A 53,568-nucleotide genomic window follows, 5' to 3' on the forward strand; every position below is an offset into this window, starting at 1 on the left:
CAGAGGCAGTGAGTCCTTGCAGGGCACTAGATGAAGGGCAGGGGCTCAGGTGACCCAGGTGGACACGAAGCCCAGATTTGGGATGAGGACTGGATTACATGATGAGCTGAGGGATGTTGTGGCGAGGGTACTTCGATGGTTCTCTGGGTCTCGTGAGGCGATACCTGGGTTCTGGGGCAGGAAACCCAGCTACTTGGAGAACGGTAAATCCTATTACTGAGTGTAGGGTACTGTCAGGCAGGCACTCAGCCACTGAGACAGTGGGGAGACGGCAGAGCATTTAACTCGAGACAGGTGACCTCTGGTGAGTGACATAGGTTGGGATGTATGCCCAGGTGTTTAGATTTCTTTAAATTTTACTTTCTTACGTTTGTTTCTCATATGGTTATACCTGTAATTTATTTTTTTCCCATAAGGTTTAGGGGGTTTTTCTAAATGGAAAAAGCCTCAGAATAGAGCTTTATTTTATATCTCCATTTTCTATACTTTTCAGAAACCTCATAATTGGGTATATGAAAACAAACCCATCCTACAGGTACAGAAATGGAAGACACAGGAAGGAGGGAGAAAATTCAGCCTCTATCACGTTGCTCATTCTTTCATTTATTCATGCATTAAGAAGGGCAATGTGCTCGTGCTGTATCATCGAGGACCATGCTTCCCAAACTAGCACCTTTAAAACACAGATTGCTGGCCCCACCCAGGTTTCCAATTCAGTAGGTCTGGGTGGAGCGTGATCCTCTGAAGTTCTAACAAGTCCCAAGTGATGTCATGCTGGTGTGAGCCACATCCTTCTCTACCTTTTCCCATCTGAACGAGTGACTTGGGTTTAAAACACAAGGGATGGTTGGGGGAAGAACGAGATAAATAACACAATTCCCTTACCCACGGCTAATCTAATTAAAGGGTTTTTTCTTTTAGGCAGGGCAAGAACTACAAGTGACTATGAAAAATAAAAACATTAAAATAAATATAGTAACTATTCCAGGGAGATATAAAAATTAACTATGAGCCAGCCCTGATGGCCTGTTGGTTAAAGTTTGGCATGTTCCGCTTAGGCAGCCCGGGTTCACTTCCTGGTCATGGAACCACACCATCCATCTATCGGTTGCCATGCTGTGGGGGCCACTCACATAGAAGAAGTAGAAGGACTTACAACTAAGGTATACAACAATGCTTGGGACTTTGGGGAGAAGAAAACAAAAAGACAAAAGATTGGCAACAAATGGTAGCTCATGGCGAATCAGTCCCGGAAAAAAAAAAATTAGTTATGGACTGATGAAAAAATAATTAAGGCTACAGAATAGGTTCAAAGTGAAAGTCTGTAAAAAGGAGGGTAATTAACCATTGGGTTTTGTCTTTTGTATTAGGTGTTTGTTCGAAAGAACCAGCCACACTAAATCTATAGTTTCATGTTTAAATATTTAAGAAGATTTAATCTAAATAGAATCAGTCTTTAAATGTTTAAGAAAAAATAGTTTCAAAGTTGAGTTTAACAAATTGAGCACTAAACAAAGTACTCATTTTTGTGAGCGTAGCCCTCCGTGTTCAAAGCTGATCTGATTTTAAAGAATCAACAAGGATCAGAGTTTATGGCGACCTTCTTCATGTTATCGGCTCACCCATTTATGCCGGAACTAATTTCCAAAACCCCCAGGCACTGCTGTCGTTGTTGTGAGGTCAAAGATGAAGAAAGCCTGGTGTCCACCCCAATTTGCTCTAGGTCCCTGGGAGGGGCACAGGTAGACAAGTCATGGGAATAAATGTGGGGTGTACCCAGAAGGGCGCAAGGAGAATCAGAGGAGGTCTGGGGGCACCTACCCCGGGGCTGGCTGGGGTGGATCAAGGACGGCTTTCCAGAGGAGTGGTGGCCACACTGACCTCGGAAGGACAACAGCAGTGACTTGGATGAAGATGGGGTTGGTCCTCAGGGAGGGGCCTGTCCTGGGTGAGGGGTGCTCAGGCTGTTGGGAGGGGCGAAAGTTGAAGTAGGAGGGGCAGTCTGGCCAAACCTGAGGAAGCTTGGGTTCCACACTCTGGAGGTGTCTGATTCAGGAAAGCGAGGAGCCACCAAGAGACTCCACACTGCAGAGAGAGGGTTGATGAAGCATACATTTCCAAAGCAGTGCTCTGAGTCAAAATGGAGGAGAGGAACCTGTTGCTGATCTTTTCTCACCCATCCTCACAACATCCCTGGGAAACACATGTGACTGAATGTCGTACGCTGAGGCAGAATGAAGTGGCCAATAGTTGAGTGGCTTTGGCAAGACTGCGATAGGCAGCAACCCAAGTGGGACCAGCTTGGAAGCCTCGCTCCCCACTCACGTCCTTCCCTCTAGAACTTCACTGCCCACTCATCCCATTTTCCAGCAGTGAATGCATCTTGCTGTGACTGTTTCTATGAAGTTCTTAATGCTACCTTTTTGACCAGCTAAAAGTGTTTACCTACTGCTTGTAAATATGTGGATATATACCTCCTCTTCAAAATGGTGTTATACACATAAGCAGACTGCACATCCAAATAAAAACCTTGGAAGAGGGTTAAGACCTTGAGTTAACTTCTAGCGTTTTGGAAATCAATATGAAAGTTGCTTTAATAAGCTTGTCCTGATTTCCATCATGCCAGAACTCGCACCACACTTGGGGGCCTCCAGGCGAATGCTCCTGGGGAGTTAACCTTACTTTGATTAGAGATCTTATGTGCACGACCCTTCAGGAGTGGACTGCAGATCTCATACATAATGCAAACTGCCTGTCAGGCAGATTATCTGACACTTGGACACTGGTTGCTGACAAAATTATGCATAAGTTTCTTCCCCTGATCTCCACAAACGCTCGAAGTGTTTTTTTTTTAATCTGTAGAGCAGTGTTTTGTTTCGTTTGCTTTAATAAAAATTCTCAGCATAAGCTGATTCAAAATAATCAAAGCAATAAGCAAGTCCACTTTTTCAGGCAAACCAAAAGCAGATTTCCGATAATGGATTTGTTTTGCCTGTTACGTCTGATAAACAACCTCGCCTCGTTTTCGCAGACCTCTTTAAAGAAAACACCCTCACCCAATGTAATTGCAGTTGAATGCTTTTATTTTTCCTTCAAAGCCAAGACAGCACATTATTCTTGAATTACTTTAAATAACATTACCGAAGTATTGAGGACTACAATAATGTGCACACCATAGCCTTTAGGACTGAAATAATTATTGGCACTAAAATATGATATTTAATTTGCGTCACATAAAAACCTGAGAACATATGGAAAGAATTTACAGAAATGTACATCTTGCCCTAAGACCTCTCAAGAAATTATTCCTTTCCTGTGTTCTGGGGACTCTCCATTTCATGAGAAAATCAACTAAATGCCAATTTGCTTCTTATCTTCTAAGCTGCCTGCAAAATGGCACACGAAGTAAAGAAGTGGTCATTGCTTTCACTTTGAGATTAAAAAAATCAAGAATTTCAGGAGGTGACCTATTGCCCAGGCAGCGATGGGCCATGAGACCCACGTCACCCTGACCCTGGGGCAGGCTCCCCGTGGGTTGGCTTGCAGTGGCTGGAACTGTCTTCCTGTCCAGCCCAGCAAAGTCATGGGCATCGGTGCTGCAAGACGATGGAGGGGACCAGCCAGGCTGAGCTCACGTCATTCAGGAGGGGTGAGGGACGCCTGGAGTGGGCTAAGGACAAGACTGCACGGAGTGAGAGTACCCCAGAGCCTGTTAATCAGCTGACGCGAGGAGCTGGCCCTGCTGAGCACCAGGCTTCATCCTCCGCCCTCCTGGGCCCATCACATGGCAGAGCTGGTTCTTGAGATGAGCAAAGAAGAAGCCATCTTGCTGGGGGTCCCGGACGTCATTCTTTCAGCCTCCTGTTCTCTGACCAGTGTTGATCTAACCACTTTCCCTAACCAGGAAACCCAGGAAGTAGGATGTCTCTTCCCTTACAATTTCTAGATGTCTTGGGCAATCTGAAACTTTTGTGTGGCTCTCCATTATTTGGGGCATTCAATGTATTATTAGTTTTTTGTTTCTATTCTTGCAAAAAATGCAGTTGGAATTCACACGTAATATTGCGTTTTGCGCGCTGGTCTACTTCTTTTCCAGGATGATGTTTCCAGTCTCATCTTTGATCCTAACCCTACCAGAGGCGTACTTGGTCTCCTGGTGGCCGTTGCAATACACAGTCTTGCTGGTGCCGTCGGGGTATTCCCTCCTCTTGAACTGGGCCGTGTGGATTTCCCTCTGCCCATTGCTGAACACAATGGTTTTGTCGCCGTTCCTGGTGGAGGAGAATGATATTGTGAGTCAGCCTGCACAGCAGCCAAAGCTGCCAGCGTGGAAGCAGGTGTGCCTGAGTGACATGAGCACCCAGCTCTGGATCGCCCACTCCAAATCTCGGTGGGCGAGGGTAGAGAATATGCAAAGGCCAGAACAGTGAAGGCACCCAGTGGATTCAGGGTATTGACAGAAACTCAGGGGGGCTGAGAACAGGCGTGTGGGAGAATGCCAGGAGGGAGCACTGGGGAGGACTATTGGGTTTGTTCATATGGAAAGTTTGATCTTGAAGGCGAGAGGACAGGTTGCAGGATTTTATATGGGGGGGTGACATGAACATGCTATACTATCATTCAAGATAAACGACCACAGAGGCCATGTAGACTATACTGACGGCGTGACGACAACTGGGGAGGAGTCAACTGCAAGTCCAATGGAGATATGACGAGGGTTTGTGGTGGCAGAACTGGAGGAGAGGAAGAGTCAGAGGTCACAGCCCACAACAGTTAGGCGCCATTGGCTGTCAGAGTCAAATGAGCAGGAGAGTCTCAAACAACCTCTTGACCCACGTCGGGGATGGGATGGGTGGGGCTGACCTCAGGGCCTTTACTCTCTGCACACACTGGCATCAGCAAATAGCAAACCCAGTGAGCACTTTCTTGGCGAGTCTTAAACAGTTGTTTAGATGTATTCTACTGTGGACTCAGGCTCCCAGACGACATGGTCTCAGGTGGCCATATGCGGAAGACCAAAGTTATTTTTATGGTCACAATTCAAGCATGATGGATGTCAGTGAAGAAAACAATTAAAAATCAGTGTTTGCGAGGTCAGCCCAGTGGTGTAGTAGTTAAGTTCACGTGCTCCACTTCAGTGGCCCAGGTTTCTTGGGTTTGGATCCCAGGCGCAGACCTACACACTGTTTATGAAGCCATGCTGTGGCAGGCATCCTACATATAGAGTGGAGGAAGATTGGCACAGATGTCAGCTCAGGGCCAATCTTCCTCAGCAAAAAGAGGAGGACTGGCAGTAGATGTTGTTAGTTCAGGGTCAAACTTCCTCCAAAAATAAATAAATACACAAATAAATAATTGAGTTAATTTTAAGGAATTATTGACTACGCAAACCAAAAATTTGGGAGAGTTCAGATTCACATCACCTGTCACAATACTGACCTTTCCACACTCACAGTTGTCCCGTCAGGAAATACAATCTCTTCTTGTCCGTCTTTAAGATGTTTCACTGTCCCATCCAGAAACATGATTTCCTTTGAGCCATCAGGATAGAATTTTTCTGCAGAACACAATTTCTAAAAATGTGTTACATGGTATTTAGAAACATATTATGTCTAAACAAACTGTAAAATATTATAGAGATTGATTAAAAGGAGAGGATTTTCTTTTTTTCTCTCCGTCTTCTCCCCAAAGCCCCCCAGTACACAGTTGTATATTCTAGTTGTAGGTCCCTCTGGCTGTGCCATGTGGGACGCCATCTCAGTGTGGCCTCGTGAGTGGTGCCATGTCCGCGCCCAGGATCCGAACCAGCGAACCCCTGGGCCGCCAAAGAAGAACATACGAACTTAACCACTCAGCTATGGGGATAGCCCCAAAGATTTTCTAATCATCTGAGCTTATAACTAGCATTGCCAGGTATAGTACAAAATGTCCAATTAAATTTGAATTTCAGGAAAATGACGAATAATATTTTAGCATAAGTATGTCCCAAATAGCGCATGGACATACTTACGCTCAAAACTTATTTGTTCTTTATCTGACATTCAAATTTAACTGAAAGCCCTATATCTTTATTTGCTAAATATGGCAACCTTACCTTTAACAAAAGTTTAAGAACCTAAGGCTCGCATGGAAATAGTCAAGAAAAAGCACTCTGTTAACAGCCAGGATTAAGTTTGCTGTGTCCACTGTTCCAGCCAGAACAGGAACAACATGCAGACCAATCTTTGCACATTCAGCAAATGTATCTTCCTAAACTAGGACATCTGTGGCAACACTTGGCTGCTCGATACGCCTTGTAGTGATCCACTCCAATAGAGGAGTGGCATTCAAGGCCTGGTTCTGTACCTTACTCATTCGTTTTTTTATTTATAATTGAACATCTTGCTCCAGGCAGATTGATTTCCTCCGTCTCATTAAGACACAAAACCTAGATTCCTCCAACTTTGCTCCGATAATCTCACTGACTAAAATTCTCCTTTCCTTCCATATGCTCTCTGGCTCTCCCGATCCTACCCTTCAAGGTCCAAGGTCATCGTTAGTCCCACAGCAGGTGACCTTGGGCCTCTGAATGCCTTTGACCCTTAGTATTGTAAACATTCTCTTTTACTTTTTCGTACTGACTTGGGATGTCAGTCTAGAGAATGAATTGTGGTAAAGAACTGTGCCTGACCCTCCACAGTGACCTCCACAGATAACACTGCTCTTTAACCTCATACAAGACAGAACCTTTAAAAGTCACAGGGCTCATGGCAGAGCGTACTGGAACACTGCTACACCGAATTTTATTATAGGAACAAAGACATAATTAAATTGCATGCATGTGACATAAATCACTATTTGCATATGTTTGTGAACAAAAGAAAAGCTGCTAAATCAAACCTAATTTGTCAGCTTCTATTTGTTCTCTTAATATCCATTTGCTTCCTTTTTATTCGCTTTGTCAACTGTTAGCAGTTGCTGGCAGACAATCAGCAGCACAGAAGAACTTAAGAAAAATAATATAGGTGAGGAATCTTACAACTGAGGAAAAATTCTGCCCATTAAAATAGTGTTTAGCACAAAACTGTAAAAGATTATTTTTGTGTGGTGTGTGGATGGAACACCCAGAAGAAACTGGGGGGCTCTTCTTTGGGACAATATTTTTGAGAACCACTGAATACACAGACATCCTGGTGTGGAATCATACACAAGTCTGCTGATTTGTATGAACTTCCAAGAACATGTGTGTAACACACAATTGCACCTCTAAAATGACAGGAGTGGGAAACAGTGGGGCCTTTGTTTGACTCTGCTCCTGAAATGTCAATCATAGGCAGAAGCATTGAAGATACGGGAAATGCATCCAAGAACAATAACAAGGCTTAGAATTCCTGCTGGAAAATTAAGTGATGTATTAGAGACATTCTACATGGACCAGCTGAGGTGCAAAGAGTTTAAAAAGCTTAGGGACAGAAATGAAATACAGATCTATAAAAATATTTTTCTTTTTCAAAAGACGTGAATTAACATTAATCAGTCACCCGATATGGCATTCGTGAATGAGCAAGTGTAATTTTTCATTGTCGAAAATTTACTAAGGCCACTGAAGAAAGCGATTGCTCTAGTGTCTGCCTCTCTGCTTATTTGCCTAGTCAGAAACTAAAGGACAGATTGTGAAGGCAAAAATCCCAGCAAGATACACCAGGCATTGGCTGGAAAATGAGGACACCAAGGAAAAGGGTGGACCTGCTTGGGGGTATGTATGTCATAGGTGATGACGTGTTTAAAGATGACCTTGGTTCTCTCTTGGCAGCAAGGCGGATCAGATACTCTGAATACACTCACACTGCAAAATATCTAGTAATGCTAAATAAAATAACATGAAACATCCATCTAAATGAAGACCCACATTCGTGGAAAGGGCCAAAAATCAGAGAGATTGCTGAAAAGCAGACAAGAATCTTGATGCTAGAGTGGTTGTGCTGTTTTTGCTGATCTCAGGATCCAAGAGGCTCAACTCTTAGTAACTCTACTGGGAATGGGAACTTAGCCCCTGCCTAAAGATGACACTCTCACAAAGCCATACCCCCAATAAAATGGTGGTCCTAGCAAATGGAGGGACTAGGAAAATATCTGCCTGTTTCTGAGCTCTCTGAAGAATTTATAACCACAGGCTGACCCTCAATTTCAATTGAGTTTAGCAATTTTGGGGACTCTGAGACACCCCAAACTAAGAAACAACTATAAAAGGGTCCCTGGCTGGCAGTGCCCTGGGGCGTCTGGCAGAAGCAAACACAAAGCTTTCCAGATTGACATCCCCAAACTGAGCCCCACAGGATTTCCACTCAACAGGAGCCAAGAATTCAAACTACAAAAACAGGGAGGGAACATGATGCCACGAGGAAGTGTCAGCAGACAGCCAACCTGTCACCAACGCCATGTGGAGCTCCAAAGCTATATGCATGATGTCACCAGAAACAGGCTATAAAGTAAACAAGTGTAAAAAATGTTAAGAGTTAAGGAAGAAATTGAAAACAAGAGAGAGAAAGATGATATTAGCAAAAAAGACCAGGTAAATTTGAAAAAGACTGAAAGGAGGTGAAATATATAATTTTTAAAATTAAAGCTAAAAGATGTGTTAAATAGCATATACTATTTGGCTGAAGAGAAAATTGATGAAGCAGGAGACAGCATTAAAGTTAACTAGAGTGTAAGAAAGACAAAAAGAAAATATAACGTGAGAGGAGACAGGAAGGTTATCATAATTGTAACTGAAGGTACAGAAAGTGAAACAATGGAGGGAAACTAATATTGGTAAAGACCAAAGCTGAGAACATCCCTGAACTTGTGATCTGATGGTCAGATAAGACAGAGGACACCCAGTTAAATCTGAATTCCAGATAAAGTATGTCCCACGTGTGTGTTGCATAGAACATGGTTTTACTAAGCAATCATTTGTTGTTTACCTGAAATTCTAATTTGACGGGGCATCCTGACAAGTCTGGCAGCCTCACCTTATGGAAGACATGAATCACCAGATCTAAGATGCGCAGCAATGAATCCAGGTAAACCTACAACCAGACACATCGTAACAAACCTGGAGACAGAACATTTCTTAAAAGCAGCAAGAGAGAAAAGAAAAAAACTACTTTCAGAGGAAAAAATTAAATGCACATCAGACCTTCCACTAGATGCCGTAAGGTGGTAGAATAAAATCTTCAACCTGCTGAGAAAAATTACTTGTTGTTCTTTGCCTCAAAATTCTCCATGGGATTTCTCTCAGAATAAAAGTCAAAGTTCTCACAATGGTCCACACGTTCTGGCTCCTCGTTTCTTTGACCTCATTTCCTCTATGCTGTCCTTACTCCATCCCTGCCAGGCTGGCCTCCTTGATTTCCCTCAGACACACCAACCACATTTCACTGCCTTTTCCTTTTTCTAGAATGTTCTTCCCCTGATATCCACATAGTTTTCTCCCTCTCGCTTCATCCATGCCTCTCTTTAAATATCACCTTTTCAGAGAGGACTTCCCGGATCACCCTATAGATAGAGTGTGGACGATAACAGCAAGATATAAAATAATAATGCCCCCTCTCTATGCACATTCCCTTCTCCATTATCTGCCTCTTTATTTTTCTCCATAGCTTTTAATAGAGCCTGATTTTTATTGATTGATTTTTACCTATTTGTTGTCTGTCTCATTCCAGTAAAGCTTCATGAGTTAGGAATGTCTTAAAATTTTGCCCTAAAACAACCCCTGGCCCGGGGTAGGCACATAATAGATATCTATTGAGTAAAAGATGCAGAATTGCATATCAAGACAAATTCTACTTCATGAACTAAGGTGAAATAAAGGACAATTTTCAGACGAAGGAAAACTGAGTTAATTGCCCCATCTGAGAGATGAACTTTAAGAGGAAGGAAATCACACCAAAAGAAAGGCCTGTGACGCATAAAATAACATAGAGCCAGGAAACCTACATAAACGTGAAAAAATCTAAAATAAACATCGACCGTATAAACACAGTAATAACTGCGTCTAATTTTCAGGGTGAAAAATGCACTAGAATTAGAACACTGGCTGAAGCAAGCAGAACAGCATGAAGGATGGAAGGGAGTGATTAGAATTAAAATGCTCCAAGCTCTTTGTGGAGGGCGGTCAGTCTACCAACAATTTTTTTTTTTTTTTTTTTTTTTTTTGGTGAGGATGATTGGCCCTGAGCTAATAACTCTTGCCAATCTTCTTCTTTCTGCTTTAGGAAGATTGTCACTGAGCTGACATCTGTGCCAATCTTCCTCTATTTTGTATGCAGGACACTGCCACAGCATGGCTTGATGAGTGGTGTGTAAGTCTATGCCCGGGATCCAAACCTGTGAACCCAGGGCAGCCGAAGCAGAGCACAAGAACTGAACCACTACTCCAGCGGGCCTGCCCATACTGATAAATTTTTGACTTGTGAAATAAACCTTCCAGTTAAAGTAAAATTGTCTTCGGATTGTGTTTTTTTAAATTTTTCTACGTTGCTTATAAGAACACACTTAAACATAAAGATTTAGAAATAGCAAAAGAAAAAGAAATCCCAGACAATAGTACCAAAGTTAATGGCTATGAATTTTCGAGAATGGATGAAAAAATATGACTTTATCCATCTAAGAAACACAGCATATTCCAAACTGAATAAATGAAAAGAACTCCTAGGGACATGTTATGGGTTGCTTTGTGTCCCCCCCAAAGTTCCTATATTGAGGTCTTAATGCCCAGGAACTCAGAATACAGGCTTATTTGGAAATAGGGTCATTGCAGATGTAACTAGTTAAGATGAGGTCATACTAGAGGAGGGTGGGCTCTAATCCAGTATGGCTGGTAACATGCTCAGAAGTATTAAAAGTTAAAGGGGCACCGATATATGAGCCCACCCTCAAGGGGATCAGAAACGATCACGAACATATCCATGTGTGTATGTCCATGTACACATACGTGCACACGTTACCTATACGCAGAGAGAGAATGGCAAAGCAGATGTGGCAAAAGGTTCAAAATTGGTAAATCTGGATAAAGAGCAGACAGGAGTTCTCTGTGCATCCTTTAAGTTTGAAATTGCATTAAAATAAACAAATACATTTTTTAGAAAAAAACCCAGAGCCAGCAAAAAATAAAGGAACTGGACAACACAGTTAAAGAGTTTGATCTGATGGATAATACAGAGCAATGCCCAAGAAGGAGAGCACACGTTCCTCCCCAGCTCACGCAGAGCCAGGACATCCAAAAGAATGACGTTGAAAAGAAACAGGAACCACATAGACCATGTTTGCTGAGTATAACACGTAAGTCAACTTAGTGATATGAAGGAATTAAATGAACAAAATTGAAATAGAGGGGAAAAGGACCACATTGCGATTCATTTCCAGGATCCACAAATATGACAGAAATATTTGATCATTTCCTGAGTGCCTGGTTGCATAGTGACCCACCACCTTACCCTCTGAATGGTGATGTTCGTTTGGCCCCAGAGGATTCTGTGCCTGACACTCGGTTTTCACAGGCAGCGCCAACTGTCCTGGACACACCCCTTCTTGGGTTGATTAATTGCATTTGCCAGAAAGAAAAAGAACAGCTAGCTAAATGTGAGAAAACTAGGCGAGATCACTTGCAGGCTATTGGTTAACCTGACAGCTGATACTGAAGGTGGTTTGGATTCTGTGGGTTATAGACTCAGAGAAGAACTCCCCCTCTTAGCGTGGGGAAGTCTTGGTTTTGTATAATTTCAGCTTGGTTGTTCTGAAAAGCTGAGGGCAGTACCAACCCATCTCCAATTAATCGTAAAGAACAACAAAATCGTGAAGCACCTGATAAATACGATACTTTTGTGGTTTAAGGACACTAAGGCAGAGCAACGAGCCCTTTGAATTAAACAAATAAGCCAGCGCTCGAGCATTAAGCAAGGAAGCTGGTCCTTCGACACAGACACCGGCTGTGGCTGATCCTCTGAGAGTTACGCCTTCTCTCATGACTTGCAAATCGGCTCTGAAGGCAATGTTAAAATTATTTGCAGCGGTCAGCGAGGATATTTAATGACATTCCATAGGAAGCATCCAGCCCAGTGAGGGCTCTATTCTCAAACTGACTCCTCACCAGGAAGTTACACTTTTCCTGTGCCAAGCAGCCAGATTTAACTATTTCTGTTGCTACAAGCCAGGCAGGAAACAACACAATGCACAAAATCCAGAAGGGCGGAACGTTTTTACAAAGAACGGTGACGGCCCGACTGAGAATGCGGGAGGCTGAGAGAGCTGCAGAGCCACAAAGACAGAAGGCCGTTCCAAAGTCCACAGGAAATTAGCTGCAGGGAGTTTTTGCACAGAGTATTGGAGTTGGCAGATCTGCTTGGCACCATAATTAAGAAAAACTTGTATTTACAATGCAAACCCGCTGCCACTGCAGAGGCTGGAAAAAGAGGTCCCACTTGGACTAAAGGCTTTGAAGCAAGGAAGGGGGCTCTGGGTGGAGCGGGGTGTAGGACAGGAACAGCATGGGCCCCCCACCCCCGACCCCTGCCCGCCCTGGAAGTGGCTCAGGACTAACTTGGACAAGGACAGCAAGAGTGATCAGAAGAGCTTCAGCTCTTAACCACAGCTAGCATGGACCGTTGCCACCCACACCTCACGATAGAACCTAGAAGATAATATCAGACACATTCTATAGCTGGTTCTCATACGTGTGTAGTGAGACGCATATATAAGTCGCATCACATGGTGTAGATTTAGTTGATGTCCACGTAACCCCTTTGTTGAGTTTTTAAAGACTCAGGCTAAAAATCAACAACCAAACCTCCTAGTTATTGAGATCCTATGTATTTTCCCAAAAGATGGGCTAAGGAGCATATTAATGCATAGTCCATGAAAAGAGCCTACTGTGGTGACCTACGTTTATGAAACAATGAACACTATTTCTTCTCTTCCCTTCCCAAGGAGCCTCAATCACAAAAGAATGTTCAAGACGGGGTGAAATGCAGAAAGAAAGATGGTTTAGCTTCACATAATCCAGCACTTTCCAAATCTATCTGCTGGGCCAGGCAACTCTTGCTGCTGCTGTTGCTGTTGGCAAGTGTTCTAAGAATAGTTTGGGGAAATGGTATCCTAGTTTCAAGAGTCGGGGCACCCCACCCAACATTTGGGGGATGGAGGAGCTCCCCAGACACACAGCTGCCCTTTAAGCAGCCTCTCTAACGAGGCTTGTCCCTGGCAACACCACTCCTGGCTCACTGGATGGCTTGAGCCATCTGAGAATTCGTCACCTACCCCCCTGGGTCCCCTAACAGTGGTCCATGGCTTGGTTCTCTGACTCACGTGCTTCAGATGATGAGACTCAAACAGGGAGGTCAACCTGCCTGGGGTCACCCAGCGAGGAGTTGAACGCGGCTGACGGCAGTCTCCGGGTCAGCATTTCTCTGACTTCATCCCCGACTCAACTGTGTCCCCACTGGATTAACCCTAAACCCTGTCAACGTCACTGCGGTGAACACAGCATCAACTCAGGTGTAAACTCCAGCATTAAGTCTTTTTATTTTGTTTTGCGATTATAGACTGCTTAAAATAGGAAAAGGAAAGCAAGGAATGAAATTCAGACCAAAATATCCATTTCCTAGAACTCACTTTCAGATTAGTTTATAAGTAAGACTTGTAGGGACATTATAACTGCTGGAGAGTTCACCTAAAAAACTCCATTGACTGATCACAACATATTAATAAGCAATTTAAGGCCTTCTGCGTGGCGAGCATCCTTAGTGCTGGTCGCACCCACAGAAGAGAGGGCGGGTTTTCAACAGCAGGAACGAAGCATGTGGCTGCACAATGTCAGTGTACATCCAGCATCTATGTCTCAGGGAGATGTCTGTGAAAAGCGCAGATTTTCTGGTCTAAATTCCAGCCTTTGTTGGAGCCGTTTGGGAGCTGCCCACGGCCAAGAAAGGCCAGCTCAGCGAGAAGGTGACCACCATTGGGCACTCCTGCGTACGGCAGTTCTGGAAGACGCTCGGCCCCATGCTGGCAGCAGGAAGCCACCCTGAGGACACAATCTTTCGGAAATGTGCAAAACTCAGCCCAGAATTAGGGCTTTGTAAGTTTCAACAGGGAGGGCAGCAACTCAAGAAGACAGAAATGCCTCCTATTTCACAAAAGCAGCGGTGATAAATACAGGGGACAGGGAAGATGTTGGGAATGCAACCTACTTCTAATAACGAATTATTAGGAAGAATTATTAGAAAGAAATAACAATTTCTTAAAAATGTACTCCAGAGGTGAAATTCACATTCAAAGTTCTAGTGGACGATGACGGTGACGTTGGTGATGACAGTGGTCCTGAAACTGAGCATCTTGTAAACAGGACAGCTGTCCATCAGTTTGCTCCATGCAGAGAGCTGCGTTCTCACAGGGTCCTCAAATCATTAATACGACAAAAAAAATAGGGATCAATGCAATGAGAGAGAAAGTTAAACCATTATAGGATATAGCAAATTCAGAAAGTCGAAACCCTCAGGGTTTAACCAGAGCATTGCATTCCAGCGCCCCAGCAGCAGCTGAGAAAAGAATTTGACAGCCTGTGAGAGAATGAAACAGTAAAGCTAACGGCACGCCGTTCATCTGGAGTGTTGCTCGTGCTGTTCAACCATGCCTGTGTGGAAAAGCCAAAGCACAACCACCTGCCTGAGGGCTGATGGCATTGCTTCGGATTTTGGGGACCTGGGAGCATTTATGGACGCACACTAAAGCAGCAGACTCATAGTAATTTGATAAAAATCAGGAAGAAATGCATACCTGGGTTTTCATTAAGTAACGTAAGCCCCAAATTATCTGGACAGTGGCCGCCACGGAGAACTTGCCTAAAAGGCTCCTGGGTCTGGTAAACCTACGGTTTCCGCCTAGAGCGCCCTGCATATCACACACACATAGTAGGCACTCAACCGCTGAGGTTTATGGTGACGGCACTTACCTGTCTGCCCGTTAGGAAACTGCACCACTTCCAAACCATTGGGATAGATCGTGTGCATCGTCTGAGCACTCGTGTGACGATATATCTGTAAGCACCAGGAACACTTGTGTTGAGACGCAGTTTGCGCTACTGTTTTGAACCCAGATTTAACCCAGGAAAGTACTCCCTGCACAGGGGAGGGGCCTGATCCATCCATGAGAAGGGAGTGGGGACTTTGGAAGAGGAGGGTCGATCAAAATAATCCATAACCAATCTATCAATGAAAATTTGGGTGAGTTTATTCTGAGCCAGATCTGAGGACTAGCTTAGCTCGGGGCCTTCCTTCCCTAAGGAAGGAAGGGCGGCAAAGAAGTGGGGTGCGTGGAGTGGTTACATACTGTCTTGGATCAAAGAGCATACATCGCGTATGATAGGAATGTCCCTTTTACAACAGTCACGAGATTGCCTAGCTGGCACAGCACAGCTGTTCACACAGCAGGGTGGCAGGTCTACTGTCTCCAGCTGGGTGGTCACAGGGTGGGCACAGCAATCAGTTCCTAGTGTAGGGAGAGATGCTCATCCTTAAGGAAATGCCAATGTCGGGGAAGTTGCATCTTTATCTTAAGACCATTTGTTCTCGTCTTTGGGACACAGCAAATGCTTAAAGCAGATATACAAGCCGTGCTCAGCGGCCACATCAGGTCCTTTTGGAAAAAAAAAAAAACAAGATCAGGCCTGAGCGGGCCTGAACCATAAAGGAGGGAGGGGAAAGTCAAAAAAAAATAAGGAGATGGAAACAAAAATCTGCATAACTTATACGTTTGATTTCAGAGTAGAGAACTTAGAAGGAAGAAGTTTCACTCCACTCCCAGCTTAGGGATCCTGGCACGGCCCCTTCACGGGGTCATCTACAGTGGCAACCTCTGCCCATCAGGAAAAGAGGCTGAGAGAACAAGCGGAGAGAATGTATTAAATAAAGTTGAATTCTTGGAAAAAATCGTTACTGAGATTTAAAGGACTGAGCTGCTCCAATGTCTTGAAGGCGTTCTTCTTCTTGCAAGGATAATTGGTTCGAAAGGGAGATGGAAGCAGAGAATGCTGATTTCTCCATCATTTCAGCACGGATCATGTCCTGCCCAGGGCTCCTTTCAAGATCCGGGTTTCCCTCCAGACCAGAGAGATTACAATGGAGAAAAGCAGTGCCCGCTCAGTAGGTGCCCTGGGAAGGGGCACTTTGCCTCCAACGACTCTTCACTGTGACCATGCGAAAGATCAAGACGGGAGCATTTCCTTCCAAGGACGGCACTGGGGTCCTGTTCTCCCTGGCATCTCATCTTCATCGTCATCTCCATCAATTCTTGGATTTGTCCCAGTCTTTGCATCTCTACACTCTCCTGAGTCTGGCTAAGAAACAGCTATTTGCTTCCCCCAAATGACGGAAACTCAGGGTTCAAAGTTTACAAAGAGTATGGGACTGGCCCCCCGGCCGAGCAGTTAAGTTTGCGGCTCACTTGGATGGCCCGGGGTTCACTGGTTTGGATCCCACATGAGAACCTACACACCCCTCATCAGGCCATGCTGGGGCGGTGTCCCACGTGCCACAACTAGAAGGACCCACAACTGAAAATACACAACTATGTACTGGAGTTTGGGGGAGAAAAAGAAACTTTAAAAAAGAGGAAGATCGGCAACAGATGTTAGCTCAGGGCCAACCTTCCTCACCAAAAAAAAAAAAAAATTTACAAAGAGTTGAGGTAGGTTACAAGATCAGTATTCACATATTATTCACGGGCTTGAGACATAGTAAAAATCCACCATTCCAGTGGGGTCTTCCAGACTCTCTTTGTTTGCATTGCCTTGCAAAAAAGGGGATGTGTGGGTTAGCTCAGACCAATGAAAGAAGGCATGGCGGGTGACACGACTGCAGCTCGCTAACATCCGCCCTTGGGAATGGCCAGAAGGCTTTAGCTGGGGGTAAAATAACAGAGCGATGAGCAGATCCCTCTAATTAAAACCAATAAAACAGAAAAAACATGAGCTCCACAGTCATTCAGAATTCCCAGGGCCCTGTGCTTCTGAATGTTTCTCAAAGCTTGGGGAAAAGCACTAAAGTTGATTATTTTGAAAGATTTTTTAAAAGAAATGTATAGAGTACAATTTGGTAACGTTTCAATACTAAAAGAATGTTGTCAATCTACTACAAACCTACCCTGATCTCCAGGCCTTATTTATAATGATTCTTTATAAATTACCCAGTTTTCTTAAGTTAGAATGGAGTTAAACCTTGAATTATTGCCTCTCTGGAGACCTTGTCTGTAAAACCCCCAAATTCTGCTGAATCTATTTTCCCCATATCTAGTACCCTAACATCACACAGACATGCTGGATGTCCTGTTGGGGTCACACGTGCATCACAGCTCCCCGACATCAAGCAGGCCTCTACCTACGATGATCTACAGCTCACCTCCACATGGCTATCATCCACCATTACTAGTTAGAACTATGAGTTACCAGCTATCAGTTAGTGAGCTCTTAACATGCACCAAGCCATACTTGTGGGTCTGAATTTAGACCTTCTAATAACCCATAATGGGTTGTCCCAATCTTGGCACAATTGACAATCTGGGTCAGATAGTTCTGTGTCATGGGGGACCATCCTATGCACCCCTGGCCACCATCCACCAGATGCAATAGCAACTCCCATCACCCACAGCTGTGACAACCAAGCGTCTCTGACATTGCAAAGGTTCCTGGGGCTCAAAATCACCCCCAGTTGAGAACCACTCACCTATAAAACAGGAATTTCCTGATTTTTCAGATGCAAGAACAGAGGCGTGATGAGATTAATTTGCTCACATTCTATACACAGTCACTGAGAGCGGTTCAGCCCCAGATTCCTGTGGCTCCTAGACCCGTGATTCCTGCTGCACCCAGCACCCAGCGGGGGGCTACAGGGAGACTGGCCCCTCCTCCCATGGGACTGGGTAGAAGCTGCTGGACTGAGGAAATGGAAAACCATCCGCTTTGATCTGACCTCCAGCCTGTACCAAGTACGAGTTCATGACCCTGCCTAACTTTACAGCAATAGTAAATCTAATTCTTCAATAAACGCACGTTCACTAAGTGTTTACTATTGTGTTCTTGGAGAAACTGAGGCAGGGGCATCATTTAGCATACTGTGTCATTTAATTTTCATAATCATCTTTTGAGTGAGGTCAGGGCAGCTTACCTATCACAAGATGATTGAGAGAGATTCACAACAAGGACGGGTGCCGGTGGCAAGTTTCAGTTCAACGTGGAAACCTGAGGTTCCAGTCAACCATGACTCTCACTTGCCCAAGAGCACCTGTCCTACAATAGCCCAAGTAATGAAAAGTCCGTCTTCTGCCCAGTTCCCCATCCCTCATCCTTGAACCCCCAGAAGAACAACGGTGTAGATGTGCAAAAATTTTCTGAATAATTGGGTGGATTTTGATTTAAAAAAAAAAAAAGACAACTACGTAGATTGTACACACCACTCTCTGATCTGGAAGGATCTTCTTCACGTCTCCATTAAGAAACCACAGGACCGTGGTCTTCTTCTCAGCACTGATGTTGGTGGTCTTCTTGTCAACACTCGTGTCCTTCTCTGTGCCTTTTGAGAAGGCGATGACTTTACAGCTGTCACTGAGCGCCTGCTCCACCTTCGTGGAAACACAAAAGTTCCCAAATGGAAGATTGCTTAAAGCACGATTATTGTGGTTTCATTATTTTTCCTGCCATTCAAAATCATTTTGTGCCCATTGCCTGCATGGCATCTTCGATGCCAATTGTTGTATTTCCACACAAAACAACTCACTAAATTGATTAGCTCCAAATCCCCATCTCTGAATCTGGATATGAATAATGAATGGTATGATTTGCCGTACAAATGTCTGGCTTTCTTAAAGTCATGCTATGCAAATTTACCTAGATTATCAAATTATTAGTTGTCAGTCTAGATAATTCCTGGTCATTAAATTTGGTGAATTTGGAAATCCTGGGCCATATAAATTGCAGTAATTACTGTGTAAGCGTTATCCTTGTACATTGTCTTTCCATCCCATCCCTTTGATCCACATTCTCCTTTGTCCTGAAGATCTATCGATTTCAATTAACAATCGGCAAATCTTATTTTACTTCATATGCATAATGCTGAACCAGGAACTTAGAAAAGAATATCTTTGTCTTCAGATTGAAAATATTATTCGTGCAAAGATGAACAGAAGGGAAAAAACTGACAATAGTAATATCAAGATTTCGCGAGTTAATATTTGAGCCTGTGAAAATTCCAAGTGGTAAACTATGTTGTCATTGATTACATGACCGTGTTACTCTTAACCACAGCTCAGGAATAAACGAGTTAATTCAACTGAAAAAACATACAGGGAACTGAAAGCTAACGCCTGGCTTCTGCAAATCTCTTGGGCAGCTCATCCAACAGTACACGATGATGTACACCACCTGGGGGCCAGCGCAGCAGCCGTCTGGTTTGAGGTTTGAACCAAGACCACTTGTTCGCTCTGGTCCCAAACCAACTGGATAAATGAAGCAAGGTTGTGTTCAGTCAGATCTTAGAGATTTATTTCTTAACCAACAATAAAAACTCCAACGAGGCTGAAAGGACCAATTACTTCTCAGAAATGAAAAAGCACACATAATGTTTTAAATGCTCCACATAAGAAAATTTTTAAAATCAGATAACATTTTTGCACTTACATGATAAAAAGAAGACAAGAACAAGCAAATAAGTACACGAAGAATTTCAGCATACCTAGTGCCAGGCTTGCAAGAGACAGGCACAAGAGGAGAGCTAAGAGGAGATGATGAGGTAATGGAGGAAAATGGAGCGGGGGTGGGGGGGCCGTGAATACAGGGGCAGACAGGCGGATTATGCTCAGAAGACAGAAGAGTGAGTCACCTATCTTGTGACCCCAGCCTTTGAGGAGTCCTGAAATGAGTGATTGACTCATCCATGTACTTATTCAAGGAATATCACTTAATTCTCTTGGATCTACCTGTTGAGACGGTAGGATAAAGTAGTTAAATTTTATGGAAGTTTTTTTCCCCTGAAAAATCTAGATAGCAACCATTTTATCTGCTTATAAGAACTTTAATCCACCTCTATTTCAGGCAGAGTTAAGTCAACAAAGCAAGAACAAGGAAGACTCCTGGCTTCCGAAGGCTAATGACACAGGCTCACAACGAATGAGCTGTTGAGTTGAATGAGGAGCTGGACCATCCCTGTTCCAAGCGTGACACAACGCTGCATTCTCCTGAGAGCTCACACAGCATCAGCTGCTGCAAGTGAAGCTTGCCCCTTCTCCCCCCATTCCTGAGATGGCAACCGCCCCCGTGGACGCATCCTTCAGGAACTGAAGCTCTCCTCAAGAGTTAAATGTGGAGACTGAGAGAGATTGAGGCAGTAAGAGGCAAATTATGTTAAAAATTTTTTTTTTTTTGCTCTTAGAAAGTTTGCTGCTTTATTTGCTAGAAACAAACTGACAGCCAGCAATGCTAGAAGTGTCCTCTCCCATAGATGCTTGCCTGGCCTCTGGGTCAGAGCCCCTGGGACGGTCCGGGTGGAGCAGAAGTATAACGCACACAGGAATGTAGCTTAGCGAGACAGGACTATCTACAGCAGCCTACCTGGCCATCTGGGGGTTGTATTTCTTCTGCTTTTTCCTCCTTTTCTATCTTAGTGTCCATGTGTTGTAATGCATTTGGGGAAGATACCGCTTCTACAGGAAGATTCTGCAGAAAAAGAAGAATCATTGTCTCGCGAGGTCTCCCTGAGAACTGCGGTGATGAGGCGGGAGAAGGCACGTCCCCAACATCTTGCAGCATCTCACTGAGTAGCAAGCAAGGCTGTGCTCTGGGGAGTTGGTGCCAGGACTCTGGACCGCATTTTATGTTTTTAAAAAGATGTACATCCCCAACTTGCCTGTAGTTCAATCTGGGCCAGGATGATCATGGTGACAACAATTATTTCCACTAATGAAATAACGTCCTAATCAAGAAGCCACTCGCAAGAGCATGTGGAGTTGCTTTCTGAGGCACTGAGATGAGACGAGTGCGTTTGGTAACCAGAACAGCCCAATTCAGAATGAAATAAAACCCAGAGAAAAATGTTGCCACTTCTCACTCCCTTCATGATGTCAGAAAGGGCAAAATAGGATATGGGCCCTTCACATGACACGGGAAGGGAGGGGGGACCCGTTCTTCCTTATTTTCTCACCAGTTGTCCGCTTTCACATCCTAAATAAGTTTACAGCCCAAATTTCCTCCCGCGGAGAAAATTATTTCGTTTTTGTTGACATTTGTTATTATATATAACACGTAATAAGTGGACCGCTAACCGGGGCTTAGAAATATTTTTGTTACATTTGTCTTTGATTATATTAATTTAGGTTAAAAACTATAATTAAAAGTAATATAACACCTTGATTTGGGGAACTCAAGGATGTAGAAATATGGATCTTGTTTTTGACCATGTGCTGAAGGCAATCAACTTAAAACTAGAAAAAAAAAAGCGTTTGTACTTATTGAAAAGGCTGAACTCCCTCAGGAAGGAAGGCAGCATTAGGAATCGTCTTGGTTTTCTGTCCTCCCCAGGAAGACGGGAGGGGGGACAATCCCTTACTGCTGGGGGTCGGGTGCCCACTCACCTGGGGCTCGGCCATGTTCGGGGAGGACCCGGGGAACTCGTCAGTCTGCACCTGGGCGGGAGAGCTGCCCACAGGACTCTGGGAGGGTGATGTGCTCGTGTCTACAAAAGCAGAGAAGGCGAGTTTAAAAGGACAGTGCACACACACTGGAAAATACCCTTATCCCAATGCAATTTCTAAGTCTGATGAAACCCACTTTGAACATATTCTCTTCTTTTTCATGAGATTACTACATAAATAGAGGGTCAGTTATACGAACGTAGGGTCAGTCAAGAACACGTGACATTTGATCATGTAAGAAACATGAACTATTTAATGAATATACTCAATAAATATCTACTGGATGTCACTCTTTTTCAAGTAATAAGATGCTTCAGGAGAGGAAGATGAAAAGGTCTTGTCCCTGCCTTTAAGCTGCATATGGTCCAGTGGGGAGATGGAGACAAGAAGGGAAAAATGTGGTCCACGTGATATTGGGTTGTTGGACCGGGAGGCTGGTGGAGGAAAGCCACTGGCTCACAGGGGAGTCAGGGAAAGCGTCACCAAGAAGGTATTGATTATCCATTGAGACAATTCTTGGAGGTTTGAGCCGAGGCAGGAGGAGGTGTCCCATTGTGCATGTAAGTAACAGAAAGCGTGAAGGCTGCAATGGGTAAACTGAGGTTGTTAGGAGGCCTGAGCGGGTGGAGGGTCCACAGGGTAGCAGGGTGGCAGGCAGGTATGGACTGCAGGTGAAGAGAGTGACATGCCATGCAGAGGAATGTCAAGTTCCCTAGGGTGAGGAGCTGTGGGTGGGTTGGAGCCGTGGAGCAATACATCAGCCTCGTGTTTGTGAAGCTGGCCCCAGTGGAGGTGAAAATGGAGTGGAGGAAGACCGTTAGGCGGACTCAGAGAAGACAGCGCGGTGCCCGGCCAAGCTGGAGGGTTGAGAACGGGGAGAGTCGAGAGTCATATCGATGGAGCAGCGTCTAGCCAACCTGGGGGTGGAGGGGAGGGAGGGGTCTGAAATGGTCCTTACATCTCAGGCCCAGGGGACTGACGGATGCAGGATGGCAACTGATAAGAGGTCCGGCATTTGGGGATGCAGGCCTGTAAGCAGTTCAGGTCTGAGGAAGCTGAGAGTTCACGTTTTGGCCTCGAGTCTGCAGGCCCCACACCAGAGGGGCACCGCCCACATCACAGGTGGTGCCTATGCTGACAGCCTCCAGCAGGTGTCACAGAGGGTGCTAATTTTCTGATGGCGACCTGAGGAAGGGGGCCCCTCCTGACTCGCCCAACTGCTCTCCCCCTGGCGGGGCCCCTGATGCAGAAGGCTCTGCACGGCAGTGCTGACAGCCCTGGAACTCAGGAAAAGGGGGACAGAGGCCAGATCAGGAGCGCTGTATCAAGGTGGCAGGGAAGGCCCAGGGAGGCACGAGACTGCCCGAGGGCCCACGCAGAGAAAAGGGAGAGGCCGAGGCCAAGGCCAGCCCCCCAGAACCAGCTTCAGCTGTGCGCTGGGAGGAGGCTGGGAGCGTTGGTAAGACTGACAGGAGAGGACGCCTCAAGGGCCTCAGAAAAGGAGTCAGAAATGAGGATGCTCTGTGACCTGTGGGCACTTGCCGTGGGAAGATTTTGAGCAAACACTTCCATGTCACACAAGCCCACATCTTACAGCAGGAGGCAAAATAGGAAGCAAAAACGCTCATGATGATCTCACCATTTCCGTCTGCGGCTGGCTCGTCCTCCTTGAGCGCGACATTCGCAGCTGGCACTGGGGACTTCCTGCCGTTCGATTTTTGCAGACTTTGGGAAGATGGGTGTGCAGCCTGGGGGCAATGACAGTCACAAAACCTGACACTGCCCCTTCAGCTGGAGGGCCTCAAGATCAAAAACTGGGAGCTGCAGAAAGTCATTTTCAACTGTAAACATGTTTTAATAACATAACATCCGGGGACTTGACCATAACCACAGCTCTATGAGATAGGCCATTTTTTTAAATGCAGAAATACAGACAGCATAGCAGAGCAAGTAATGGTTGATTCAGTTAGTTTATATTTTTAGCATTAAAGACAAATCTGAAGAAATCCTTTTTTTTTTTTTTTTTTTTTTTGGTGAGGAAGATTGGGCCTGAGCTAACATCTGTGTCCATCTTCCTCTATTTTGTATGTGGGACACCTGCCACAACATGGCTTGATGAGTGGTGTGTAGGTCCACGCCAGGGATCTGAACTGGTGAACCCTGGGCCACTGAAGTGTGGCTTGTGAACTTAACCACTATGCCATCAGGCTGGCCCAAGAAATTCAATTTTTTTTAATCTAGGGAAATTGAATTAGTCTAAATAAATTTAACCTATTTTGAATATTAGAGTATTCTTGTTAGAACTATGTGGAATTTTTATCTAAATCTAAATTTTAAAAATACATTCTCCAATGTTACCTTTTCATCCTCAAACACAGTGGGCTCATCTTCAGAAGGAATGTCCCTCCCAGTGGGCATTGCACTTCTGACTTGAAGACTTCTGGAAAGAGTTTTATCTCCGTCTCCACATGACATTCTTTTCCCTGAGTCAATTCTTTCTATCTTTATACTTATTGGCTGAAAATAAACATGGGGATACTTTTGCGTTAATAACAATCACATTATCCAAAAATATCGATAAATACATGGTGCTGGTTGTCACAGAAGCTAGACCATTATAACCCCATTTCTATGTCCCGCAAAGTAGAACTCTTGTTATATCTCATTTTCCATTTTGCAGCCCGTGTTTTTGTGGAATTCAGGGAAGTTGTGATTGATCCTGTAGAAAAGTTTTGCCATCACAACAGAATAAATTGCTCAAAATCGAATTTAAAAATGTATAGCAGGAATTTTCTTCTACCCTTTGCATTATTCAAAAGTTGACTGTTTTGAGGTATGGATAAGCCAATTATTCGTTCACTCATACATACCTTTATTAAGCAATTATACTTCCTGTGTCTAATTAATTCAGTGCAATACGGGAACATACGGGAAGCCTGCATCTCAGAGGAAACCAGACAGCAGACAGTCTGCGCAGCTCATCCTGGGACTCAGATGGTCTCTACTCAAACGTTCCAAAAAAGATACTTCTCCCACTTTTAATGAATGCCTGGATGAGGCAATTCCAGACCCTCCCACAAGGAATAAAATATTTCCCGCTGAACAGTTGCATTGGGAAACAATGCCAGGACATTCGATGATCTTCAGGAGTTTGGGGGTCTTCTCAGCACAGGTCAACCCCATTATCCACTGCTGGATGGGGACACAGACAGGCTCCCAAGTGTGAGGATGACCCAAATCTGGGATGGTAGCAAATACGCTGGGTGGCAAAATATTCTAAAGAGGAGGGAAGTTTCACCAGGAAAATGCGATAGAGAGCGAACAGCATCCTGCACCGAGGTCCCGAAATGAACAGCATACGCTCCGCATGGAGAGAGCCTGTGCTGAAGCAGCAGGTGTGAGCCACAGCGGCGACCCGGGAAATACATGGCTTTAAAGACGCGCGACGCATGAGCCAAACAACATTAAAACACGTGGCTACTTAAAACCCCGGCCTCAGGCTGCATTAAGAGAAGTAAAGTGGCCAGCCCTCCCGCCTGTGGTCAGCCCCGCGCTAGGCTCGCTGCTGTGAGCGCTCAAGGAGACCGGGATGGGAAACCGGCCGTTACAAGAGCTGCTCCTGCAGGGAGGCTGGATACACAGGTCTGGGTACCAGACCTCTGCTTCCTTTCACAGGTTATAAACACTGAGGGTCACCCGGGAGGGAGTTACGTTTTGAGACGACGGCCTTTGTCCTACGAAAGTAGCACTGTGACTTTGGCGGCCCGCGTGTTTGGGTGCTATTTCCTCATCAGCGGTCGGAGGTGGAGTTTTTCCAAAATTAGATTCTGATACCTGAAAGGCAATTTATCACAAATGAATTTCAGGAGGAATAGCAACTGTAGGATAAATTCAAATTTTAATGCATTCGACAATAATTGCAATGCCCTGGAGAGAAGATAGGGAAGTGATGAGGGGCGTGGGCTAGTTTCTGCCCCTCAGTGTGTTGCAGATTCTCACAGAACACAACACACCACGAGCACGGGGCCACTGTGTGCCTTGTGTCTCTCACTGTCGTCCGCTGTTTCAAGACAGCCCAGATTCCCAAAGGAAACAAAACAAACAACATCCCAATTTACTTCTGTGGATTGCGTGTCTCCAACAGAGAAAGTATTGAAGAAGAAAGACAACTGACCCTGTTTCTAGGGCTGTCCCTCACATTTCCTCAAAGATTTAAATGCAAAATCTCAAGGTTCCCAGCTCAAAAGCAAACTCTGGAAACAGCAGGCCCTTGGGGTGGAATGTGGTGTTTTCAGTTCTTTTCCACACAGACATACCTATACTGTTTATATGTATGTGGAATTCACATATCCGCCCTGTTTTCTTCAAGTCGAGGTGTCCTTCTGAGAGCAGATGCTGTCCTTGTGAATAGCCCTACGACTCTGTGACCAGCACTGTGCACAGAGTCTGCAAGGTTTGGAAATTCACCAAGTGCACGAGCTCAAAATGAGAGGGGGGCTGTGTATGTGTGTGTGTGTCAGTCACTGTGCCATGTCAGAAATGCCCTAACTCTTTGAACTGTAGACATAAAAGTTCGCACAACAAGTGCGGATAAGAAATGTTAGGGCTTTCCTTAGCCCGCTAGAAAATACCCCCACTCAGATTTTGAGTGTGTTTACAGGGTTTCTTGTCGACATCTGTGCACACAACTTTAATGATTCCAGTTGCTTAGACACGTATGCAGGAAACAGAACACAGACATAACACAGACAAAGCGATCAAGCTCTGGCCACAGTCACAACCTCTTCTGCACATTTCCTTAGTCCCACGACCCAGACATGAAGACGGATGTTAGGTAAAAGCGGGCCCGTGTTTAAAGGGACTGACTACGTCCGTCTAAGAATGCTGACTCTTCCTTTGAGATGAAGCAGCGTGGTCTGCATTCCATTTCTATAAAGCTGTCACACTGCATGAACAGAGCAGCTGAGGTCCTGTGAGCAGGTTCTGGGTCCAGATCCAGGCCCTGCAGTTCACTGGCCGCACGACCTTGACAGGAGTTAGTAATAGAATCTATCTCCCGGGGTCATGGTCGGGAGTAAACAGGGGTCCGCAGCACAGGCCCAGTCCGTGTAAACCCTGGTCAGTGTTTGCCGCTGCTGTTATCACGTGCTGGAGCGACAGTGGGAGCCCTGATGCCTTTGTGGGGGCCTGGAATTGGCCACCCCAAGATATGTCTCTTTGGCGTGATGATTATTTGAGGCTGGTTACTTTGCAGACAGGAAAGCAACTGAAAAGTAGAATTTACTTAGCCTTTGTAAGAGACATTCACATTGTAAAGGAAATCTCCACCTGTAAAGATGTCTCCCTCTCTGTACCAGGAAGAAGGGGAGAGGACCTTGTCTCTAGAAACTCTTAATCACTGGGGAAGGCAAGGACTGAAATCTGCATTCGTTTACTGTGCTTGTCTGGTCACCTCCTGTAACTGACTCCCCCCACCCCCAACATCCTCCTTTGTCTTTAGCTGGATATGGTATTTAATGTGGTGGTTTCAGCCATTTTGGTGAGTTGCTCAGCTTGCCTGAGCCTCTCCCATGTATACACTGACAGGTGGAAATGGCAAGCAATAGGATATATTGGAGTACATGAGGAGGCCATTTGGTATAAGTCTGGCTTGGCCTGACATTGCTTTTTTCCAAAAGGGCCTGACTGTGGCCATTGAGCATGCATTGTATATCTGCTTTAAACATTTACTATGGCAAGAACAAATGGCCTTAAGATAAAGGTGCAACTTCCCCCCCCACCATTGGCATTTCCTTAGGGATAAGCATCTTTCCTTATGCTAGGAACTGATTGCTGCGCTCACCTTTGACCACCCAGCTCGAGACAACAGACCTGCCACCCTGCTGTGTTCACTGAGACAACAGACCTACCTGCTGTTTCCATCAACCACTGTGTCGACAGAGCAGTCTCGCCACTATTGTAAAAGGGACATTTCAATCCTATGTGAAACATCCTGTTTGGGGATATATAACCACTCTGTGCACCCCACTTCTTCTGTGCCCTTTCTTCCTTCAGGAAGAAAAGCCCCGGGCCATGGTCCTCAGATTTTAGATAAAGCTTTGTTTAATTTTCTCCTGCTATTCTGTCTCATGTGAATTTAATTCATTCTCCGGCCAGATGAACCAAGAGAGGGTAGAGGAAATGTCTTCCTCCCTGACACCTTTGATTGATCACCCATGATTTGTGAGAAATGGAACTGATTTAAAGAAAGCCCTTTCACCTCCTGGATGGGGAGAGACACCACACGTCCCAGTGATGAAGCATACACCTTTGTTAATGATGCTACTTCTAAGTAAAACAAAAGGAGCCTTTTGGTACCAGCGTGTCGGATTTCCTTCTCGGGGGGAGGAAGGCTGTGTGAGTCTTTTTGGCCTCCAGTCGCTGCAGCTCTGAGGCTCTCGGTCCATCCCGCAGCAGCTCCAGGTTCTGTGTCAGCAGAGCATCTATCTGGTTCTGGAGTCGGCGGTGAGCTGCAGCCCACCAAGCCTCCTGCCTCCTGACCACCTCCCGGAGCTCGGAGATCTGCTGCTGCAGTCGCTGCGGTGAGAAAGAGGACACCAGACAGCCCCTCACATGTCACGGCTGGTGCCCCGACATCTGATGAGCTAAATGCAACTATAAGACCCACATCCGTTTTTGTTGAGTAGTGTCCATCATGAAGGATGCCACATGACATAACCGGATAAAGAGGGTTAGCGAATCATTGTTCTTTGTTAAAATATCACCGTGGCAAAAAGAGGCTGAGACTTCTTTCATGTTTTTCTTCTTCCTCTTATCCTTAGGGGTCAGTATAGACGGGAGTTAAGAGCATGAGTTTTGAAACGATTCAGACCTAAACTGTAATCCTGGCTTCACCACTTCCTTGCTGTGTGACCTCAGGTAAGCCACCTAACCTCTCTGGGCCTCAGTTGCCTCTTGTCCAAACTGGTGACACAAAAATGACCTCAGATTTTTATTTTGAGAATTGAAACCTGTGCTGAATATAGAACTCCCAGGACAGAGAGTGGAAAACGCTGAGGAAGTGTTAGTTGTTATTTTTGTACCTACTTCATGCAGTGATGTCCCTCATAATGTCACACAGCTTTTCATGTTAATATACAAAACAGACTTCAAAATAAAAGAAACATGAGTCATCGGGCATAATAAAGGAAATGTTCAAAGTCGTTGTTTCAGAAAGGAGATTTTTAACCTGCCTACATTAGAAACAATTTGGTAGAGAACTCTACAATAAAGAAAATAAGATATGAAACTCTAGAACTCGAGGAGAGTATTTTCCTTTTATAGAGATTGTCTCTGAAAAGTCATTAGCATCACATTGCAAATGAACTAGTAAAAGAGAAAATACAATTTGGGAAGAAATTAGTGATTACATTATTCTCGTGGTTTATTCTAGAAACAGTGGAAAAAAGCAATCGCATCTTAATTTTAAATTAAATTACTATTCTTCTTCCCCCGAGGGAATTATCCTAAAATGACTAGCTTTGTGAAGACTGGTGCTGTGGGGCTTTGGGGCAGAGGGAAAGGCTGGGGGGGAACAGGGGATCTTGGAAGGATCTCTGTTGGTCGAACCCCTGGTCACGTTCCCCTGTGTGGAATCTGCACCCGACATGTTTCCAGTAAAGGCGAGAGGGAGAAGCAGAGATCCCAGGGAGGGACGAGATGAGTGTCTCCACTTAGAAGCCAGGTGGGAATTAAGCTCCACGACTGGGTCGTGTGTGTGGGACTCCCAGTGTGCTGGCCACTCGCCCACCCTTGTGACCAGATGCTGGACCTGGAAACAGTGATTCTCGAGTTCCATGGCCCATTGTCTCAGATCCGCACAGCCTGCCTGGGAGCGGTGTCATGACCCCACATTGCCGATGAAGAGATGGGGCAGCCTCGCTTTGGGGACTAGAGTTTCATTCTGATTTTCCCCGGGTAGGATGCAGGAACAGCGTGAAAATTCACGACGACGTCCAGATCACCCCCTTTCGTTACAAAAATACCATTTACTGAGTATTTGCTTAGCATTTGCCTAAATGCTGGGCACCTGCTTTTCAAATGTCAGCGCGTGTAATTCTGAAACAAGCCTTTGCATGAGCGCCACTATGATCTCCAGCTGAGAAATCGCCAAGCTGAGGCTCCCGGGGGCAGGTCACCAATGCGAGGTGGCAGGGTCCGTAAGCTGGGGACCCTAACTTTGCACTCAGAAAGTTCAGATCCGGGGCTGGTGTTTCTTCTCAATTTTTTTTTTCAAAGCATCTTTCACCTTCCATTGCTGTCGGTCAGTCACTCGTTTATTATGTCCGTTGGGCACTTTCTTTCCGCCTTCCTTCAGTAACTACAGGGCAAGTCCTCAGGATCGGGGACTGACATGCTGTCCGCTGATGTGTCTCGAGAACCCCACACAGTGTCTGGCACACCGCAGACCCTCCACGAGGACTGTCAACTGTTTGAATTCTCCCCGTTTTAGCAAACTTGGCAAGACAGACAGAAGCTAACATTGGGGAAAGGATGGGAGAAAACAAGAATGTAGCCAAAGATCAAGAGAACAGAGAGAGGAGAAATCTCAGGCTCAGAAGCCCCAGGAGGTGCCGGACATCCACCAGAGTTGGGGGACAGTCTGAGCACCAGGCTTGGGGTGGATCAGCATACCTTGTGCCTCCCTCCTGGCCCAGCACTGAGTCATTTGATGGAAGGGGTTAATTGCTTAACTGTCAGCACGATTCACTAGGACCCCTTTTCCGACTCTGGTTGTGAGGAGATTCTGTCACTGTTGTCACAATGTCCCCCACCACCTGCCCTTTCCTGGGAGTCATGGAGTGGTAGAGTGGAAAAGCTTTAGCCTGGTCCCCACAATGCTGGAACCTGGACCCTCTTTGAAGAGAAGTTGGAAATATCACCCAACCCTCTAAGCCACAGCATTTCCACCCAAATAGATAACTGTATCTTCTGTGCCCTCGAAACATGGTGTTCTAAAGGTCCCGGAGGGAGTGCCACCTCCGCTTTGCTGAGGGCCAGGCCAGGGTTCTGCTGGGTTTCCATCGACTTGTCCACTTGCCTGTCTCCCCTCCCAGACTCTGAGCTCGACCCTGAGGTGGGGGCTCTGCACATAGGTTTGGGGCTGCGTCCCCCCTGTGCTGGCTCTGGGCCCTTAAGCCAGGTGTGAGGCGCCCCATCTCTTCCTCGGTGGCGTGTGATCCTGACACTTGTCACAGGTTTGTTGTGAGCCTCCAAGACGATAGAGCATGGAACTCACTTACAACAGAGCCTGGCACTCAGGAGATAGTTATCATCAATGTTCCGTGGCTCATAGCTCTGAATTCCCAGAGACACAAGCAAAACACCTGTGTTGTATTGAAAAAGATAGTTTATCAACTGTTTAGAAATTAGCAGAGGCCACGGCATTTTAAAGCCGACACACCGGCTTCTCCAGGGGGTCCTTCCTTTGACCCTGTGCTGCAAGGATAAACGGGATTGAGAGAAGGCACAGTTCTGTGCTGTGTGACCACGGTGGCTGGACAGAGGGCACAATGGATGGGGGACGTCCAGGGCCTTCCTGGGGACAGAGGGTGGGGAGACTCACCGAGGAGTCGGGCGAGGAAGCTGCTGGAGCTCGGGGCTGGGCGGACAACTTAAGTGATGTAAGCTTTGTGAGTTTTTGAAGCGAGTTTCTACAGTCTTGTGCCCCCTCTTGGGTTGAGGAGGTTAAGCTGAAATACCCCAGTTTAACTCCGCATCCTTCCTCTGCTCCATCAAGGCACAAAGTGGCAGAACGGAAGGCACCCCAAGCCCCTCCTCAAAGGAGGCAAATGTCGATGTCCGTGAAAGCATTACCGAAACGGCTCACAAGATGAGAAGCACAGGGACCCCGCATGCCGGGTCTCGGGGGTAGGGTCCGGATAAAAGCTGGTGAGACTAAGTCAGCACAAACACAAGCCCCGTGGCGCCCGGCATCCCAGGGCCCAGTGTCACCCGGCTCACCAGCATCTCCTGGGCCTGGCTGTCCTCCCTGGAGAGTCCGGCCACCTTCTGGGGGGTGGTCCCGGCCCTCCCATCCTCTGGGCCGCCGGTCTCTGCTGGCTCCTCAGCCTCCAGAGGAGCGCTCAGCATCCTGGGGGAAGGAGGAGGCGGTCAGGAGCCGGGGTGAGGCGGCGGGTGGGACACAGAGCTCCCCTTCCACTGTCGGATGGAGTGACCACTCTTCATCACAGCCCGTTCTCCCTAATAAACTAACCCAAGGAAAAGGTCATCTCAGTGTCTGGGAACCACACAACGGAGGGGCCCGAACAGGCCACAGGTGATGGATAGTGATGGATAAAAAACACTTTAATTCATAGAAAATCAGCCAAACTCGAAATGGACTGGCCGTCAGCGCTCTCTCCATGTCATCAAGAATGTCTCAACGGGAGGTTGAGGGGACCAAACGCGAGCTGAGCAGTCACCGCACCTCACAAATCGAAACAGACCCATCTACCACGTTGCCTCGATGGCTTTTCTAACGCCCCCAGCGGGCGGCGAGGTTTGGACCGACTTGGGAGGCCGTCGTGAGGGCCTGGCTCCTAGAGACGCGGGGAGGGGCTGTCACCGTGCCCCAGACCCCTCCCAAAACAACCAGAGAGGACGGTCGTCCTGCCTTCAAGCTACGGCCTTGAGCAAAAGGAGGTGTGTGTCAGTGCACAGCGTCGCTCTGTGCTCGAGGACACGGCCAGGAGAGCATCCTTCAGAGGCCGGCGTTGCTGCCCGTGACGCAAAGCCGCACAAAACAAAAGCAAAAGCAAAACCAGAAAACCAAAGGCTCCCTGGGATGGTGAGGTCTCCTCCCGGAAAGCCCGTCTCAGCTGACTTTCCTTCATTTCTAGTCAAGGAAGCCTCTACCAGGAAGAGGACCAGCGGCTGACTCAGAATCAGACCCCTGACTTCCCCTGGGAGGGTTTACAGATGACTCAGATTGTCCCCATCACCGCCCGTGAGTCAACAGAAATGTATTCACAGAAAAACTCCAAACTGCAGATGAACTTGGGAACGAACAATTTAACCACAGCCGTAGAAGAGTAAGCTGGGGGAAAGTGCTCGTTTCCTGAGGAAAGAGAATCCAGTAGACCCACAGCAAAGACAGCGAGGCACCTAGTCATCCTGTCATTCCTTTCCCAGCTGGGTTTTACTAAAGTCCCCTTCAGAAGCTGGCTTGAGTGTATCATTCTTGTAACCCTATTTCTCTTAAAAAATATAAATATCCCGGAGTCTCAGGCCCCAAACTCTTAAACCCCTCAGTCTAGGGGAGACAAGTCCTTTCAGCCACCCCAACCAGACATGGTCACCTCGCCTAGTCCATGGCGGTCCCTGGGGGCAGGATCCAGTTCCTCTTGGCCGTGACCTCCCACGGCTGCTCCTGTCTCCCCCCTCCTTCCCCATCTCAGAAAACAGTGCAGATTCTAAACTGACTCCCTGTCTTAAAGAAGCGTACCCTTCTCATACCTCCCAACCCGCCATCAAGCTTTCTGATTTCCTAAGCTTCAGCTATAATTAAATATTTACAAATACGTGACTGAGTCACAAATATGTGATTTTCTAGTCAATGGGATATATCTACCAACACAGGAAACTGGGGGTGGCAAAATTCCCCCTCCCAAGTGACCCCCCAAAACTGTGTTTAATATCAAATGTTTAACATGCAATATATAGTAAGAATTCGTTTCTCTTAGCACGTATTCTTGAAGAAATATAAACTGTCTTTTGACGTCAAGACAAATGATTTGCTACGAGAGATGTTCGTGAGGAGAAAATAAGATATGCAAGTTTACACGGGAGAAATGGTTCAAAACTTCATCATTGCACAAAATGCCTCCCCGTCTAAATTGTCCACACGATTTTTGTGATAATAAAGATGAGAAACTAGTGGGAGAGACAATGCCTGGTGTTAAACGTTACCCATCATTTCTCATCGACAGTCCTGTATAGGTAATAACCAAATATTTAGAAAGCCAGCAGATGGAAGCCTTTGGACATGCATGCATTCTACTCAGTGTATGAGTGGTCCCAGGGACCCTGGTCACAGCTGTGCTGTGGGACGGGGTCCAGCTGCATCAGGGTCTGACACAGCAGCTCCCCCAATGTCTCATGACCACCCTAGTTCCATGGTTCCAAGGTCACATCCTCCCTGGACCAGTTAGGTGGGTGAATCCATGTGCCTGGTGCTCTGGGTTGTGCTGTTGGATAGTCACACTGTCTGTCCTACAGCCTTGTGATCAGCAGGACGCCCGGCCTGGGTGCAGCGTCCCCTGCAGGAGAGCGCGAGCCACATAAAGCAGCATAGAGGAGGAGCCCTCCCTCAGTGGTCCAGATGCCGCTGCAGCTTGGCGCCTGCTGGCAAGGCCAGGAAGCAGGCTGCGCTGGAGGACAGCCACAGAGCCCGCCGTGCTCTGTCCGCCCAGACGTCCTCCGCATCCATCCCTTGCACAGATGACGTAGGTGTTATTTATGAGGATAGGGCTCCTGACCTTGATGAGGAGATGGCAGTCTGTCACTCCCACCCCACTGCTCCTTGTGCCCGGGGCGACCGCAGGCCAGCGGCTCTGCAGGTCTCCACTGCCCCAGAGGGTGCCCCAGGGATGTCAGAGGTGTTGTGAGAATAGAACAAGGGGGTAACTGACGAGGAGGAGGTGGGAACCGGGGCAGAAGCCTCCAGTGCTGGTTTTCTTCACCCCCGTCTTCAGTGTGAAGATCATTTGGGGGGGAGTATCCTCTGGTGTAAGGTCTTCCCTGACCGGAGCACAGGTTCAAGGACGTTTCATTTAATATAAAGCAGAGAATTTTGCTAACGGCGTGTGGATCTCTGCCAAAATCTGCTAAAGAGACACGCGGTGGACGGCACTTTGCCGGCCACACCCGGCGCCCAGGGCTGCCTAGCCAAGAGCACCATCTCCTATTGACAGATTCCGCTTTCTTGCGCTGGCCACCATAGAAAGGCATCTGTAATTTCACATTACAGAAAACAATACGGAGAGTGAGTTTTTTAGAATAAAAGCACAGAGTATTTGCAAGCAAGTTCATCCTATTTACTCACCGATTTGACTTTATTTCTTCATTGTTTGTTCTCTGCCGTTGATCTTTCTATTTCTGCATCAAGATGAGATTAATTCCCATAACCTAAGAATACATTTTAGTATCTAATTTTAAAAATGCTCTTGGATGCTTTTACTCATTCTTCCAAAAGAAAGTTCCAAAAACTTGTTCAATTCTAGGAGAAATCCTGCATGTCTTTCCTGTCCCCCACACAGCCACTGACTCCTTCCCTCATGTGCCTTCAAGGATTCCCTTAAAATGTCCCTTCTGGGGCCGGCCCTGAGGCCGAGTGGTTAAGTTCCTGTGCTCCGCTTTAGAAGCTCAGGGTTTGCTGGTTTGGATCCGGGGTGTGGACCTATACACTGCTCATCAAGCCATGGTGTGCTGGCGTCCCACATAGAAAAATTAGAATGACTTACCACTATGATATACAAATATGCATTGGGGCTTTGGGGGTGGGGAGAAGAGGAATTTTGGAAACAGATGTTAGCTCAGGGCCAATCTTCTTCACCAAAAAAAAAAAAAGTGTCCCTTCTCAGAAAGGCCTTTGAAGGCCAACCTTTCAAAATAGCACTGCTGTCACCATGTTGTCCACTCTCTCTGATTCGCAACACTCACTCCCGCCTGATGGTCCACTCGCTGACTGTCCATTTTCCCTGCTGGACGCTGATCCAGGGACACAGACTTTGCCTCGATGCCACTGTACCGCCAGGGCCAGAGCGGGACTGGACATGCATCAGGTACCCCAGCAGTTTACGGAATGAGCACCCAAACGAATGACAACGTATTTAACAATCACCGGTTTCACACACAAACAAATGTAAGGAACACCATTTCTGATGTGTTAAATCGATTTCTCCATTAGCAACAAAACTGAAAAGACCACCTTGTGAAACCTGGTCTTATTTACGGATTCTGTGCTTTCAGTTTTACTTCTGCCCCCCTCTTCCTCTTGCGTGTCCACTCGGGAAAATCTATTCAGGGGTTTTCCATCATTCTGAGTTTGAAACTCCGTGCTTCATTTTAACCCGTACTGAAAAAATGAAGGGAAAAAAAAAAGCTTTTTTACCAGGAAGTGCATCTGCACAATCCATGTTTTGACTCAGTGTTGGAGCCTGAGGACAATTATTCCCCTTTCATTAAAGTCTTATTTTTGTAGGATTACAATTTTTCTATAACAATGAATTATGTTCAAAGTGATCTCTTATGCATGAAACACTGATTGCATTAGTAATTCAGTCCTTTGATGATATTCACATTATGGGAATGTTCTGAGGTTGTGAAAATTCCTTTTATTTTTTTTATTTAAAGATTGGCCCTGAGTTGACATCTGTTGCCAATCTTCCTCTTTTTTATTTTCTTCTCCCCAAAGCGCCCCCAGTACATAGTCGTATAGTCTAGTTGCAGATGCTTCTGGTTGTGGCATGTGGGACGCCGCCTCAGCAGGGCCTGATGAGCAGTGCTAGGTCCACGCCCAGGATCCGAACCTGCAAAACCCTGGGCCACTGAAGCAGAGTGTGAACTCAACCACTGGACCATAGGGCCGGCCCCCGAAAAATTCTTTTCCACCAAACCGTACACGCCGATATGGGTTCTGAACTCTGCCGCATCCATGGGAGTTCTAACCTCTGAGATGGTACTTTCAGCTTCTTTTTCTGAAACAATTCCACTGTTTTTGGAAATGACCATAGCTCCTTTCTCCAGCATCACACCCCGCCCCCTCCCCCAGGACTGCAGGTGGAAATAGGACAAAAGCAGTGAAGTGTGACCTCACCATGGACTTGGAAGTAGTGCCAAGCTCAGGTGAATGAGTTATTCCTTAGAGAGAGGGAGGGCAGGGTCACAGAGGGGGGCAATCACCTAAATATGAGAGAAAGAAAAGAACATGAGATGTAGTGAACTTTTGAGAGGCTACAAAAACTCGCTAACCGAGGTTGAGAAAAATCACTAGTCTTCCCAAAATGCTATAAACGTTGCACAGCTGGGCACACCCAAGTCTGTGGTTGTATTCACCCAGCTGTACTTTCCTGCCCCGGGCCTCACCCCGGCACTCAAGCAGACTGTAATTTTCTCCTCCTTCCCTCCTGACCCCGCTCCTACCCACCTCCACTTCAATTGCATCTTTTCTTTACTTGTATCATGTTATTCTTTACAAGTGTGTTTATTCATTGCTCTTGCCCACTGGAATAGAAGTCTCTTAAAGTTAGGAAGTATAATATAGAATTATGAGCATTTGTAATCTCATCACAAAATGAGTAACATTTAATATGTCCTGATTTTTTTTTTCTTTTGGTGAGGAAGATTGTCGCTGAGCTAACATCGGTGCCAACCTTCCTCTATTTTATGTGGGATGCCACCACAGCATGGCGTGACGAGCAGTGCTAGGTCTGCACCTGGCATCCAAACCTGTGAACCCCAGGCAGCCACCAAAGTGGAGCACACGAACTTAACCACTATGCCACCAAGCCAGCTCCCTGAATTTTTTTGATTAAATAAATATGTGATAAAGAATTTAACTTTGACCAAAAAGAGGGCTGACCTTTGCCCTTAGCTGCTGATCTCCAAGCCCAGTGGCCATGGAATGTTACGCTTGATAGGGGTGTCTTTGCCTGGGGGCCTTGGGCAGGCAAGTAGTAATAATGTGATGTGATAAATAAATAATGTGATAAAGACTCTGGTCACCAAGGCTCCAGGGGGCTCCCCTGGTTGACATGCCCGGTGCGTGTTGTCACACATCTGTCCGGGGAGATTAATGCTTCCTGACTCCACAGAGGAGGACAACGGAAGCTCCATGCTGATTACTCTCCAGAACTCTGTCCCATGTCCCTCCCCTCGGCTGATTCTAATCCACGTCCTTCCCTGTAATATGACACAACCATGAATATAACAACGTCCAATGAGCTCTGTGAGTCCTTCAGAGAATCATCCAGACTGAGGGGGTTCTCGGGGACCCCCACACCTACAGTTGGTGTCAGAGAGGGGGCGGCTTTATGGGGACCATCCTGTTCCTCCCAACTTCACAGTTGTCTGACGTCACAGCAAGTGACAGGAACGTCTAAGTCAGAGTATTTATTCAGTCTTTACAAGGTCTTCCTTCTGGCTATTTTCAGACATAAAAGGAAAACTGGAAAGGAAAAATGCATAGAATTACATTTGTATGTGGGTTTAAAGCAACAAGTCCGTTTTCACTTAAATTTAGGAACAGGAGTGTAAAAGAAATACGCACCACACAAATGGAAGTGAGAACAGAGAAGTAGCCCAAATAGGAAGAGCATTGAATAAACAGGACTGGTGATGGAAAATGAGTTTCTGGGGACAATAAGATTTAAGAAGACAAGATCCCTGAGGGAGAAGCTCAAATAGTATGACTTTAAAAGACAGGAAGGAAGGAACAATTCATTCTTTTAGCAGTAAGGAAGATAAGTCAACGTGCTAAGAAAAAGAAGCAGAATTTTAAAAAATCTCATAACTTTGGTTTCCTATATTTAAAAAGGAAAATGTGTAATTATTAATGTCTGTGTCACTTGTTGAACTAGAATACCTATATCTTAGAAAGTTTTTGGTATAAACTGAAATCTGCAATTAAGAGGTAGCTTTCAAGGTCCGTCAGAGTTTCCAATGAGCTGAGAGAAAGAGACTTAATCCATTTCTTTCCTGCGTTTATGCAACTTCCATCCCTGAAGAGTTGGGTGAGTTAGCAGCTTTTCTGGGTGTCATTGTGCGTGTTAGAGATGAGATACACAGTCTCCAGCCAACCCTCCCCTGGAACCCATGTTGTATTCCATCCTCACGTGCTCCCGAGGAACCATTTATAATGAACATGTGGTTGGCGAATCCTCGTTCACAGAAGGTGTCGCTGTGCGGGCAACAGTCGGGACATTTCTACAATTCCAGATGCTCAGAGGACTCACCAAATGCATCTTCTCGGGGAGCAAAGAGGCAGGTGAGCCTGCACGATGCAGAGATGGGGTGATACACGGGCTGGCGGTCCAGCTGGAAAGGATAATCCTGCTATAATTAAAGCAGGAAGGAATACGAGTGCAATTACCTGAAATATCTCACAAGGCGGTAGCCCGGTGGGGCTTCTAGAAATACAGACTTTTTATGAACTCAGGAGTGAAGCTGTTCCGATCAGGAAATGGTACAGCAGCGTGGTCAAGCCGGGCTCTGGTGGGAATCTGGGCTGGACGATCCACTCCCGCCCCTCACTGGCCTGTGACCTTGAGCATATTACCCAACCTCGCTGTGCTCCACTTCTTCATGCATAAAATAGAGTTTAAGCTTGTAGCTACTTCGCCTCATTGTTGCACAGTTCTTTGCAACAATGACACGTGATAAACATGCAGCAAACTTTAGTAACGATTCCTGTCGAGACCTTTTTAAAGCTTTCAAGTTAGATCTCAGAAATGACGGCACCAAAGCGACACAGAACTGATGTTTGGTGCAAAATTGTGTGACTATGTTGGGAGAGCAAAAAGAGTTTTGTTAGAAGTCTGAGCATCAGATCGAGGTTTATAATGACAGTGAAAGTGTTGAGTGCCCACCGGGTCCCGGATCTGGTGCCAAGTGCTTCCCCTGTGTCTCAGATACTCACAAGGACCCGCAGGCGGTGTGATCATCTTCGCCTCACAGGTGGAGAAGCCAGGGGGCGCCGACGAGCATTTGCTTCCCAAAATCACTCTGCTGCTAAGTCAGAAACTGGAACTAGGACTAAAGTCTGTTTAATATCAAAACCCAAGCCAGACTGAACAGAACCATAGAGAATTAGGGTCAACCGTGGGTCAACACCAATGTGAATTAGGGTCAACCGTGGGTCAGTACCAAGGTGAACCGGGGTCAGCAAAGGGTAGAGATGACTGGATTCATTCAATATTTATTTATTGACCCTCATTACTTGCCAGGCATTGTTTTGTCCCTGGACACACAGAGGACCGCAAATCTTCTTCCCAGTGAGTGTAGGAACCAGATCTGACTGCCAGTGTGTGAAATCAAGCCACAAGCAGAGGGTCTCCATAAATGCCCTTTACTTATGAAAAGAAAAGCTTCCCCACGAAACATATTCAAACTGGAAAACAATCTTTTTGTTCCAACCATTATTTTGATCTTATAAGGACGACAGTGTCTTCACATAATTAAACTTTTCCAGCTCCTTCGGCCACAGCTGCGGAAGCACAGTCGCACTCACCCGGGCGTTCTCAGGATGTTACTGCTCCAATTTAGCGCCAGATGATGTGAAGTGAAACACAATTTCCCCTTTTTTAGGGCAAAACAGAGCAGAACAGAACTGCAAGGGGATCTTTCCCCTCCCCCCAACCCGGTCCTCTTTCCTCCAAAAGTTTTGCTTTGCTTTTGACTTTATTCTGATGCTGGTGCTGCATATTTCCTTGTTGAGAAAATGCAGAACTTACATCTTCTGTGACACGGGGAAGATTTTTTTTCTTTCCTTTTGTGTGAAAGAGCAACGAGCATACCCCGAAGTCCCGGGTCTCTGCAGTTGGCTGCCACCCTTGAGTCGTCTCCAGCCGCTGACCCGCAGCGTCATGCCCCTGGCCAACTGCTCCATGCACAGCGCGGCGGTGGAGGGGTCGGTGGCTGTGCTGCTCGTGCTGGAGTGCGGGCTGGGCCTCGTGGGCAATGCCATCGCGCTGTGGACATTCTGCTTCCGTCTGAAGGTGTGGAAGCCCTACGCCGTCTACCTGTTCAACCTGGTCATCGCCGACCTCCTGCTGACCCTCTGCCTGCCCTTCCATGCAGCCTCCTACCTGACACACAAGACCTGGAGCCTTGGACTCTCGGCCTGCCAAACCCTCATCTTCCTGCGGGCCCTCAGCCGCGGGGTGGGCGTTGCCTTCCTCACGGCCGTGGCTTTAGACCGTTATCTCCGAGTGGTCCACCCGAGGCTCAAGGTCAACCTTCTGTCCCTGCGGGCAGCCTGGGGCATCTCCATCCTCGTCTGGCTCCTGATGGCAGCCCTCAGCCACCAGAGCTTGTTCATCTCGGAGGCTGCGTGCCCCACTTTCGAGCCCCAAGGAGATTTCTCCTTCAGCGTTATCTGGCAGAAAGTGTTCTTCCTCCTCCAAATTATTCTTCCCTTTGGCCTCATCTTGGTCTGCAACGCCAGGATCATCAGGATTCTCCAGAAGAGGCTCCGAGACCCCGACAAGCAGCCCAAGCTGCAGAGGGCCCAGGCGCTGGTGGCCGTGGTCGTGGTGCTGTTTGCCCTGTGCTTTCTGCCCAGCTTCGTGGCCCAAATCTTGCTGACCATCTTCTGGAGGTTGGACAGCTGCAGGGTCCGGAGAGCCCTGGAGCACTTGTCCGAGGTGACCAGCAGCCTCACCTACCTGCAGAGCGTGCTGAACCCGGTGGTGTACTGCTTCTCGAACCCCACCTTCAGACTCTCCTATCGCAAGGTCTTCTACACACTCAGAGGCCGAGGGCAGGAAGCAGAGGCCACGGGCTGCGACCTCAAAGACTCCTACTCGTGAGGACAGCGAGCTCCCTCACCCCCGTGTGGATGAGAAACCCCTGGGATCTAAGTAAGAATGGCCATGAGGCAGGATTCTTGAGACTCCACCACAAAGATCGGGGAACAGACTTGGACATAACTGCCCCAAATGGCACTAAATATTTTCTTTTCCAGGATTTTCTTCTGCTGTTTTACGTAACTAGAGCAGCAGATCAAAATTAGGAGGCTGGGCCTCCCTTTATACACGATGAGGAGGAAATGGCTAAATTGAAGACTCCAGCAGCCACTACACACCCATTCTCGAGTTAAAGGGCCTGGATGGACGAGCAACAGAGGAGGAGAGGCTGCGAGCTCGTTTCATTCTCACTCTGGTCTCGGCAAGTCGGTTTCATCTCTGTGCTTCAGATTGTAAATACCCAAAATCTCTGCTTTCTTCTCACCTATTGCACAGACTGGTGACAACCGACACGGGAAAGTCAGGACTTTGGGGTTCTGCGAAGAGATTCAGGGTATGTAAGTTGTCTTCCACGCTAGGCTCTCCTGAGCACATAAGGTTTTTAGTTTTATAAAATCTCACTGCATTTGTATAGATGATACTCCACAGCAAAGACAACGCAGTTAGTTCCCTGGTTTATTATAAGAAACATTTTCTTACTAAATTTCTCAAAATGGCCTCTAGAACTGTTGTTTTTTCTTTTTCACTTTGAATGCCTAAATGCCTTTACAATTTACTTTGCCTCCCCCGCTAATAAAGACAGTCAGTACTTTATGCTTCCCGGTGTGAGATACCGAAGTGCCTGTGAACTGGTGATTTCCAACCCTAAACCATGACTAACGGGTGCAGAAGGGCACCAGGGGCTGGGGTGGGAGGTGGTACCGGCCTTCTCTGCACAGGTGGGAGACACCACAGAGAAGTGGGTACCGCCTGCAACCCCGGCTCCTGGACATGCCGGCAAAGGCTGCATCTTTTCATCTCATGCCTCCCCAGTGATGCCCCAGCCTTGTAGCTCATGTTGGTGACAAAGGATTTTGAAAGTCACCTTCCTAACAGCTTTATGTTTCATTCTCTGTTCAGACCTGGAAGGATGGTCCCAAAAGGGGGTCACCAAAATGCTTGAGGTCTACTTTGTCATGACACGGGTCCCTGTAGCTCCACACCTGTCAGCCTCACCTGGAGCTGCACCTGTGTTGTCCACATGGAGAGACAGCTGCTTTCCCAGGCAGACGCATGATCTCTGTAATATTTAAGGTTAAAAGCAACGGCATTAGACAAGAGAAAATGGCAAAACTCCCTCTCACTCCTGGAACTGTGTGCCTCCCAGGTAGGCTCCTTATCAGAACCAAACTTGCAATGCGAGGGTCTTCCTTCTACTGTGCTTCTGACGAGTGTGAAAACCCACCTGACAGAGGGAGAGGAATGTGCCCAATAGCTCCCAGGGGAACATGAATCTGATCAGAAAGTCTTTGCTACTTTCTCCTAAGTAAACAGACTTCCAAGGACTCAGAAGGGGAGCGTGCCCAGAGGAGGATGTGAAAAGTCTGAATAAAACTCTCTGATGCAAACACATCCTACGCCTCCCCTGTTTTCTTTTTTCCTTTGAAAAGAAATGTCTCATTTTGCTTCCCCTGAACGTACGGCACACACAACTTTAAGTGCTGCTTTTAAACAAAACCTAACATTTAACATAAACATTTTCCATATTATGATAAACTCCCCATAGGTCTTCTTTACTTGATTACCCAAATGTCTATCCAGGGGATGCGTCTTAACCATTTTCCTGCCTTTGGACGTGGAGATCCGTGACTCTCTACACAGGTAAATCCACACTGTGAAGTCACATAGACACGGAACAGATGCCATGGCAACCGCATGTGTCCTTGGATGGGACAAAAACAGCCACCTAAAAGGCTTGCCAGCAAGCACCACCAAACATGCAGGGCCCCCGCTGGCCCTTCGCTTGGGCATGGCATCCACTCCAGGGGCACAGCCACTAGCTGCTCCCTGCACCTCCCCGCTCACTCCTTCAGCCTGGCAAATAGGGGCATCTCCTCACCCTGTTGCTGCCTCCTAAGGTCTACTGCTTCCTGGGCAGAGCCCGCCACCCTCCCCTTTGCTCAGCCGTGGTCCTAACGCAGCGCAGCTGGCTGGGCGATGGGGTGCTTTTAGAAAACCCTCCTGCCAGAGTCCACACTGGCCATCCTGACTCAGTTGGTCTGATGAGGGATGTGGGCACCGGGATTTTTAATTTCCCTCATTCTTTGTGTTCATTTACAGCCAGGGCTGAGAGCCACTGGGTTCGTGGCCAAGGTCAGCCTCCCGCTTTGTCACTTCCAGCTTTGTGACCTGGGACAAATCACCAAACTGCTCTGAACTTTCCTCTTCTGTAAAATGAGGGTACAAACGCTGACTTGTGGGTTATTGTGGGGATTAAAGAAAATCATACGTACGACCCTGCTGAACACCGAGCCCAGCACATGAGAAGAATTCAGGAGGTGCTTCTTTGCTATTTTCAAGTGATCCGTTTATCCTGTCACCTTTGTTGACACCCCAACCAGCCTGGGGCCCTTTGGGGACACAGCTTTGCACCCACACATCCTTCAACACAGAGTCTGCATACAATGGGTGCTCTGTGAACTGAATGCTGAAAATTTCTGCAAAGTCAAGGGTTAATTACCATTCTTTCTTCTAGTAAATCCTTTCTGGATCTTTTCTAAGGAAGCTGACAAGTTTTATTCTGCACATCTGTGAAATGGGACAGGTTTTTTTGTACATAGGAAGATTCAGGATGCTGTGAACACCCATCTCTGAGGACGCTCCTGTGGCATCCTGTCCCATTGCTCCTCTCCAAGACGCCCTGCAAATACTCAAAGGGCGTTCTCCCTTAAAGAGACGGAGTAACGAGGCTCTTAGCCTTCCCCAAATTATTCCCTCGGAGCAAGGAAATGACTCAAGAGGAGAGTGCGGGTAGACAACAGATGACGGGCCTCAGAACCGCAACTATTTTGCTGTCAGTAGCAAGTTTTAGTTTCTTTTCTCCAGTGACTGACTTCTTGTAATGAAGCAGGTGCACCATCATCTGTGCATCTTGCAAATCTCAGCATCATCTGAATCCCGGCATATTGGGTACTGAGAGCCAGGAGCCCGGATTTTGCTCCGAGTGATGGATGTCTTTCCTTATTCAGATCATGTGATCACTGTGTTAAAACGCTCTTAACCTTGTCGTTTCTCTTTCCAAAATCCGAGAGGCCACTGATTCCTCCTTGGCCATAAGTGAGTCCTCCAGATGCAGGACATCCTGCATGGGATGCTCTAGTTTCTGTTTCTTGCAAATTCCTACCCACCTTTTCTGGTCTTGCCCCTGAGACCTGCCTTCTGTGTGGAACCTCACTGACAAGACCCCTCCTGGACCCCAACACAGCGAGTAATTCATTCTCCCACCATGAAGGCCGGCCTGTGGTGCTCACGTCTGCTTTTTCCACGTCGGCTCCTCGAAGCTCACACGGCATCACTTCCTCTTTGCATCCCAAGCACTTTGCCCAGGGCCTGGAACACAGTGGACGCTTACTAAATTTGTGGAATAAATAATTAATGAACGAACAATGAACCTCACTTAAAGTTAACAATTTAACTTTATTAATTATGTAATAGGTTGATTTTCTTTTTTAAATCTACTTTGAAGTTTGGATCCAGAGGCAAACTTAAAATTATATCTCCAAGAATCTTCTGGGAAGACACTAACACAAAAGAAAATACCATCATTTTCATAGCTATTGGAGAAAGCTGTTCCTCTGTATTTTCATAACCATTTCTGCCAATAAGTCAGTCAACAATTTTGATTTATTTAGGCTTAGGATAATGAGCGGACTCCACGTTTGCCTGAGGGCTTGGTTGGGGGCTGTGAAATGCCTCATGTGACAGAGGTTTCCAGAACATACTGCTAGACTTCATGGGGTCCCCAAACAATAGGCATCCTCAAAATGCCTCTTTTTTAAATTGTGGTAAAATACACATAAAATTTACCATCTTAACCATTTTCAAGTGCACGGTTCAGTGGCATTGAGCACATTCTCATTGTTGTGCGACCATCCCTACCATCCATCTCCAGAACTCTTTCATCTTCCAAAACTGAAACTCTGTCCCCATTAAATAGCAACTCCCCTTTCCCGCGTCCCCTTCCCCAGGCTCTGGCACCACCATCCTACTTTCTGATTCTGTGAATTTGACTATCTAGGGGGGACCTCATATGAGTGGAATCACACAGTATTTGTCTTTTTGTGACTGGCTTATTTCACTCAACATAATGTCTTCAAGGTTCATCCATGGTGTGGCATGTGTCAGAATTTCTCCTCCCTAAGGTTGAATAAACTTCCCTGGCATGTATCTACCCCATTTGGTTCATCCATCCATCCATCCATCCATCCATCCGTGGACCCTGGGGTTGCTTCCACCTTTTGGCTGTTGTGAATAATGCTGTTATGACCACAGGTGTACACGCATCTCTTTGAGTCCCTCTTTCACTTCTTTCACGTATGTACCCAGAAGTGGCGTTGCTGGACCATATGATAATTCTAGTTTCCATTTTCCAAGGAATCGCCATACTCTTTTCTACAGTGGCTGCACCATTTTACATTCCCACCAGCAGTGCACAAGGGTGCAAATTTCTCCACATGCTCATCAATAATTCTCTTCCTTCTTTTTTATAGTAGCCACGCTCATGGGTGTGAAGTACAGAAGGGTCTCTTTGAAAATCAGAAAATGCTTAGTACCTTCAGACACTAAGAAGAAATCCCTGTGCCAGGATCCCGGAAACCCGACCGGGCCCACAATGAATTCATAATGAGGCCACACAGTCTCAGTTTCAAGTTTCTTTTTCACCGAAACCATAGGCCAGAGGACAAGTGCTGGTGAACACTGTCAGAGAAGCCGTCACCTGGATGCCAGAGCCTGGGGACCTTCCCTGTCAGTAGGATCTGGCGCTCTGACCCCAGGCTCTGAAGTCAGAATGGGACACCAGGCTGTGGGCACCCCAGGCGGGGAGCTCTGAGGCCTTAATTTGAGTTTTAGTCCCACTGCGAACTGGCTGTGTGACCTAGGGCACGTGGCCATGTGGAGCCTACATTTTCCCCTGAAAAATTAGCACACTTTCCTCAAAGGGTCCTTGGGATGACTGGCTGAGGCACAGAAGCCCTTTGTAAACGGGGACCGCACAGAGAGGGGGAGAATTCCGCTCCTCGGCAGCCAACCCTGCTCCACCGCCACCGGAGGACCACGCTTCCCAGAGGACAATACGAAGGACGACGACCTCTCCACACTTGACACCAGTGGAACAGGGACCCTGAAGAGAAATAATAGTTTGTGAGTTGTGATCAGAAAACAGAAGAACAGCGGCATGCAAATGGCTTCTCTTTTCCTATCACTGGGCAGAGCTTCCTCCTCCATCCCACATCCTAGCACGGACCCTGTCCCAGCCCCCACCTTCCTCCTTCCTCTCTGCTTAGAGCATCCTTGCTCCTGCTCCAGGACATTTCAAGGCCTGGTCTCCTAAGTGATCTCCCTTTCACGAGAATTCCAGGGACACCTCCACGGCCCTGGCTGGTCCTTGATCGTCTCTTCCTCCATAGCCTGACAAACTTCCCATAAGTCAGGCAGGCTGTTGGAGGGTGTCAACAGTCTGCACTGACACACACAGTGCCTTCTGTGCCTCTATAAGCCACCACAGTCCAAAATATTAAATGCACCATCGCAGTTGCCATAATAAGTGATTCTTGTTTACAAAACCAGTGAGGGAAACAAGGAAAGTATTATTGCCCTCCATCTACAGATGAGCCCACCGAGGCTCTGAGAGGTTCAAAACTCTGGCCAGGACCACACAGTTACTAAGTGACAAAATCGGGACGCCTAATGCCCAATTGGAAGAGGTTGGACCCAAGAGTTTACGGAGAGAAAAGAAAATAACAGAGCATGGATTATACATCAAGTCTTTCTAGACACAGGGGTACAGAGTTGAAAAGATGGCCCCTCGCCACAGAACTCACCCCTTGGGGGCCTTTTGTCATTCGAGCAAGAATGTGATGCTTTCCCAGCTGCTGTAAGTGGGTATCACAAAGTGGGATCAGAGCTGCAGCCCAAGCCAAGAAGTCAGGGACAGGGCGACAGGAGAGGAGCTGGAAGTGGTAGTAAGATGTGTGTCCATCTGTGCATTAATTAGACAAGTGTGCGTGAGTGTGGAAGCATGTGCCGGACGTTGGCCATCGCTGGTCCTGCCCTGGTGACAGCTCCTCTCCAGCTGGACACAGACTCTAAAAAGTAAAATATGGAGAACGAATGGAGGAAGGAGCATGTGAGATGCTTGGAGGCCACCAAGAGCCGGCAGTGTCAGAAGATAATAGTGGGGACCCTCCTGGGTGGGGAGGTCAGGGGGCCCCACCGAGAAGGTAGCGCTCCAGTGAAACCTGGCAGGATGGGCAAGCACCATCTATGCCAGAGAGGAGCAACAGGGCAGAGGGTGGGAGAGGCCCAAGCAGGAAGATGGGGCCTCTGGGAGGAAGGAACAGAGCCATGGGTGGGAGGCTGTGAGTGAGAGCTGAGAGCCACGTGATACAAGGAAGGGGCAGTGGGGACATGGTGTCAAGCCTGGCAGGGGGAAGTCAAGATTGTCTTCTAAGAGCAAAGACAGTGACCGACAAGGGTTAAGCAGGAGAGGAAGAGCATGCACTACAGGTTTAAAATTCTGCTCTGGCTGCAGTGTGGACAAGGCAGGCGAGAGAGTGACAAGATGAACCAATGTGCTACTGCAATAGTCTGTGCATGAGAAGATGCAGCAGGGGCGAGGGGCAGTAGGCACAGACACATCCCGAGATGTCTATGGAGACAGAACCGACCGGCCTGGGGGGTGGCCTGACAGTGGGGTCTCTTGGTAAACAAGGTGGGTAAAGGCGACATTTACCAAAAAGGGAAAGACGGGGGCAAAAGGAGGCTTCTGGGAAAGACGCAGAGCTCTCAAGCTCCCTGTGGCATCTGAGACCCCTTGGAGATGTGTGGAGGACACTTCCAAGAGGCAGGTCTGTTTGGGAGCCTGGAACCTCAAAGAAAGGTCCAGACTTGTCATCAGCATGTGGGGGGGGGGGGGGGGAAAAAGAAGGAGGGGGGGGGGGGGCCCGGGGGGGGGGGGGGGGGGGGGCCTGAAATGCAAGGATGAGGACGTGACCCCAGCGAGGAGGGCACAGGGAGGGGAGGCAGAACAACACAACACTGAGTCGGGGCAGCTCCGCATTGAGGGGTCAGACAGAGCAGGGGGGCAACAGCAACACAGGGGAGGGGCCACGGACAGAAACATGACCCCCTCCCCACGGGGTCACCAGTGAGGGCGGTCTGGGAGGCTGACCAGAGGCGCGCATTCCTTGAGTCTGGAACACCAAGGTCACAGCAACCTTGACGGTTCCAGGTCAGTGAGGTGGTGGGGACAGGACCTAACTCCGAGGTGGAGTGAGCTGGAGCACAGCCGAGCACCGAGGCAGGAAGGGGCGGAGACAGAGGCAGGGTGGTGTAAAGAGGTGGCTTTATGTTTTTATGTTGTATTATTAGACGGGAGCAACACCATCTGCTGGTCCACTGATGCTGCTGAGCTGGTGGGAGGGGACACAGGGACACGAGGGGTGGGGACGGGAGAGCAGAAGCCACCGCCAGAGCATCTCAGAGCAGACCGCAGAAACATCGATGTTTCTCCCCTTGGTGTCAGGGGGTCCTTGGAAAGCCGCTCTCCCTGCGTGGCTCCGGGCTGCTGGTCCAGGTTCACAGGGTGTCCAACGGCTCTAGGCACTCAGGGTCCACCCGGCAAAGGCCACGAGGACGAGCCCAACCCCAGAGCCCATTTCCAGCCTCCGCTCAGGGCTCATCTGCCGACGACCCCTTGCCACAACAAGTCATAAGGCAAAGTCCCAAATCAGGGGGGTTCGTGTACACTGGACCCACGAGGGGCCGCAGCCAGCAGGTGGCTGTGCAATACGCAGGGAGGGAGGAATCGAGACCCAGAATCGATCCGCCAGACGGCCCTTGTCAGGGAGGGGGCCGCTCCCACGTCTGAAACAGGGGACAGAGGTCTGCGGGTGCAGACACAGAGGATTCAGAATTGGGCAGAGAATGGTGGGCTCCTGCTTGACAGCCCCACCCCTTGGGGAAGTGCCGACCAGGGGAGCACGGGAGCATGCGTGGGGACAGGGGAGCGTGGAGGAGTGAGCAGAGGGAAGCAGGAGCATCTGCAGGGATGGGGGGGGCATCCTTTGTGGGGGGAGGACAGCCCGGCCCAGAGCGATCGCTCTGCGTGCATGGGCTCAATGGTGCAAACAGAACCGGAATAATACAATTTGTCTCAAACCTAATAGGAGTTAACTCTGGTTCACATGGGAGCCCCGGGAAGGGGACCGGTCAGTGGGAATTCAGACCGAGTGGGAATTCTGCTGGTTTTACCCACTGGTTCCCAAGGTGCCCTGGGGGTCGGCTCCATCCCAGCCAACAAAGAGCATTCACCGGGCGTTATTTTGGGCTAGAGCCAGACATGCAGCACTGCACCTGTCACTCAGGATTTCTGGCTGGAACTGAGTCCCACGCCCAGGGCCGTGGGGAGTGTGGTCCGGCTGTGAGCCCAGGACACAGAGCCTGTGGGGGTGACTGTCTACCCCACAGGGATGGGTCATTTGAGAGTAATCAGTGAGAAGGGACAAAAGGGCTGATGCGATGGCCGAAGAGGCCATGGACATCTCCGTCACCATGAGCCCATAGCCCCTGCTCCCTTCAGCAGGGCGCTGCCTGGTGGTCCTGATGCAGAGCCTCTGGCTGGGCTGCTGGCTCACAGTTGGATGGGAATCATTCGAAGTCTGATCTGTAGGTGACTGTGGATGACTGAGAGACAGCTCCCGTGTGTCCCCAAGGCCAGGCTCCCGAGTTTCGGCAAGAGTGTCATTGTCAGCTTAGACAGGGTGTCTCCAGAGCGGACCCCCTCCTTTCCCTACTCCTCACGCAGCACAGACCAAAAGCAGTAACAGTTCCCAGTGAATACTGACTCACCCCAAATGCCACCCTGTCCCTCTGTTGTCCTAGTAATCAGGGGAAGACAAACTCTGATATCCCCAGAATTTAGAAAGCTAGAAAAAAGAGATGCCTAACTTTAGAATTAATTAGTAGGAGACTATATCACTTTAAAAAAAAAACAACTCTTCTTTATTAGTTAGAATACCCTAAAAACTGCCCTAAAATATATATCTTAAAAATATATATATGCTCTATTTCCTAAGTCGTATGTAAACACAGACACATTCATAAACACATATGCTATCACCAAAACAAAAAAGCAAACACCGAAAAACCACAATATAGGTGGTCGCACAGCAAAAAAAAAAAAAAAAGTCAAAGAGCCAATCTACTATTGTATGAATGTTAAAGGCAAGAAAAAAATGAATTGTAGCAATATTGCAATCAGATTTTTAAGCTTCATCATTGTTCTAAAGATTTTATACCAATCTTCAGAGAACGTAGTATAACATTCTATTCATTTTATGGATTCGTTTTTGAAAGTAGACTTCAAAGTGTTTGCAGGAAGACATACACGCCAAATTCGCCACCTGGGATTCTGGAGAATTCGTGGCACCGCGGGAACCCGGTTCTGGACCTGTGAGTGCGGCTCGCGGCCACCAGAGGGCGGCAGCGCCCCGCCGAAGAGGCACATCCCTGCATCCCGGGTGAAGCCAGAACTTGCTTACAGCATCTCATAGACGCATTTCTCGTTCTCCGCGGGAAGACGGGGTCCCTCTCCTTACATGATGGGCTCAGAAAGAGGACCCCAAATGTCATGCTAAATTCAAGAATCCTGGTAATCTTTCAAAAAGAGGCAGAGAAATGAAACTTTCTAAAGAAAATATTAACCCTAATTGCAAATGTAGACAATCCAGACTGACCAGGGCAGATGCAGGGGAGGTCATCAGTGAGATGTGGGTGGAGAGGTCCGCTCAGGGGCAGAGGGCTGACCCTGCCTCCCTGGAACCCTTCCTAGAGGCCTTTGCTGAGCCCGCTTTGGGCTCTCTTTTCCTGCAGATCCAGCTATTTCTTTACAATTGACAATCTGTTCTTTTTTTGAAGTGAGTGGTCCAGCTGTTCCTGCTTCCACTGAAGTTCGTTTGCCCAGCATCTCTCCTCCCCTGCTACATAGTAACAGAAGTACCGTGTGTTCACTGTGATTGCGTGTATGTAGACATGTGGCCACACAGCGGGAGACATTTCCCCAGCTTTCTGTCACCTGGTTGTAACCACGTGACTAAGTTAAAGCCAATAGGTTGGGAGAAGTGAGTCCCACAGCTTTCAGGTTGTGCCCCTAAGGATAAAGGTCCTCTTCTTGCTCTTTCTGTTGGCTGGGGTAGGAATGTGATGGAGGGAGCTAGAGCAGCCCCCTTGCAGCCTGAGGACAGCCTGGAGTTGAGGACAACAGCATCCTGCTGGTCGTCCTAGGTTGTCGACCTGACTGTAATATCATAAAGAAATAGATCAAGGGATTAGAAAAGATATAGCTCTTGCTTTTAGTTCTCTCATGGATTTACCTAAATAAAACATCAGGAAAATTACTATATTAGCAAAAGCAAATCAAGGAAGAATGTCAGAAAGCAATCTGGCAATTGGCAGCAAGGGATACAGGTCCCCCGAGGGCCCTCCAGCAGAGCGTAGACTACATCAGAGGGGCTGGACTTTTGGGGGGCTACGAGGATTCCAGTAGTCTAGCCGGAAATGTGAAACATCACCGTTCTGCCCAGACGTGTAAGATCTGAGGTGCTCCAGGAACTGAATTATGACACCAGAGGCCACTCTGAAGTCACAAGCCAGGAATGCCCTGTTTATACTAGTGAGTGCACAGAATGGGGTCCTGGCCTCCACGGGCACTGTGTCAACTGCCTCCTGCAGCCACAGCTGCTGCTACCATCCTGTGGTCCCTGGAAAAGAGGGAGCTCTCTGCATGGGGGACAGAAGCGGCTTGGGTTTGGGGAAATTCCCACTGCCCTGCAGGAGGACTGGAGGGGGTGGGGCGTGGGGGCAGCAGATTGGCCACGAGAACTGTGACCTGGGTACTGGAGTTCGGTTACCGTGCAGGTTACACACATGGGTGTGGTCTGACCTTAGATCACCACTGACTTCTGTCGTCTTCGTTCTGCGGGGATATACGTCTGACAAACTGAAACAGGACTGAATATTTGGAACACAATTTGTTAGAAGGGAAAAAATACCTGGCAACGAATTCTCAAGTGTTTGAAATTAACTTTAATGTGGAAAGTCTCTCTACCTTCAGAAAACCAGCTGTTAGGAGCTGAATTATGTCCCTCAAAATTCTCAAAATTCACCTGTTAGAGCCCAGACCCCCAGGACATCAGGATGGGACTGTATCTGGAGATGGGGCCTCTAAAGAGGTGATCAAGGTAAAATGAGGTCATTAGGGTGGCCCCAACCTGATGTGACTGGTGTCCCTGTAAGAAGAGGAGATCAGGACACGGACACACACAGAGGGACAACCATGTGCGGACACGGGGAGGAGACCGCCATCTACACGCCAGGAGAGAGGCCTCAGGAGGCACCGGCCCTGCCGATACCTCCGTCTCAGAATTCCAGCCTCCAGACTGTGGGAGAATACATTTCTCTTGTTTAAGCTGCCGGGTCTGGGATATTTCATTATGGCAGCCATGCCAAACTAATGCACTAATATTATATAAGCACATACACTGTATCCATTTCCACCAGGTTCTCTGTACTTATACCTTCAGAGTGCCTAGAATTTGCACACATTATCAGAAATCTTAACATGATTTGAAAATATTATCCTTTTCTGGCCTCACTTAAAAACTAATAAGTCCTCAGAAGCAAATCAACATGCAGTTTGCAAGGTGATATTTCAGTGCCTATTGTCAAGGTGTGCAATTTGCAAGATTATACTGTAGTGCCTAAATTTTCCCCTTTGTTGAGACTTATGTGTAATAAAATAAAATAATTGATCAAGACCGTCTTAACTACTTTGTAATGGGAACCAAGAAATTTGTCTTCGGCTCAGCACAAATAGGTGTGATTTCACATAAACACACACACATAAGTGTATGTAGTAAACGTATGCATGTGTATATGATTAATTTACTAATAACAGACTAGAGGGTCCTAACTCACTGTCTATATTAGGACACAGTTCTGATGTGTGCAGAGAGCTGGTTCTCTAAACATCATAGAACCATGTTTGCAAAGAGTGTAGAGGAGAGACTAAAGGCAGACCCCTTAGGATCCAGCCAGAGCCTGACAGTGAGAG

At 47.2% G+C, this 53,568-nt stretch overlaps 3 protein-coding genes across 3 annotated transcripts; 1 reads left to right on the top strand and 2 right to left on the bottom strand.

Annotated features, from left to right (window-relative positions):
• Window positions 1-3,110: 3,110 nt before the first annotated feature.
• Window positions 3,111-24,111, bottom strand: LOC124243772 (centromere protein J-like). The gene is made up of 8 exons (XM_046669743.1): window positions 24,052-24,111; window positions 23,288-23,441; window positions 21,634-21,734; window positions 20,615-20,719; window positions 18,463-18,630; window positions 14,969-15,053; window positions 5,440-5,557; window positions 3,111-4,271 (listed from the first exon to the last, which is right to left on the bottom strand). The coding sequence occupies exons 1-8, from the start codon at window positions 24,109-24,111 to the stop codon at window positions 4,082-4,084; spliced, it is 981 nt and encodes a 326-aa protein (XP_046525699.1). The 3' UTR covers window positions 3,111-4,081.
• Window positions 24,112-25,362: 1,251 nt separating this feature from the next.
• On the bottom strand, window positions 25,363-40,318 carry TCP10L (t-complex 10 like). The gene is made up of 4 exons (XM_046669744.1): window positions 40,248-40,318; window positions 31,696-31,825; window positions 28,051-28,269; window positions 25,363-25,527 (listed from the first exon to the last, which is right to left on the bottom strand). Exons 1-4 carry the CDS (start codon window positions 40,316-40,318, stop codon window positions 25,363-25,365), a joined length of 585 nt encoding a protein of 194 aa, XP_046525700.1.
• GPR31 (G protein-coupled receptor 31) lies at window positions 40,317-42,052 on the top strand. Its single transcript, XM_046669745.1, has one exon. It carries the CDS (start codon window positions 40,317-40,319, stop codon window positions 41,259-41,261), a length of 945 nt encoding a protein of 314 aa, XP_046525701.1. The 3' UTR covers window positions 41,262-42,052.
• The last annotated feature ends 11,516 nt before the right edge of the window (window positions 42,053-53,568 follow it).

The sequence above is a fragment of the Equus quagga genome, chromosome 8, assembly GCF_021613505.1.
Source record: "Equus quagga isolate Etosha38 chromosome 8, UCLA_HA_Equagga_1.0, whole genome shotgun sequence".
NCBI classification, from domain to species: domain Eukaryota; kingdom Metazoa; phylum Chordata; class Mammalia; order Perissodactyla; family Equidae; genus Equus; species Equus quagga.

What these genes read in the sequence shown, in the direction of transcription:
- LOC124243772 (XM_046669743.1), bottom strand. Translation starts at nt 24,111, where the DNA reads ATGCCCACTGGGAGGGACATTCCTTCTGAAGATGAGCCCACTGTGTTT. An exon ending in TTCCTATTTTGCCTCCTGCT is followed by an intron (nt 21,735 to 23,287) that starts GTAAGATGTGGG and finishes CTGCTTTTGTAG; the next exon opens with ACACGAGCACATCACCCTCC. An exon ending in CGAACATGGCCGAGCCCCAG is followed by an intron (nt 20,720 to 21,633) that starts GTGAGTGGGCAC and finishes CTTTTTCTGCAG; the next exon opens with AATCTTCCTGTAGAAGCGGT.
- GPR31 (XM_046669745.1), top strand. Translation starts at nt 40,317, where the DNA reads ATGCCCCTGGCCAACTGCTCCATGCACAGCGCGGCGGTGGAGGGGTCG.
- TCP10L (XM_046669744.1), bottom strand. Translation starts at nt 40,318, where the DNA reads ATGACGCTGCGGGTCAGCGGCTGGAGACGACTCAAGGGTGGCAGCCAA. An exon ending in CAGAGACCCGGGACTTCGGG is followed by an intron (nt 31,826 to 40,247) that starts GTATGCTCGTTG and finishes TCCTTCCCCCAG; the next exon opens with GATGCTGAGCGCTCCTCTGG. An exon ending in GAAGGAAATCCGACACGCTG is followed by an intron (nt 25,528 to 28,050) that starts GTACCAAAAGGC and finishes ATTGCCTTTCAG; the next exon opens with GTATCAGAATCTAATTTTGG.